The 71,611-nt window shown below is 32.3% G+C and overlaps 8 protein-coding genes across 11 annotated transcripts in view; 3 read left to right on the top strand and 5 right to left on the bottom strand.

The window, feature by feature from the left end:
- The window catches only part of LOC139808850 (uncharacterized), a 5,023-nt gene extending 3,007 nt beyond the window's left edge, over positions 1-2,016 (top strand). Inside the window, exon 8 of the mRNA XM_071771315.1 lies at positions 23-2,016. Within this exon, the coding sequence (XP_071627416.1) occupies positions 23-161 (139 nt within the window). The 3' untranslated portion in view covers positions 162-2,016. The remainder of the gene's footprint in view (positions 1-22) is intronic.
- LOC139808851 (uncharacterized) overlaps positions 1-8,597 on the bottom strand; it is a 10,542-nt gene extending 1,945 nt beyond the window's left edge. The window contains exons 1-4 of one of the 3 annotated variants that reach the window (XR_011730962.1): positions 8,115-8,595; positions 7,173-7,352; positions 5,266-6,766; positions 3,299-3,363 (exon numbers count right to left, since the gene is read on the bottom strand). Coding sequence is in view for 2 of the 3 variants with exons in the window: in XM_071771317.1 (XP_071627418.1) it covers positions 5,912-6,766; positions 7,173-7,295 (978 nt within the window). In the remaining variant the exon portion in view is untranslated. Of the gene's footprint in view, positions 1-3,298; positions 3,364-5,009; positions 6,767-7,172; positions 7,353-8,004 lie in introns of those variants that run through there. The other 2 variants (XM_071771317.1, XM_071771316.1) reach the window with 2 other exon arrangements.
- Positions 2,423-4,738, top strand: LOC139808854 (afadin- and alpha-actinin-binding protein A-like). Of its 2 annotated transcripts, none has more exons than XM_071771319.1 (6): positions 2,423-2,563; positions 3,266-3,409; positions 3,498-3,695; positions 3,841-3,972; positions 4,055-4,166; positions 4,530-4,738. In XM_071771319.1, exons 2-6 carry the CDS (start codon positions 3,272-3,274, stop codon positions 4,736-4,738), a joined length of 789 nt encoding a protein of 262 aa, XP_071627420.1. In that variant the 5' UTR covers positions 2,423-2,563; positions 3,266-3,271. The 2 variants fall into 2 exon arrangements, with proteins under 2 accessions (XP_071627420.1, XP_071627422.1); XM_071771321.1 differs by lacking the exon at positions 2,423-2,563 and adding an exon at positions 2,589-2,701.
- Positions 8,598-8,619: 22 nt separating the features above from the next.
- On the bottom strand, positions 8,620-23,983 carry LOC139808840 (uncharacterized). The gene is made up of 9 exons (XM_071771279.1): positions 22,739-23,983; positions 18,063-19,070; positions 17,176-17,463; positions 15,420-16,249; positions 14,550-14,717; positions 14,047-14,287; positions 13,546-13,672; positions 13,273-13,454; positions 8,620-11,961 (listed from the first exon to the last, which is right to left on the bottom strand). The coding sequence occupies exons 2-9, from the start codon at positions 18,918-18,920 to the stop codon at positions 11,716-11,718; spliced, it is 2,940 nt and encodes a 979-aa protein (XP_071627380.1). The 5' UTR covers positions 18,921-19,070; positions 22,739-23,983; the 3' UTR covers positions 8,620-11,715.
- Positions 23,984-34,181: 10,198 nt separating this feature from the next.
- On the bottom strand, positions 34,182-60,781 carry LOC139809119 (uncharacterized). Its single transcript, XM_071771791.1, has 18 exons — positions 60,581-60,781; positions 59,585-59,802; positions 59,012-59,260; positions 58,526-58,671; positions 58,274-58,383; positions 44,910-45,102; positions 43,387-43,623; positions 42,813-42,989; positions 42,635-42,715; positions 42,055-42,141; positions 41,922-41,931; positions 41,153-41,413; positions 40,082-40,330; positions 39,051-39,499; positions 38,687-38,929; positions 38,098-38,268; positions 37,937-38,017; positions 34,182-34,939 (listed from the first exon to the last, which is right to left on the bottom strand). Exons 2-18 carry the CDS (start codon positions 59,789-59,791, stop codon positions 34,822-34,824), a joined length of 3,069 nt encoding a protein of 1,022 aa, XP_071627892.1. The 5' UTR covers positions 59,792-59,802; positions 60,581-60,781; the 3' UTR covers positions 34,182-34,821.
- LOC139808855 (fatty acyl-CoA reductase 1-like) lies at positions 45,443-47,022 on the bottom strand. The gene is made up of 4 exons (XM_071771322.1): positions 46,689-47,022; positions 46,167-46,415; positions 45,685-45,830; positions 45,443-45,575 (listed from the first exon to the last, which is right to left on the bottom strand). Exons 1-4 carry the CDS (start codon positions 46,896-46,898, stop codon positions 45,458-45,460), a joined length of 723 nt encoding a protein of 240 aa, XP_071627423.1. The 5' UTR covers positions 46,899-47,022; the 3' UTR covers positions 45,443-45,457.
- Positions 47,423-54,212, top strand: LOC139808843 (dynein axonemal intermediate chain 7 homolog). The gene is made up of 15 exons (XM_071771287.1): positions 47,423-47,578; positions 48,130-48,305; positions 48,708-48,894; positions 49,156-49,296; positions 49,500-49,574; positions 49,656-49,855; positions 50,069-50,247; positions 50,667-50,936; positions 51,324-51,485; positions 51,577-51,730; positions 52,043-52,328; positions 52,756-52,851; positions 53,011-53,232; positions 53,527-53,634; positions 54,030-54,212. The coding sequence occupies exons 2-15, from the start codon at positions 48,232-48,234 to the stop codon at positions 54,168-54,170; spliced, it is 2,295 nt and encodes a 764-aa protein (XP_071627388.1). The 5' UTR covers positions 47,423-47,578; positions 48,130-48,231; the 3' UTR covers positions 54,171-54,212.
- A 1,982-nt stretch (positions 60,782-62,763) lies between the features above and the next one.
- Positions 62,764-67,876, bottom strand: LOC139808399 (fatty acyl-CoA reductase 1-like). The gene is made up of 9 exons (XM_071770318.1): positions 67,450-67,876; positions 66,867-67,115; positions 66,381-66,526; positions 66,019-66,128; positions 65,303-65,495; positions 64,282-64,524; positions 63,729-63,905; positions 63,564-63,644; positions 62,764-63,078 (listed from the first exon to the last, which is right to left on the bottom strand). The coding sequence occupies exons 1-9, from the start codon at positions 67,651-67,653 to the stop codon at positions 62,985-62,987; spliced, it is 1,497 nt and encodes a 498-aa protein (XP_071626419.1). The 5' UTR covers positions 67,654-67,876; the 3' UTR covers positions 62,764-62,984.
- Positions 67,877-71,611: the final 3,735 nt, after the last annotated feature.

Raw genomic sequence — 71,611 nt, 5'->3', positions numbered from 1 at the left:
CAATGCGTTTACTGATTTTTAGCCAAGCGCGTAGAGTGTCCGGCACTAAACATTCCTATGTGCTGTGGAATGACATAGGACGGATGCAAGCTATGGACCTCATCTGCGAAGAGAAAAGTACGGATCGCTCCAGAAGTCCCAGCTCATTGTCGATGCAATGAGCTAACTGGGATCTTCCGTTATATACATTTGATGAACGCCGTATAAGAAAAGAAGCAGAACGGTACACGATGGAGGGCCTTATTCGCCGTTGACGGCGAAGAACGCTTTTTCGAGGATCCTCCAAGGTGTACTCTCCCGCTTCCTTCGTAGATGTGTGCCTAAATACCGCAAACACGTCCAGATCACATTTATGTCTGATTGTGAGCCTATTCTGTCTATGAAAAAAAAAAAAGTTATATAACATCGTCCGGATAAATCGTTTCAACGTGTCTAATCAAACGGTCGTTTTGCGCGAGAGATATATTGGTTCAACGAACAATAACCGGATATACGGTCCCTGCTTTGTCACAAAGATAACTAGAAGCAGGGCGAGGTAATACATATGTCTTTTGTATACACACGTAGTATACAAATGTAGTTTAAATTAAATCTTTGCTTTCAAGTAGATACAAAGCTAACCGTCAAATTTAATTTCGTTTGTTCGCGTCTCAAGGAAATGGCCGTTGACGCAGGCTTTAAATTCACGCAAAGTATTAAGATGTATTCTGTTCATTGCATTTCTTTGTCACGTGTTTAAGATTAACTTTTCTCCCAATATTATAGTTTTCAACGTAGATGTCATTAATTACTAATCTTAAAACTTCACGATTTAAACTTTATCCGTTTCGTGGCATTGTGGAAAAGATTAAACGAAAGTTCGATAACAAGCGTTTAAGTACATTGAAAAAGTATAGTACATTTTTATAATTAAAAGCGGGTGATTTAAAAATGACACAAATACTTTTTTGGAGAAATCTTAACGTTTCCTAATGAACAGCAGGAATGCAGCAGCGAACTTTAATCGCATCCCTTGTCACGTGTTTAAGATTAACTTTTCTCCGAATATATAGTTTCCAACGTAGATTTGATTAATTACTGATTTTAAAACTTAAGTTCAAGAGTTTAAATAGCAGTACAACATTAATATAAAAGATTCATAAATTTTCCCTATTGGTTTCTCTCTGAACGTTAAAATTATTATAAATTTAACAAAAAGTCAGTCACTGTTAAGAAATTATCGGCCATATTTCGTGAAACATGATCAAACGAAATTTAATGAATCATTATAAATTATGTAATATATATAGATAAATTCTTGCAAAGAAATTAATCATGAGAAGGAATTATTATAGAGGTACAGGTCATTATAGTGTTTCTTTGTGTGTGTGTATGTAAATTATTTAATTGTTCGAAATATTAGCTTTTATATACTGTTCTGTATCTTAATATATACATTAGCGTTTTATATACTGTATTCAATATACGCAAGCAAGTTTAAGAAATACAATGTTAAATTAAAGAAATTGAATAGTTAATTAATTTCATAGTCAAATGAAATTAAATTATTTAAATGTGATTATTATTATAATGAAAATTGCGAAAGAAAATTTATGGAATGGGCAAAATAATTGATTTTTAAAATCAATTTTTTGATTTAAGAGAAATTAAGATTTAAGAAGAATAGTCTTCATAGTTTAAAAAGTGGTCAACTTTTAATTCAAAGTTTATAAATTAGGAAACGGAAATGTGTATTTTCCAGTCAATCTTGAATAACTTTAGGAATGAATGCGAGAAGTTTTTTAGCGAGAAGAAAATACGTATATTAATACATCGAGACGTGCAATTGAACAAATTGTGATAATAATTGCTAGAAGAATGTAACTAATATCATAATAATAATAATATGCTAGCGATATATATGTATAAATTCAATTTGTAATTTTGATATTGTATATGATAAATAAGTAGACACACGCGTCAAATTTATGTAATAGGGTGCACGTATTGTGATCAATAAATCACGAATACCTATAATTCATTTACTTTTCTTCTTCTATAAAGCCCGATTTAAAAAATATATATAATTTGTGTTAGAGATTTTACAGGATAGAATTCTATTTATATAACTATTAAATTATTTAAGGAAATAATTAAAAGTAGGAAATTATAGATTCTTTCTCATAATCAGAAATCAAAGATGACATCTCTTCTTAAATTTAAAACTTTTAAGTGTCAATAATTACTTTATTAAAATCAATAACCTGCTATAAAATCTAGCTTTATTTAAAAATTGTACACATTCTTTTTTTTGTAAATAACTTGTATGTCTTGTTTGATTGTAAAATTGCTGTGGATATTCGGCGTATTTGAAAATCTATTTGAAAATGAAAACGAGAGAAAGGAATCTACATGCGCGGGAGAGGGTAAAGTTTAGGTTTAGATTTCGGTTAGTGATCGTAGGTCGTAGGATTTGTAGGGGGTTGTTGTTGTTGTGTGTGAGTGCAGGAGAAACAGAGAAAATAACCAAACTATATATTCTTGCAATGAAATAAGGACATTATAATAAAATAAGAGTGCTATTGTAAGTATAAAAATATGAAAAAGGGACTTATTAGAAAATTAATCTAGCTGAAGATGAAATATCTAGGGAAGAGATATATGTTTGAAAAAGGGAATCATTGAGGTTAGGAATTACAGAGAGCAAAACAATCTCCTTAGGGTAATTGTGCAAATATAAACACTCTATTTGACTAATATAAAACGGTTGGAAAAATAAATATTAATATATTAATATCTCTGCAACAAATACACATTATTTGTCTCGTCATAGTATCAGTGTAATATCAGGAAAATTTATATAATTCTTTAGTATGTTTTTATCTTTCGATAAAATTATATTCATATTAAAGATAATGTAAAAGTGATTATATTATATGTGATTGCTCAATTATGCTTGAAAAAGCCGGTTACTTCAGTAAAAAATAAGATGTAGCATATTTCTGCGGGTTTGTTATTACATTCGTATATACTTTGCATAAGACATGATCGAGTCGCTTAATAAACAATCGACGTTTAATTGGAGATAAAGAGGAACTAGCATTAGAATTTGTTCTACGAATAAGTATTAAATTGCGGATGTAATTAATTTTTGTTTGTGTGAGTTTGCTTTATTTGCTTTGTAGTTTGCTTGAAACAATTGAATATTACTTGTCAATTTTAAAAAAGATTGAAAAATTTATTTTTATTCTCGATATACATCCTAACGATTAAAAAATGTGTGCAGATAAATATGAGTGCAATTTCCAACGGTACTTACCCAAAGAGGGATTTGAGAAGTATGCTTGCTGAACGGAACGACTTTATTAGCGAAGAAACTGTATTCTGTAAACAGGACAATTTAGAACAGTCTTTGCATATACTGAATGAAGTAATGAGATAGATATAGCCAATAATTTTATTAAAATGTGCATAATAAATGTATATATACAGATATTGATTGATGTCTAAATCTATAGGAATTTGAGTCATTGATCGGTATCCCACCGGTAGCCATAAGCAATGATCGGCAAAGCGCAGAATCGTTGAAAAAGCTATGTGTACAAGTGATAAATGCCACTTGGAAGTTGACACATAAGCATAGATACTTAATGCGATTACACGATCAATTGATTGATTTGAATCAGCGAACTGTTAATGATAATGTTACTCTTAAGGTGAGTTTGCTTTTACTTAAAACATGTATAAGTACTGAGATATTTTGTATTTTTCCACGCTGCACAGTAAAATGATTGGTGAGTATGTGTGGAAATTATGTACTGTTTATAAAATTATAATATTTAATAACAAATGTATGTACAGAATCATATAAAGCGCTTGAAGGAAGACTTACAGAAGAAGGAACATACGATATGTAAAGTAGAGGAGAGAGAAAGGAGACTTAATGTTAAATTTGAGGATGCATCACGCGACCTGAAGCAGGAAAAGGAAGAGGTAATTCAATTTATGTAGAATATGCTTGTACAGATTGATTTGAATAATATACAAAAACTGAAGTTAAATGTCTGATTCACAGATACGAAAGCTAAAGAAACAAGCTCAGTTTAAAGAGACTCAACATGAGCACGAAATAAGAAGAATCACGCAGAATAGTCAGAAGCTCCAAGAGCAGTTACACAAATCTGCTGGTTAGTACTTAACATGATTTTAAGCTAATTCTTATTAAACGTACGACTATTTGTGTTTTTTTATATTTATATATGTATCATAATATACAGGATACTTTCTGAGTTAGTTAACGATCTTAGTTAGTTAATGAAATACAGTTTTATTATTCTCAAGTAAAATTCTTTGTGCGCAAAAATAAATACAGCCAGTTTAACTTGGCTGCATTATGAATTGATTATATTGGCCAGGAGTTAGTATACTCCAAATATTTTGTATATCCATTACATAGAATTTGATGCTTAGTACATAACGCAATTATGGCTACAAATATATCTATGTGATAAAAATCGAGAGATTTTATAATGATTTTTTGGCCCGTACAGGTTCTTTTACACCAAGAGACAAATTATTACAAAAAATGCATGAGAAGGAGTTAACTGGATACAAGAAAACCATTTGCCGTTTGGAAGAAAACAATAGACAGATGTTGCAAGAAATTAATAATCTGAAGGAAGCTCTGGAGTTACATAAGATCGGAATTGATTTACATATCGAAGCATCTGGAGGAACATGGGCCAATGTAGATACTTGAACATAAAATATAATTGATGTTTATAATTTATTCATATCTTAGACGTATAGGAAAAAAGTGCATACAATTGCTAGAAATATGTATAGTCTTAGAAACACAGCAATATACGGAATTTTGTAGTAATATTTATTTTGTTCTATAATCTGTAATTGTTCTATAATTTGTAACTAGAAAGCTTTTTGTATTTTGAATAAGTTTCGTTATTTTATGTATTGATGCGTATTAGAGAAATTTTGTTTAATTGTAAGATTTGTGAATTGAATAAAGGTGCTTTGTGGTTCCCTAACGTATATATACATTTCATATTTTGACATAGATCTATTTTCTAGCAAAGAATAGCCTGAGAGTGGACGCGTTTTAAGTGGACTCGTCCACTGGCGCTTCAATATGCACAAAACGTGTATATCAATAAGATTTTTTTGGTGTGTTTTGCACAAAACTATTAAAATAAAAAGTATACTTGACGCTTAAAAAAACATTACTCCCATTTTAGGTATTATTTTTATAATGGATTGTTACGTACTTACATTTTGGGTATGGCACGGAATAGAATCAAACAATCGTGTACGTAACGTGCAACATAACTGTAGACATAGCGTGTTACCCACCGGAAATATCCGTAGCTACGTGTAATTTAATGCGCATATTTTATATACATAGAGACGAATGTGTGAATGCGGGTTCTTAAAGTTTGAATACGTTACTCTCAGGCTTTTCTTTAGCTATTTTTTTCTACCCTTTCTATATATGCAATTGTAATTGAATACGTAATTACATTTTTTAAATAAAGATGATAAAAATAATAAATAGTTAAGAAATAGTTAAAAAAAGAACAGATTTTTAAATTGGAAAACCTATAATAGGAAAATAATTTGGTAATTATGTTTTTCTTTATAATCCACAAAGGAAAACCAAGTGCATGATTATGTTATGACAATGCAATCTTGATTTGATTTTTTATTCTTTGAGGGACACAAGTACCATAATTTATTTATCCAATGTTATTTTTGGATTTATCTTGGATTCTTGTTTCTTCATTTTATACGTTATTCAGATCATCATTTCATCTTTTGATATATCGAGTCAAGATTCGATTGATTTTTCACAGATCGATTTCATCTAACCAGACTCAAATTATAAGACCGTTTTCATTAGTGTCGCAGCATGAACGCATCAAATATAACATATAATTATGGTTAATAAGAAAATGTATATTGGGATAGCCACTTGATACGGAGCCTGTCCGCTGCTCTTTGAACATTTGCAGTTGCCCGCTTTGCAGACCGTGTTGTTTCGAATCGTTAGTACTCTTTCCGGTCCCCCAGGTTGATCACCTCCTGGATACGCTATCTCATTCGGCAATCTGTTGTCGGTGCTATTGACGTACTTCGAACTGAGCCTCAAAGTGCTCTTGCCATCCGCGCAAATGCCGTTTATCACGATGGCGTTCGTGGTGACCAGGTTCATGCTCACGTTCGAGAAGATGCTGTTCTCCACGATAGCGACGGTGCCTTGGATAGACATCACTCCCGGTTTTTGCATCTCAAACTTGGAGCCGTTGATCTCGATCTTGTCGAAATTACCAAAGTTCAAGATTTCCTTGGCATTACGTAGCTCACTGTTCACTATGCGCAATGTCGCGCCTTTCTCGGAGACATTCAGCCGGTCCACTCGCTCGATCGTAACGTTCATCATGATAAAGTGCAACACGTTGATGTGAAAGAACTCTTCTTCGAGGTTCTCGATGAGCGCGCCTTCGATCGCGAGTGTGTCGATAGCTCTCAGATTCGTGAACGTATGGCCCGTAATCTTTGGTATCCGGCCGATGTTCGAAAGCTTCAGCAGTTTCACGCGGTTCGACGTAAAGAAGACCTCGAAGTTGAGGATGCCGCTGATATTCTGAACTATCATCTCCTCGAGATTGCTCGCCTCCGGAAAACTGGCGTAATGGAGGTTCGCTGAAACGCATCCTGTGACAGACACGCTGGTAATGTTCTTGTAATTGTATTCCTCTGGTAGGAGAAATTCCTGAAAAATCAGAACCATCAATCAAGTGCCACACACTATGTATCCCTAGCTATTTTACGTCAACTTATTTTGCGTCCTTCTATGTTTAACGGACGCTTTATTATCAGCACTTTTTATATACGAAGAGATAGCGATATCATTAGTCATACAGTACTATTTAGTAATATTATTTTAAAGCTAATAAAAAAATAGAATAAAAGGAAAGAGGATTTAAAATTGAGCACAATCAAAAGTTTAATTGCAAATTCATAAAACCTACTGAGCAAAGAAACAATCGACATTCAATACATCTGCGAAAATTGGCGATTTACTTCAGGATCATTCCATGTAGAAACATTTGTTCGAGCACGAAACCAAAAGACAGAGATTATTACGATATGACACGGAAGTATATTAGTCAGCATACCTCGTTTCCGATGCAACTACACGTAATCCTTGTTTCATTGTAAACTTGACATTGTTCGTTGATATCATTCGCAGTCGCGAACAATGCCGCAGTGAGTATTACAACGAGTAGGGTCGCTCCCATATTCAGCACATACACGCTATATCTGTGTATAAAATCTCACCGTCGATTGTGTTTGCACTGAAATTAGAAAGGGAAATTAGAAAGGGAATGTTTCGTTTCAGATTGATAAAGATACGATCCTATGACTAAAAATGGATTTTTCTTTAAACAGTTTCTAATCAAAGGCAGATATACATTCAAAATAAATAATAATTACTGTAAATGCACACACACAGATTAAAGACAAATATATTAATAAATCACAATCAATCATTGTATTTTAATAATGTGAATCAAGCTCTATCTCTGAATGTTGCGAGAATCTATGAAAATCTCAGCGATTATTTATCAGATTCGAATGTCAAGTCTTCAACCATATACTTCGTCTTTTTACATAAAATTTACTACGAGTATAAGAATATTCTTTATATATGCAAATTTATTGTGAGTATAAGAAAATTCTTTGTGTAAGAGCGAGCGGAGTACAGCATGAAAGAGAAGAAAGCAGACGATATTTTTGTGGGACAGCACAAAGATGAAGTCGAAGAAACTAATTCCAAGAAAATCTCAATAATGTTATTATTAATGTTAAGCCAAAAATTGTTTTTAGATAAACGCACTTCTTCTAGATTGACTTCCCTACAAACACAAGTAAAATACACTAGTTCGCGCGGAGTAAAAACTCCAAGACGAATTTTTTGACGTTAATGAATATATACGTATAAGTTACCAGTCTCAATAAATCCGACTTTGAAACCAAAAAATAAGAAAGAAACGCTCTCATATTTTCGAACTTGGTGGTTTTCCGCACGGTAAAACTTCTTAGATTTTTTTTCTTGCCTTTTCCTTTAAAAATTTCTCCATTCGCGCTTTCTACGAATTCTTATCTCTTGGCACTTGGTACTAGTCAGATTTCAAGTTTCCGGTGATGTTTCGGCGACGTTTCCTGTCGGTGGATCCTTTGTCGTTTCAAGAAGAAATCACCGGAACAGCAAGCACTTCCTCGATGTTGAACGTATCGTAACGATAGCGGGCAATGACTAGTTTCGGGTATCGCATTCAGCCGTCGCGTCGGATGAATCCACAGTCGAGTGCGCGATTAAGATAGACAGTTCTTTCGCGCCGCTTTTTTATGGTGATTGACACACGTGTAACGTAACGTGCTATTTAGTAAATATATTCCGGTAGCCATGGAGTCCAGGGTTTGGCACGCTCGCTGATATTACAATATAATCGGCAGCCTGACAATACTAGCGCGTTTGTGCTGCACGGTGAGAGAATGCACCGGATAAACGCGGTCAGTGCGGCATAGAATATCTAAGAACTACTACGATAAGTTGCGATATTAACTGCTCTGATAACGTTTATTGTGATACACCATCCTAATGCATGGCTACAAAGTTGCATATCATAATTGTGGGCTTTGATGTTATAATGATACACTTTCAGAATATTTTAGATTTAGAATTGTTTTACTTTAGTGATGGATAATAAAATATTATTCTTTAGCTAATTTCCAGTAGATCTTACTTTTTAATAGAAATTTAGTTCAGGACTTAATTTAAGAAAGATGAGTGTATGTAATATGAAGCATGTAACGTTATATGGAATTATAAAAAATAATAGTCCATTTTCTTAAATTTATCTTTTATAATGAAGTATAAATCCGGATAAACAAGTTAAATCAATTTTGTTCCGCTTTGAAATTCTGATAACACGGAAAGCAAGTAATAAAAATCAATTTCGGATTGGTCAACAGAAATTGAAGAACAACCTATGAAATAGATGAGATATAACTTACATTTATATTATACGATAAACAAAGATTTATTGATTGATTTTTGTCTGCAATGTATTATTTTATATAGCTATCTTTTTTTCATAATGAGAGTTGTTTGTGAGAAGGCTTCGGTATAATAACATTCAAAGTAATTATCACTTCTGCATTTCTTACGTGCTTATTGTGAATGTAAAAATAAAAGGACGTTATATTTAATAATATAATTTTAAACGTATTTATAGCTTAAGTAACACATAATCTTTATTTAGATTAATATTGCAATGTCACACGTAGAAAGAACAATAAATACATCTTCAAATTGAACATTTTATAAAGAGATTATGATTCTTATAGAAAATTATATAACTGTATATATACAATATACAATTACATATATGTGATTGTTATAGAATTGTAAAAATTGTTAACATGCTCGCTATAATCATTATGATAACGCAACAGCAAATTAAATTACAGATTAATTAGTTTGTATTAATTTGTAATACCTACGATTCCCTGAATTAAGTCATTATACATGTGCGACGCAAATATATAAGGAAAAGAAATCGTGTGATGGATCAAGATGAGAGGTTGTGCAACCATTAACTTTGTAAATTTAATAATTCATCACTTTGAAATGCTGAGAATAATAATTGTGTTAATCCACATTAGGTCAGCTGCTAAACAGTGGCGGATTGATCATTAGACACAACAGGCGTTGAAATCGTAGAACTAAATCATTATTCCCGTTTTTTAGGGATAATAAAAATACGCTATAATTGAATAAAAAATTATCCGCTAAAATGTGATCTTTTTCAAGACAAAATGTAGCGCGTTTTTGACTATTTATTTTTAACAGTAGAATACTTTTTATGGGAATAGACAAGTATCCATCAGTCCGACTCGCTCCTATTTTATTTTCACATCAGGGCCTCCAAATTCTGCTGTCTAAACCGTATCGAAACGTTTGATTTATTCGATCACTGCCATTATATATCAATGAATGAGAATTCAATGTGCATTATGATACATCGCACGAAGCGATTCGGATAGAATTAAACAGGGGATTACAACATCGCTCGCGGTGCGGAAAAGACGGGAATACCACAGACGGCGCACACCAGTTGTCGTGTGTATAAAAATGTATTTACGATTTACATATATGCTAATGTAGCACACTTTTATCGACGCACGTCCAACAAAACTCGCGCATTCACGCATACACGCTTTCGCAACATGCCGCAATACTTCCGCACCGCTCGCTATAGCGGAATCATCGCGCGCACCATGGTATCTTTACGGCGCGGGCGCCAGCTTTTCGATTTGTGGAACAACCAGGAAGTATATATTAATAAAAAAAACTGACGCCACGATTTATTCCCTCTTATATGCCGTAACAATATTTACGAGTGTTCCACGTAACGATTTTTGTAGCTGTCTGATTTAGCACTTCATTCTTTTCAGCCCGCGTTTCCGAGTAAAAATGATGAATAATGTGATACAAAGGAGAAAATTAAAGGAAACTTCTCAATGAGACGTTTCTTTCCCGTTGTTGTCAGTGTAACAAATGAGTTGCTAGGGAAACTGCGGGGAAACTCGCTTCGTGGAACAAGCTGGCTTGTTAGAGTAAAATTTACACTATATACATATATAGGCGTTCGATGGCTGAAACTAATACATATTTAAACGTTAGCTTACAAGATAGTAAATGATATGTACACGTTAATTAAAGAAAGACACGGTAAATATTAGAATAAAACAATTTCGCTTTGCTAATATCGTGATTTAGTGAATCTTTGAGCAACTGAATAAAGTACCTTCTGTACATCCAAACTGTAAGTATATACTGTAAACCAAGAGAATGCAAGCTGGTATTACTCATATAATTGAGAAGAAATAAAGAGAAGGAAATATTATGAATTAGGTAAGCGAAATCAAATAATTTTATTTTCTAGAAAACACTTGGTCTGAAGTATTAGAAATATCCGCTTCCGTTAGCCATTTAAATATTGGAGTGCAATAATTACGCAATTATATTATTTAAGGGAATAGTAATATTTGTTTTAACTGCATAAATTGTTAAGTCAAAGGCATAGCGACATATAACACCAAGATATCTTGAGACACACTAACTTTTATGTTTCGTATGTTTAGTTGAATGTGCCCGTTTGATTTTAGTCTCTTTTTACATTAAATTTATATTATATACGTATCACTAGATTGCAACTAGAATAGTAAATTCTAAAAGTAAAAACCAGAAAATATTGTATAATTTTAAATACATGTATGTAACATGTATATATATGTAAGTAAGGTTAAACAGACAAGGCAAATACAAAGATGTTCCAGCGTAGTAAATTACGTTTTTTCATATTGACTGGCAACTCGGGGGGGGGGGGGACTACAACAATTTCCCCGCAATTTCACGCTATTAATAAAGTTGTACGTATCGTTGGTACTCCTTTCCGGCTTGAGTCACAGTCTTGAGGGTTTGCTCGTGATGAACGTCGCGAATCCTGCCGCAGCAGTTCACGAAATGGAGCGGAAAGCGCTAAGGAGTCCAAGTTCGCGCTCCTAAATACTTCCGCAGAGATCAGTCTTATGTAGAGCTCATCATCGAGCGTCACTATCATTACCATCTCATTTCCGCGTCTATTATTTTCACACTTTCTTGTGGAATATCCTCTTGATGGCCTCTTTTCTTTCTGGCGACACGAGCGCCAGCGGCGTCTTCCCTTGCCGGTTTACTATGTTCGTTTGACCTCCGGCTTGTATCAGGAGTCGGCAGACCTCCTTCTGCTTCTCTAAGTTTACGGTATTCGAGACTGACGCGGCCATGTGCAGCGGCGTGTTATACATGTAGTTGATGTCGTTCACGACATTCGAAGTGGCCTTGCACAGCAACACCTGCGAAAACACGAGAAAAGTCTGAACATAATTTGCATGGAAATCGACGATATCGCGCAGTATACATCGTTCTTAAAATTTAATTCTAAAATAAAGTCTGCATGATGTGTCAAATAAATCCCTAGTGTATTAAAGAATATCCGCAATTTATCCTTAAAAAAATTATAGTGTTTTTTCAAAATATTTAATTTAATAATATTCTTTACCTTTTGTAATAATTTGTTTGTTTAATAATATAGCTTTTTCCAAATACTGAAGTTACTATAATAGATTTCATTTATTTGGGGATACGGAATGCTGAATGTGACATTTTATATCTTAGAAGTACTATGTTAATTGTGAAAGAAAAAGGGGTAATTCTCTGTGAAATATTATTATAATTAAACGCTCTTTTGGGATAAAATGTAAAATAACAGTTCGGCAGATATTACATTAGTCTTTTTCAAAGAAGAGACAATTATCGTGCGTGTTACGCAATGTAAATACGGTAGGGAACTAACGCGTCAAATGCACGAAATTGATTTTTTATTAACGCTTAACATAACACTTGTTTTGTCATCTGCAAACAAATTTGATAACACACTATCTATTGCATGTCAGGGGTTATCGCGCGAAATTCTGGGTGAATAAAAGTGAATGGATCAATTACTTCTTGCTTCAACTATTTGTTCTCTATAGCCATCTCTGATTGGTGGACCCTTCTACCGGTCTTATCCACCAGTCAGACATGGGAAAAAAGAGATAAAAAATAAAGTGATCATTTTATTCGAGCACAACATTATAACTGAGTTATCACGTAACGTGTTTCAGAAGACGCGCATTTCTTTCTAGCTACAAGGTCTTTGGAAAATTTAGAGTAAAATCTTTTTTTTAATGAAACTTGAGTAACACAAGATCTTTGCAAATTTCGAGTTATCATTATTTAACAATTTGACATTTTAATAGTATTTAAGTTATAAATGAATATAATTAAATTTTCCTTAAAATTAATTGAAAGACAAATCTATTAATGCGCGTCAGCATTAATTTAGAAAAATCTCCTAGGAACAATTGAAAAATTATTTAATGATTATATCACTGTATCAGAACAGTTTGCTGTTATTCTCGGTTTATCTTCTCTTATTTACAAGAAAATCGCAAGGTTTCTCGAATATATCGACAACGTTTCTTCTTAATTCCAAGAGGCGATACGATGCAAAACGTATAAATATCACTTTGTCAGCAATACAATAAGCCGATTATCATACGGGTATATTCGCGATTTCACGGATAACTAACGCGCGAAGCCGGGAAATCCCTCAGGTGGATTACCTTCACGAGTGCTGGATCGCAACTCAATGAGGCTGCCATATGTAAAGCGGTGTCGCCACACTTGTTCTCTTTCACCAGGATATTTGCGCCGTTCTGCAAGAGAAGACGCGTCGTGGCCAAGGACTTGACGCCCCTTCCGGTGGGATCGTGCGATTCGACTGCGACGTGAAGAGCGGTCCTCCCTGAAACGCACACGCGTTCTTATTTCCCTATCTCCAGAATCGGACCTCTGTGTAATTTCGTTCTCTTTAATCTTGTTCCCGTTTAACTAACCATCGTTATTGCGCCTCAGTAGGTCGAACACAGGCTTCCCTTGCACCGTCTTCAACGCTAGCAGCTCCGCCAAGATCTCCCCGTGGGAATCGCCGCGTGCCGCGACCGAGTGTATCAGCGTGTCACCCTGAAATAACGGAAACGATAGTATCAGAAAATTTGCCATCGCCTGTAAAATTATCTTTAACGTGTGTTAAACCGCGTTAATTACGCTTGTTCTTTTTTCAATGTGATCATGTGTAGCGCGATTATTCAGTAATTATGCGCAATTAATCGTAAATGTATTTGGAAATGTATTTATTAATGAATAATCGCGCGCGATTACTTCGGCGAGATAAGAGAGAACCTTTTCTACGTAATTGGAATTATTTCGTCCAAACTCATCTGTGATTGTAATAAGTGTCCGATTAAAGCGCAAACGCGCGACCGATTCGCGTTAGGGCGAGTTAATAAAGCATAGAAAAACGACTTTCGTAGTAAAGGAATTATGAGAAAACTCACGCGCATATGATATAATTTTTGGTTGATATCGATCCCTTTCTGCAGCATCGCGGCGGCCAGATATCCGGTGACGTACGGCATTTTCGGGCAATTCATGGCGGCCAAGTACAAAGCGTCCTCGTTGCGATTATTCACCATTGATAGAGCACCCGGCAGGTTGCCCAATCTCTCAACCAATGGCACCAAATAAGCTTTCTTCTTCTTTAACTCCTCTGGATTACCCACCAGGCACATCAGTGCTCTATTACACGCGAAAGTCATAATTTAGCATGCGGTCAGAAAGAAAATTCGGAAAAAGGTGGCTTTTATTGTCACTTTTTTGTTTGCTTTTCAAACGTCAAACTGTAATTAGCTTTTATTATCCAACTGCATATGCAACACTGCTGCATCGGAAGAAGATTTGACAGTATCAGTTAATGTATTTAAATAAACGTGGTATAACGCTTTTTTTTTTAATGCGCTCTACACGTACATTCACATATAAAGTGGAGCACGTTACTTACGTGTCACCATCCTCGTCCGTGGCCGCTAGTTCCTCTATGGACTTCTTCAGCAGATTACTCATTGCTCTTTCCACTTCCTTAGGACGCAATCCTTCCTTCAGCCTCTCGCTCGCTCTTACAGATGGCAAATTCAGCGAAGGCCACGGTATTATGTCTCGATTCGAGTTCCTGCCGAAGCAAATCGGGTCGTTAACCACATTTCTTATCACTCTTATTCGCGCGAAAGTTGTGCTGATTATTTTAACACGAATAGCGTAAAAACGACGACATTCAAAACTTCGTATTACGACTCGATTTAAACAGACGGTTTGCTCAAGTGCAAATTAAAATCATATTGAGCAATCAAACTTAACAAAAAAATGTTTACAATTAGTTGTAATATACATAATATGTGTGTGCATTTAGATTGCTACTGATTTATAATTAAACTCGTATTTTCCGATTGCCCGAAGGTACCGGCAGCATAAGTATGCCATTGAAAACTTAAACAGTTGATTTATTGCAATACTTCTCGTTATCGTTCGTTTCATTGCGATATCTGCCATTAATTTTGATTACATAACTTCGTGGAAATAAAGAACACGTATTTTTTTTTCACTCTCGCGAGCAACATTAGCGCAATGATAATATGCGATTAAAACATATTTAGGAGTATGGAGCGTAGCTGAAACTCTGATTGTATCTCCAAGAAAAGAGAGGTATTATTTTAAAAAAATCACTTTCTTTGTCAATTTTATGAAGTATTTCAAACATTGATTCACGTTTAAGAATCAACCATTTTTTCGAATTTTTTCGAATCACCGTCATCTATTTCACTCATTTACTTCATTTTTACATCCTGCGTCTTCGCAATAACTTTTTCAAGTTTACCTCTGTGGATGGCTAGATACAAATGAAGAGACCATCGTTGGTATCTCATAGTCGCTAGGTACAAACATCGACGGCGACTGGTCGTATCTCTTCTCTCCACCAGCGGCATGGAACATCGTGTACTTCTCCTGCGACGCGCGCAAATTCTGTTCAGAAGTCTTTGCGGATGTCTCATTGGCCAGTCCGATCTCGTGCAGGGTGTTCGCGTCGTGCTGCGGCACAATGTTGACCTGGCCACCGTTCTTCACGTTCGGCTCGTAATACCTTGGCTCGATATCTGCCAAGTGCCCGTTCACCGCACGATTCACGATCGCGCATCCGCCGGTGCTTCCCTTGCTCGCGTAGACCGACACGAGACTGCCGTCGATGGGCAGACCACCGACCTGGATGGAGTTCGCGTTGAGTACGCCCAAGCAAGCCTCCAGCTTATCGCTTCGCATGCCGCTCGCAGGGCATTCGCGTGATGCGGGATTCAGATCACTCCTCAACGTTCGCACGGATACGCGCTGGTCGTTGTAGGCCGACGAGAAGGAAGGGGCGTTTGAGGCAACCTGCGGTTCCTTCAACGTCTTGCTCTGCTTGTCCTCCTCTATGACCTGCTCTACAAGCTGGAGCAAATCGATAGTGTCGCTACTGTTGACGATCGTTACTGTTGACGATCCCGAGGAATCGTAGACGCCTTTCCAACCGGATAAGGATTCGCCAAGCTGTTCCTCGTTCTGATAATTCAGGGGCGTCTGGTAATTCGACGGGCTGGACACGTCGCTGTAAGACTGGTTGGACGAGGACGAGGAGGACAACGCTCGCGGCACCCGATACGACGATGCGACCTGCAAAAGGAGGCGTCTGGTTAATCGTACTACCTGTCGTGAATTCGTTTCGTATTTATATTAGGTCGCAGCGGAACAAGTAGCTACTAAAACTTATACAAGCTGTCAGATAGCTGTTTGAATATTTTATAAGGCTTGTCAAACCGCGATAAAAGGTGTTTTATGGATGCGACGCCGACAGTTTTAAAGTATTTGAACCTCTTATTATGGATTTAGTGTGTATGTACACATATTCATTAATTTTTATAGCATTTTCTGTGTCATGATAAGTGAACAGATAAGTTGCAGATATGTGTGTCCAAGAAATAAATTCTAACATATTTCACATAATTATAGCCAATCTCTTCACCGTCAGATAACTCTATCCTTCGGTTAACCTCTCTTCATTTCTTTCTAACCTGCCCCCTTAGAAAGAGATGAAGAGTGAGGTTAACCGAAGGATACAGTTATCCAACGGTGAATAAATTGGCCCTTAATATTGTAATCAAATAACTTAAATAAATTGATATAATAGACGAAAGAAATATCATGCAAGTAACATCACAAAAGGATAATCTATTCAAGACGTGAAAGTATTGTCTATAAAAAATGTATAGTCAACGGCTTACTTGTTAGCCTCGAGATAAATCAGGACGAGCTGATACCGTGACCTAATGGTGGCAAAATAAACAAGCTGCGCTGCATTTTAATTTGCGACTGTATTTAATCAAATTCAGCTTAATCTTCCACGCGGGCATGATATTACATATTTTCGGAGCTAACCCTGGCAGTCTCGCTCGCGCAAGACTTCAGCGCCTCGTTTCACTTTATTCAGGCATGCGGGACTGCGGGACCAGCGGGACTCGTCGAAGTGCTACGTGCTACTTATGCACGCTTGCACGCTCCTCATACATTTATGCAAATTATCGCGCCATCGCGAGACTTACCTGCGGCGAACCGAGCGGGCTGCCAATAACGTTGACATGCATCTGCGGCGACTCCAAGTTCGTGGCAGAGCCCGGCGACTGGGCGCGACTCGACGCCCGACTGTTCGACCTCGAGATGACGTAGTTGTAGCTGCTTGCCGGGGAATCGGACCAGGTTTTCGCGCCTGGTGATGGAATTGAGTGACTGCCGGAGTCTGAGAGCACCCGCGCGGCTTGTAAATCGCTACGCGACAAGATGTCCATCAAGTCCTCTCCCTCGTCGACGACTATGGAAGGAAGTGCCGCGGTCTGAAATAAGATAAGATTAAATCCTTTTTTTTTCACAGAGCGGGACTCGTATTGTTACCTCGACGCCGATAGTCGAATCTCGGTCGTCGACACGCGTGCGACCTTTCCCTTATCAGCCGAGTAATTATGTAATTGCTAACGACATACATATATAAGGGAAGAATATTTATTAAATTTTTAATTTACTTTCTTTATTCTTAATACGCACGTATAATCAGAAGATTTTTTTTCTCACAAAGATAAATTGAGGAAATTAACATAACAATCAATATACGTAGCTGTTCGAAATATCCAGACCAATACATTCAAATAGCGTGCTATATATATAGCAATGATTTTTTTGCAGGCATACGTTCGTTATCAATAGTGTGTTTATAAAAAAAATAGATTGGTAAAGCAAAAATCAATTTTTATTTGAAAATGGCATTTCTTTTCTTTCTTATGTTCTCTTTGAAATTTTTGTGTAAATTTATCTGGAAGAATGTTTCAATTTATTTCAACACGCGATATATAACGACACCTTTACGAGAATCGTGTATAATCTCGTAAAAAACGTCATCGTTAGCACAATATCCGAAAGATAATTTAACAAAACTTACATCGTTTCCAAGATCTCCGTTATGGAAGATATCATTGTTATTTTCTCCGGTCCAGCTAATATTCATCGCCAGACCCATCGCTCCGATCGATGCCTGATTTCGGCTCGAATCCGACAGCTGATCCAAGCAGGGATTCAGTTTCTCGCTATAATCCTTGATCCTCAGGATCTGTTCGGCCGTCTTGTCGTAGTCCAGCGCGTCATTGTTTTCACGCGACAGCCAGCTTATCATAGAGTATGGGTGTTCCCGAGGGGATTGAACATTATTGGGCTTAATCGGTCCTCGTTCGATCAAATCAGAATCGTCAGAATCCTCATGCTCCTCCTGTCGTTCCGCCTGTTCGGTTTCCGAATCGTCGTTCAAGGAATTATTATCGTACAAAGAGCGACGCTTCTTATCACCGGTGTCATCGCGTATGTTAAGCGGCAGCCAACTTTTATTGTTTTTAGCCGTGACGTTGTTTTTGTTGTTGTTTATGTCCTCGTTATTAGCACGATGGCCCGTTTGCGACTTGCAACTGCCCCGATACTCTGTATTGTCCACTTTTTCGCTACTGATGCGGCGCGTCTTGTCGATACCAACGTTCTTGTTGGTATCTTTGTTAATCGCAAGCTGCAGATTCTCGAACTTTTCGATTATATCTTTGGTCAGTTTCTCGCGGAAGTCCTTGTCGAGGTTAAAATTTTTGTCCGCGTCCGCGCTTGAGCGGCAAGACGTGTCCGGGCTAATAGACATATCCTCGGACTCGGTTGATCCGTAATCCTCCTCCAAAGAGCTCACGGATGAACAGTCCGGAATCGTGACGCGTTGCAGCCTCAACGCGATTCGGATCGACGTAATTTGGGCGGAATTGGCCATGGTTTGCTGCCTGGATTTCTCTTATTCTTACAAGTAATATAAATAACTGCTCAAAGAGAATTAATAAAGGCCGTTTTACGCGTTTCTTTTGCACGTTTAATTCTTCAGTTAATGTCTTCTTGATCTCAGAAACTTCGTTCTAATGTGAATCTGTGAAATAAATAATAGCAAAAGTAAATTAGGTAATTCCAAATAGTAAATTTTATTAGGATAGTTGAAATATTGACAGATTTTTATAAATCTATTATTAAATGTAAAAATTATGTAAGACTCTTATAAAAATATTACTTCAATTCAAAATGTACATTTTTGTCTACTTATTACAATTTATTCTTTCATTAATCTTTAAAAAAGTATATATATATATATATATATATATATATATATATATATATATATATATATAAGTATTATTATATATTTATAAATATTAATTTAACCAAGTATTCAATATCATTTAAAGCTACTTTATTGTTAAATTAATTTTCATTGTCCAATTACATAAATACCATAAAATTAATCCAACATAAGTATAATTAATTCAAGTTCCATCTTGAAAACATTCATGATCTGATTGTAAGATTAATATAGATAATTTGTATGCGTAAATGCATGTTAACTCAGAATTAACAATAAAAATATGCTACACACAACAAAAGTTATTTAACATTTTTCAGAATAATAAGTATTTTTTAATAATAAATCAATTTTTCATAATTGCATTATTATTTGATGAAGCAGTTTATACTCTTACGCTGTACAATAGCACAGAAAAGCTTTTTTCCATATAATAATTCGCGGTATGTTAATTGTTTTAATCATTGCCGGAAAGTGTTTGGCGGTTGAATGCGCTATCATCAGTTATAAAATATATGGCTTTCTTCATTGTTATATATATTCCATTGTTATACGCGTTGATATCTAGGAGTATGATGTATTTTGTTGCTGACAGTTTTATCGCTCGTTAGTTGTTTTAAACGTAAGCGTATGTGTGTTAACGTATAACATCACATATTGTTCGACAGAAAATACACGCAAACGCTTGCATAAACTTTTCCCAGAATCCAAGAACCAGATCAAGAAGTCTTCTTACTTCAATTAATAATAATGTTTGCTGATAAAAGTATGGAAAATTTTGCAAAACATCATGAAGAAGTCATGAGTACATTCGAAGTGTAGAGGTCGTTAAAAACTTCGTGATAACCTACGTTCCCGAGACAACAAAAATTATATTATCATCATTTAATAATCGATTTCTACGACATGGATCATAACGTTTGTTACATGCAAAATAAAGTTCTGATTATTTTACTATTTATTTAATTTTACTATTTATTACTAGATATTATTAATAATTTTCTTGTTCGTATATTTTTAAATATATAATATATTTATATAAAATATTGTTAACCCAATATTTTTCGAGAGAGATACATATATATATACATAAAAAGCCTATTGCGCAATATGCTTTTATAGAAAATTTTATTTCAGTAAGGCAACATGGAACTTTACCTATATGTATACACAAGAAAAAAACGTTAATATAAAAATACATTAGTTTTTAATATTAAATTATTTTCTTTAATGTTCTTAACAACAAGCCAGTAAATCTTCATATTTGATCCATATTTGTATAGAAACGTGGAAATTGGAAATAAATTTTTACATTTTAAAAGCTGAGTGGAGTTCATTTAAATTTAGTCATTAAAATAATAGACTTATTAAGTGTATTAAAAAATTTCAACACGCTAATTTAATTAATTATATAAGATTATCATGATGTATGCCTCAAGGTAATGTCTCAATAAGGTAATAATATAATACGCCATACACAGCAACGCGTGACTGCCTCAGGTGTGACAATGTTACATACAGATAAATAGACTGATAGCCGTTTATTATCGTCCTAGGATCTCAATTAGTCTCTTCAAACGCATAATAGAGATGCATAATATCAAGGAATTTTTATAGAAACTTTTATAAAAACATGTTACGTTGAAAATAGAGTGCAGTGAGATGTATAGCAAAAAAGCTGAAAGTTACGTGCACTTCAAGCAGCAACAATAAAAGTACTACGTCCAAAGAATCCAACTTGTGATTCAGAAATGACGATTTAATTGATTGATCTATTCGGTCATTGAACTAATTTTACTTTGAATAGCGGAAATCAAATGGAGGTTCGTTATTCATCAATTGTGCTCTAGCTGAAGTAAACAATTCGGAGAACTTATACATCAAATTGATGTATTAAAAGTTCTTTTAATAATACTCACTATCTTCATCCAAGCATTATAGGATTAATTCACAAATGCAGTGGACCCCCGTACAATATGGGGAGTGCGTTCCGTGTTATATGAATCCTTATATATAATTATTATGAGAAATGTAAAATAAATATTAAAAATGCGTGTTATATAAACCCGTTTATGGGGGTCTACTGTAATTGCCATCAACAAAAGAGTGCATCGTTAAATACAATTACTTTCAAATCTCGCTAAGCTGGTTACATTTTTCGACTTATAATCCAATTCATTTGATATTCACGTTCGATTTTAAATTCGCTGTGAAATCTCCGATCGAAGGTTGCGACCAGGTAGACCGTTTAAGAATTTGATTAACAAATTTTTCTCAATAAAGCTTAACTCCGCGTCGAATGAAAAAACCTGATTATAAAATTGGCTCGAAAGCAAACGAAATGAGCTAATTAAAATCGTGATTTCGCAACTTTACTCTTTCCAAAAAGTTTTAAGACTTCTAGATTTTAGATGGAAGTGAAGGTTCAATTTCTGGATGAAATGTTCCGTTCTCGATTTTGCCTTCTCAGATTCGTAACTCTAAAATGAATGCACGATCACTGGAGGGCCGGGCGTCGCGAGAAACGGACACGCATTTTAAAAGCAATTAAACAATTAAGAATATTGATACGGCTCTGAGTAATCGTGTTAATTCAATATACCCGGGGATAAGCTCCGCCCGCGGACACGCGACCGTCAACCACGCGCCCGCAGCTCGCACGCATTCGTACATGACAGACGCACACATGCATGATCGTGCGTAATAATGACGTTTTCGCTGTAAAAATTCAACAAAATCGCAAGAGAAACAACGCCAAGCTCAAAGCATACATATATGTTTTCTCCTCCATTAACAACTTTGGAATAACACGATAAATGATGAAGTGTTTTCTAAGAACTGTACTTCAAAGACGTAAATAGATAAGAAAATATTATTCCCCGCTATCTTTAGTTTTTAAAAAGCTATATCGCAGACGAATACTTCAAACTGTAAATAATATGTTCGTGCGACTGATTTGTACAATCTATACAATAAAAAGATCTAAAATCTAAAAAAGAATTAATTTAGTTCCATGAGAGTTTTCAAATCCGAGTTGGTAGATAATTAATTAAGCTGCTTTAGCAATTTACATATAGCAGGCTTTTTCAAAAGATATTACAAATGGTAGAATAAACAAATACTTATCGATATAGCAAAACTGTTTTACAGATTAACTTTTTTATTAATCTCATATGTGCATAAATAAAAAATATAATAACAATTATCTCTAAAAATACTTTATAGAACTTCAAAATGTTATTCGCATAAATGCTAAAAAGTTTTTGCCTAATAATTATTCATGATTGTCTATAAAGGCGATACACGAAATTCCTTTCAGTCTTTATTTTTTTCATTTTTTTTTAATTATAATAAACTGATACATTTGTAAATACAATGACAGACTTGGGAGTCAAGTCGATTAAACTGCTCTGACAAAATTGCGTCGCGTAGCGTAATAGGGTAATAGGGTAATTAATTACCTCATGCGTTTTCTCCGAATAACGCTGAATCGCTGGCTTCGCAATCGCGAAGACAGATCGCTTTCACGAGAGTCGTCTCGACGCTCCCCGCTCTCGAAATCGCCACGTGAGTCGCGCGTCGACGTAACACCGCGTCAGAAAAACCGCATTTCATCAAGCCTCCACTCGCAAAGGTGCTCGGAGAGCGCGATTGTCCGCTTCTGCGCCGATCTCGAGGCGACCGACTCCACGATCTTATCGACACGCGATATTCGACGCTTCACGTCGTTTCCATATCTCGGCCTCTTCGCCGCACGTCCCACCCAAGTGCTCCGTTCTCCGCCTCAGATTTTTGATTTCCACCGCTCTCCTCGCGATCAGCACACCGTCACTTCCGCGTCACGTTGCATCCAATTAGGGTTTATCCCAGGAAAAGTAGGGCGAGCGCCTTGCCCTCAGGCACATGTACCCGCGTTAACAATCTTGACAACCTTTTAGAGTTATATCAAAACGATCTCGACTGAAGATACAAGCGCGCACACGTTGCTTCAATTCAGTTTTTCTCTCGGCACCAGCGACTGGAGAACGAATCGTCGCGTAGCGCGATAATAATAAACGACTAGTCTTCACCAAGATCTCGACGAGAGAAAGAGAAAGATAGAGACTCGTTTGCGATTCTGCGAACGATCCAGTCTCTCGCACGCACACATACACACGCGCGCGTACGCACGCACGCACGCACGCACCAACGCAACGTGGCCGAAACACACCCGCGTGCTCTGATCCGGAGTCAGTCAGATCATGCGTGTCGCTGTACGTCGTCGACGACCTTCGGCGCTACGTCGCGCGGCTCCAATATCGAGCGAACACTCGCGGGATCCTTATCTGCGGCCGCGACTTTTGTCGGCCCGGCAGCGCGCGGCATCGCGCGGCATCGCGCCGCGTCGCAGTAGCGGGCAGCGGCTATCTTCGCGGTTTCTTCCTTTCTTCTTTTTCTCTTTCTCTCTCCTCTCGCCTCTCGCGTCAACACCGAGACCGAGGAAACCGCTGATTCTTTTTCTGGGATTTCCGCTCCCGGCCGCTCTATAATCTTCGTATCTATTCTAATCGCCCGCGTATTTCCCGACGCGCGTGCCCGTCAAGGCCGTCGCGCAACCTCTCGCGGAGTTTCGCGGCTGATTCGCGGAAAAAAAAAATAAGAAACGGCCCCCGCGCGCCACCCCTTCCCTCGTGCCGTGCCGTGCCGTGCCTCTCGCGTGCGAGCGGTCGCGCGACACGATTCGATGCTGAATCCTCAAAGACGCGCCCGGTCCCGAGCAATACGCGCGCACGACTGCGCGCGGCAGGCGGTTCGAGCGAACGCGTGCCGACGACCCGACGCGGACGCGACGCAACGCGACGGACGCAACCCCGACGCGTCGCGACGCGACGCTCGTCGCTCCGCGTCATCGCTCTCTCGCGCGGCCGGCGGCCCCCCCAGTAACGTAGCTACGTGCGATCGTAGTAACCAGGTGTACGACTCGAGGTATTTGTGTTTTCGGCGTATATTTCGTTAACATCGAGCGCGACGAGCACGTAAACCTTGTTTTGGAATGTCGCAATAAAATGAAACTCCTACGTATGTACATTTAGACGGCTGCACCGTATCGGAGCACCGCATCGTATCGGTGATAACCGTTATCGTGCCGAGACTATTTTTCTTTATCAAGTTTTTTGCCGTTACGTAATTTTGAGTTTATAAGCTCGTCGAGTGTATGTACGTGTTTTTTTCCAAACACGTTAAGATTGCTCTGAACTTTTTAAATGTCGACCGATTTTCATTGCGGATGTTTGGATATCTTTGGATATTCCGATGCTATTAAATTAGTTGTAGTATAATATTCAAATTTCTTTATTATTAATATCGTTACGCTTTCTCTTATGCAAGCATTTTCTTTCTTTCTTCTACACTGATGAATTATTGATACGTATACGTTTTTTTAAGTACAATTTTAAATATAATGTTTACAAAGTATTTTATATAATGTAGTTTACATATAAATTGATGAAGCATAATATTATATTGTTAATTATGCGGTAATATCATCATACCTGTTAAAATAAACTACTACCTACTATCTACTAACATATGAATTAGTGCTTAATTCGATATAGAACAAATTTCGAAAAGTCCTATTCTTGTTAATAAAAATCCTTCTCTCTCGAAGTAATATCTCTCTCGTGAGGTCATCGTTAAGCTAAATATACTTGAGAGGAGATAATATCTCGCGTTATTTAATATAATAAAGATTGAGAAATCTAGATATACAACTAACAGATAATATCACAAAAACACGGGGTGAATATAAGGTCGGGCGACATTCGAGAAACTAAACAAATCAAAGAGGCATTGAAAGAGTACAATACGGTTATCAGTGCGTGAGTTATTTGTATAGAAGTATAAATTATTTGTATAAAATATTCTTTAATTAAAAATAAAATATATAGTTAAACATCGAATTTTTCGGATCTATTTCAAATTATCTTCGGCGATGCGATATTCAATAAAAGCAGAAGAAAAATCTGACATTCTCCGACGAGCTAATTACTTCAAGATTGATCTAAAAATAACATATACTTCACACGAAGTTTGAAGTCCGAATGAGAATTGGCTAATGGTTCATAGTCCAAAGAGTTCAAAGAACGTCAGAGTGAAACTTTGGTGAAATATCGAGATAGTAAGTCATGTTGTCAAAGAGGTTGTCGATAGATAAGGTAATAATAAAATCAAAAGAAACGCAGTCGTGTTACATCAGTTAATTATTTCAATTGAAACTCTTAAAATTTCAAAAAACATGTATATACTATGCTTAGAAATTCGAGGTTACGAAAAAAAGGGATAAAATTGGAAACAAAAGGACTCTGTTAGTTAAAGTGTTAAATTACGTTCTTATCGCGAGAATTAACGAATTCCCGTTCGTCGTGTGTACGCGAGGCTACGGTCATGGATCGGATCTACCATTCAAGCGCATGCGTTGTCGATGATGTCATCGTCATTCGTGTCGTTCTTCAGATACGCTCGCTTGCGTCGTGCGCATATTCCATTGTATTTCTCACTAGCATATTTCTCACACCCACTAAATATACAATACATGTATTCCCTCGGGGCGTACTATGCATCGTAGTAAAACATGCATTAATTTCAATGCATATTACAACTGTGTCTTATCTCCGGTTTCCGCTAGTTTTTGTTTTTATTTTTAGCTTTACGCGTCGGGATTTCTGCGTAGCTAACGAGTATGCATTCGCTCTTTATTTTAACGATTCCACGTTGCTTGCGCATAATATTTACGAATTGTTTATGGCAGCTAGCAATAAAGAAAATCTAATACGTTTTTTATACCTAACGATATTGCATGCATTTTGTGCGAACAAACCGTTTGACAACTTTGCATTCTTGTAATATTAATTAAATATGAATATTAATTAATCGAATAGATAACGAATGAATGATTCAGCATTAAAAAAGAGATGACAATGTTTTGACTGCATAGAAATGATGGCGGTGTCTTTTGTAGCGTAAAATTTGCTTTTATGTTCAAATTCGGCACAAAATAACTACAAATCGATATTAAATTAAAATGATTTTAAACGAAGATTTAATTTATAAACGTAAAAAATATTCTAACGTTGCGCAAGGCATGAATTCCAGTGTGCACGTCGAAGCCGCCGAAAGATATTGATGATACCAATGTATATTTTCACAGATATACGCACATACACATACACACACACGAGTGTTTACAGATAATATATATATTTACACAGATATCGTAGGAAAATCAAGAGACACGGTCGTGCCTCGTGTCACGCGCAATAACGTTTACACAGATACGGTAGGAAAAATGCTGCTATATATAACTACAATATATATACAATGATAATCAAAAAGCGTTTACTTATCAGTCTTACAATAAAAGTACAACAGAAGTATCGGATAATTGAGAAAACAAATTACGGGAATAATATCGCGAGAGATTTATTTTTTGAATTTTTAAAGTGAGACGTAGTAGACGCGCCGCGAGTCAAAGAAACAACGCAACTGATTATAAATCAACAACGCAAATATCTATATATTATATATAAAAACAAATGTCCTGACTGACTGACTTATTAACCCCTAGAAACATGAAATTTGGAGAGTATATTCCTTCCATGGCGTAAGCACCTACTAAGAAGGGATTTTTAGAAATTCGACTCTTAAGGGGGTGAAAAAGGGTAAAATCTGTTTTCATGGATTCCTCAATATCTCTTAGACCCGATGAGATATCGACTTGGTTTTTGCTTACAAAGGTTACCCATACAAATGCTTAAAAACATAACTCATCAGGATTTTACCCTAATCAATTCTTAAAGGGGCAAATCAAAGATTCGGGGGTGAATTATAAAATTCTTCGCATACCGTAGCGAAGTACGGGTATCAAGCTAGTCGACAAAATAAGCGAGTGAGGTACGAGAGTAATGACCACTGTATCCTCAATGAAAACTTCGCAGACAATTCGTGTCCATTGCCATGCCTTTAACTTTTCATTCATTCGTTTTACATTACCGTAGGTTTAGGAATTTGATTTTGTTTCTCGCGAGCAGACAGTCGGCCTTATCATTTCCAGATTGACGGCCGATAACGCGTATCTCTCGAGCGCTCGAACGCTTATTAGGTGCGTTGACCAACATTTCGTTCGAGCGTCGGCATCGGATGCCGTGCATCTGCTTTACAATAAATATAAAGAAGAGCCCGGTGAACGATGAGACGAAGGAGGATTTTCTGACTCATCGAGACGGTTTATTTCTGCCGACGCTGTTCACCGACTATCGCGCACTATAACTGCGTTGTCTAGTCTAGCTAAATTTATTCTTATTATTAATTTTATTTTGCGTCCTTTTTCTTTGTTAACTTGTCGAAAACGCCTGTCGCTCGTTCGCGAAATCTGTCCCGATCGTGTCACAAAGTGAACGAGCATCATTCTTTCTTTCTTTCCCCTTTCATCTCGTGCTTCCTCTTTTTTTCTTCTCGCACTGGTAGATCGCATCATCGCGGAACCACTTCCGAGGAAGGCCGACCGGTCCGATTTGCGCTCGGAGATTGAGCCGGTTACGATATCCGCGAGCTAAATTAGTCACGGTTTTCTCGCTTGGCTGGCCAGCGATTGTTATCAACCGTAAATAGACATAAACAGATAGCGCACTTAATTGTTGTTAGAGGAATCATCAATGTCATGGACTGCGGTAGTAATTTATTCGGAATAACATTTACAAAACAATACGTATCGATATATATATGTTAACTATTGAATAAACTATATGTGCGGAATAATTATATAGAATCATCGACGCGCTAATATGAATTAACGTTAAAAATGTTGATAAATATGTGATAAATAATAAATAATACGGTTTTTTGAACAGAGAAATATTTCAGATATGATTATTAAAGTCTTCTAATATTAATTTTAAGCATTATATGTGAGCATTATTGAGATTTATTTACTGGCTATTTTTAAAATAATTTTTATTTTACGTATTGTAGTAACTAATAATTTTCTTGCAGAGTTTAACGATTGAGACTAAATTTTTCGTAAGCTAAACTTCAAGAAGATGAAAAACAAATAAATCTTGAAGTTACAACCTCTAATTAGCTTTAATTAGTTTTAACTGGAAACTTTAACAAAATTCTAGTGTCAAGATTAACTACGAAAATATAAGAACGTTGGATGTAAATAATGATTTTTTTTCTCATCCTAAGGTGAAATAAATTTTAAATTAAAATCAAATATCAACGAAACATAATTAAAAAGATTCTTAGTGGTTTTAGAATCATTCTATACATTTTTATATAAATTAATGCAACTAATCAATGTAATAATTGCAAATATTTCAGCTTATTTAGACGAGTAGTAAATACCGAATTAAGTAGATTGAAAGAAACATCAAATTAAATTGAAAGCTTGTTTGTTCGCATCTATCTATTATACCTTTGGGATGACATCGATCTCATGTTCGCTTTTCAAGGCGAACTTAACACGTATGTTAAGCTTAATCATATTCTATATGAAGAAACCACAGAAGGAAGTTAAAATCAGCTATTAATACGATCGTTTATCGGGAATTGTCGGGCATCGCGCGTCGGGCGTAGAACGATTTACAAAGCAAAGCACGAGCAACAAAGAAGATTGAAAGATATCTAGCGGGGAAAGGGAACGGGCCGGACTTAAAGCCATTCGTTCACGCACGTTGTGCGAGACGCACGGGCGATAAGAATATCTTTTCGTTGCGAGTAAATGAGGTCACCGGGCGGAGCGCTCGTGCGCGCAAGACACTAGAATCGCTGGAGTCAGATAACATTTCCGTTTCACGAGATCCGGATCATTCTGCGGTTCCCAGTCGAATGCCGTTTTCGCGATGTCATCATGTTTCACGCCAAATGTACTTCAATATGACTTGACTTCCGAATTAAAAGGGGGAGGGCGGAGGGAGAGAAAGAGAGAGAGATTGGGAAATAGCTTTCTATAATTAAACGCGAGGTCATAAAAATCAGTGTCTGCTGTAAGTGTAGAGGGTGCATCTTATAAATTGTAAATTTACTCCATCTTTGTTTTGAAAGTTTTATCCGCCCCTATCAAATTTCCTTTGTTGCTCCTTTTCTGCGAGGCTGATCGCTGTTATCACTGAATGCTATGTGTTTACTCCGTGAACAGCTGTCACAACAGGGATTATGAACCTTTACAGTTTAAATATTAAAAATATTATAATAAAAAGTGTAAATAATTTTATTTGTTATTAAAAGTTTTATATAAATCTTCGAAGGATAAAATCGTAACACGCTTGTCTCGAGTTTGTGTATCTATGTATATATGATAAAAACAAACGATTAATTATATATGTAATAATAGCAACACAAATGACAATATCTCATAAACAATTAGCAAAAATTATCTATATTTTATTGCACATTATTGAATTTGTCATAAAATACCTTATAAAATAGATTCGATTAAAAAAAATAAAACTATTATTAAAAACATTATAAAAAATAATTTAAAAACTTTTTTCTAATAAAGTCATTATATATAGGTTTTTTTCAATAAAATAACTTTTATTGGAGAAATTTTTTATAACTCTATTATTTAAAAAAATAACTGAGGGTATATACTTAAACCAAACACAATGTATATTACTCCTCTATCACTCAATATTTTGTAGGTCTTCTCTTATAATCTCTTCTTTACTACTTTTTAAGAATGGCTTATTAAAATGTAATATTTATATATATCTATTAATATCGAAACGTGTCGATTATTTACAAAGAGTGATGCATGTTAATAAAAATGTAACGTCTAACATAAATATATTATGTAAATTATTTAGAAATTTTGATCGATCGACTGATTAGAAACATATTATGTCATAAATTTTCGTTATTAATATAATTATTTTTAAGTAAATTATTTATCATGAGTGAGGAACAAATAATGCGCGCATAACTATACTTCGTTATTCATTAAATAATCGACATTACAATTACAAAGGCATCACAATTAATTAACATATGCTTTGGGGGGGGGGGGTTATACAGTTTCCATTTTTTAAGAGATTAGAGTGTATTTTCGATGTAAATAATACAAAATTAAATAATGAAACGTTAATTTTGCCGTTAAATTGAATTAGTGTAAAATATTGCTTTTGTTTAATGCAAATCGCTTATGTTAAAATATCACTTTGCGCAATGGTTTTATTCTTACAAGGGAAAGTTGGCATCGTGTGACGTCAATATGTACCACATACTTGGAATCAGAAGTTCGCGCGGGTAACCTAGGCGCGTTTGCGGGATAATCAACGGAACGTGCGCAAACGTTTCTTGTACGTACGTCGCAAATCTGTAATTACTGTATGATTTCCTTGCGAAAGATTTATTTTCCACCTGTTCTCGTGTGACGTAGGTAATTTCAGCCCCAATCCGATCCATTGACAGGTTTACGTGCGTCATGATTTAACTTTATTATTGGATAATTGGATAATTAAACGAATCTTACGTGGGTAGCGCACAAAAGGTGCTATTTAAAGAATCTTACGAAGTTTATCTTAATCTCATTCAGACATGATTAAAGTGCCTATGAGACTCTTGTATCGCTCGGCAATAAAGCTTCTTCAGTCTGTCATATTAGAATATCATATAAGACTTCACGCACATGTGTTTAACTTGTTGTCTCACGTTCTTGGTAAACTTTTTTTTTTTAATGTATTGGAAAGCAAAATGAGATAAAAGAGGATAAAATAAAAGAGGTGAAAATAAAAGATAGAAATAATAAGTGTGTGTGTGAGAGAGAGAGAGAGAGAGAGAGAGAGAGAGAGAGAGAGAGAGAGAGAGAGAGAGAGAGAGAGAGAGAGATCGAGAGAGAGAGCGGTGAGAGAAGAGAGAGAGAGAAGAGAGGGAGAGAGGAGAGAGAGGAGAGCAGGAGATGAGAGGCAGAGAGAGAGAGAGATGAGGAGAGAGACGAGAGAGGAGAGAGAAGAGAGATAGAGAGAGAGAGAGAGAGGAGAGAGAGAGGAGATGAGAGAGAGAGATGAGAGAGAGAGATGAGAGAGAGAGATGAGAGAGAGAGAGAGAGAATATTTTATCTTCCTGTGCAAAATATAATAAAGTAGTAAGTGTTACAGTCGTAATCAATAACAACAGATATTTCCACTATAGTGAAACAGAATCGTGATTTCACGAAAGTAAAACATTTTCGTGAATAATTGTTCTATCGATAAACACTTTTTCAAGTGAATCTTTTTAAGTTACTTAACAACGATTTCGTAACTTGCCAGTTCTATTTTTGTTTCAAAAGTTTACAAGTGCGTGGAGAATGCATAACATTGTCTTTTGTCTACGCGTTCTTACGTTGTAGAACAAAATAATGCACATTTCAATCGAACGTTGCGGTGTACAAAAACGTCGCGCGCATCTTCAATAAGGCATCTCATGTATTTGATTTAATGAAATAGATAAAATGTTCAAGGCAACGAAAATAAAAAGAATATTATACCACAGTGTGAGGTATGAAGTAAAATAATATTAATGTGTTATATTATATTAAAGTGTAAGCAATGTAAAATACAATAAAATATTAATCTTACATTATAATTTAAGACATCCAGCAAAATAAGTATAAATGCGGAATGTTCTCATATTCGGAACTGAATGTCGGATGTCGCTTTTGCAGAAGCGTTGTCGCAAAAGAGAAGCATGCTTGAAAAGAAGCAAATCTCTCAGATTGGATTGATCTCTGTTATTTTTAATGTAAATGTACTATAAGTTTTGTTAATTGGAACTATGTCTGAGTTGTCTCGATGGAGATTTTACAAAAATAATACGTTGTATACTGTTGTTGAACGTTATATATTATATTCGACTTATCTGCGTGCTGTTTAATCAATTTTCTCCGTTATATTTGACAGCGGAAAAGCGAACATTCCGTAGATCAGTTTTGCACGTTATATGTCGGCTTATTTTCTTTTAAATTATGTCGGTGTACTGTGTATTAAAATATTATCACAATGCTAATAAATATACAGTATCTACTTATTTGTATGTTTCTTATAATTTTTACTTACAAACGTAAATATATATTATAAATAATAAATATGCACTTTTAAAAATTTAGTTATCCGAGCATCGTGTCTTATCAATTTCGAATCAAAATTTTATTGCGTAACAATATATGTAGATTGACGCTCACTTTTTAAAAGATCAAAGCTTAGTGTCGATGCCAGTAATAGTTTTTAGTAAGCGAAGCATTCTTCATAAAATGATACCTGTGAATATTAAGGCGGATAAAAAAGGAAACAGTTTGCTGAAATTGTGTTTCCGCGTTATTTTGCACGGTAAAATTCTCTTTTCTTAGCTTCCTCCTTCACATTTCGTAATTCTCGTTGTTGCCGTAAAGGCATGGCAGCAATCGCAAGCTGTCGATTCCATCATGTAACAATTTTAATCGGAAATTTCGCGAATGCCGTCTTGCTTTCCCGCAATCTGTCAACTATAATTTCCATATTTATTCTCAGTCTCATCGTACGTATATATCTTTTGCGTATGCAATACTCATAATATTTTGCTTTCGAAACGTGAAATCGCTGTCGGCTAAGAAGGAAGTTCGGTTCCTGCAATCGGTGCCATTCACTGCACGCGAAGAAACTATGTGTCATATATATCCGAGATACGGATCGGTAAAAAATATTAAAGACAAGATAATATTAAGGATGACTTCGACTCTGATTAACTTGAGCTATTAAGTAATCGAGCAATACCTGCACTACTATAACAAATAAAGAGAATTATTTATTTTCCTGTTGTTTGACAAATAAAAAAAAATTAGAGACGATGAATTATACATAGTTAGAAATTTTGCACGCAATTCTGCCGGTTAAAATAATCATCGATTAAGTTAATCGGAATTTGGACGAAGCCGATTTAAGTTTTTCTTTTGGCAGCTTAGTAGAAGCTTTGTATATCAAATGGATCTAATGTCATGATGTACCCCGCCTTGTTACTAAGAAATGGATATCGGCGTTTTCCACCTGTTTCACAATGATCGGAGCAAGACTTAGGAGTGACGTTTTTCCCTGAATCGTAAAACAGGTTTTCACGATTCTCGAAGCGACGACGATTTTTCAAAGCACGTAGATAAGTATGGTTACAATGTGACATGACTGCAAGTCAGGATTTTATCGAGTGTGTGAACACTAAAGTATTGTTTTTTATATATACTAAATGATATTGTAGCTAAAAAAAAACTCTTAGAATAGCGTGTAGTATATATTGAGGACGATGATATGAATTGCCGAAGGCAAACATAGACTTTTCAAATTAAAAAATTAAATAAATGTAGATATACGCATCGCGTATGCAGAAATTAAACCTTAAGGATGTTCTCTGGTCCTTATACTAGAAAATCGATTTTCTTAGGATTTTCTTGAAACTGTGAATATACGTTAATTTAGATGTGCTTTATGCGTGGTATAAATTTCAGTACCTCTTCCGGGATAAAAAATAAAGATACTGAGCCTCAAAGTTTCAAAAAAATTTTAAATTTAATTTTTTTTTAGTTTTGGCATTTTTTCCTTATAGAACTCGACGAGAGGAGCAACTTTGGTCCTTTTGGCCAACCTCGTATCTCTTACCGTTTGGCCTAGAAAACCTTTTAATTAGTAAAAGTTGAAACTTTGAGGCTCGGTATCTTTATTTTTTTCCCGGAAGAGGTACTGAAGTTTATATCACGCATAAAGCACACCTAAATTAACGTATATTCACAGTTTCAAGAAAATCCTAAGAAAATCGATTTTCTCTAGTATAAGGACCGGAGAACGTCCTTAATTTCTTCCGGAAGAATTTAAATCTAATTTATCAGTACATAGAAAATACAATCAGGAACAATCTGTTAAGTAATAGCTATCAATAGATTGTGATATATTTCATAAATAAAATAGTTACATTGTATTACAGCATACATTTTTTGATAAAAATGCATAAAAGGTTACACCTTTACTATTTAATTAATCCTACTTATTTAATCATCACTTAAATATGTTATAGAGGAGGTTCTTCTATAAGTAATTCTCCGTAAGAAAAAAGTAGGGGACGGCATTGGTTTAGAAGATATAACAAATTAAAGTTTTACAACTTTAATGCTTTTTCTTTGATATTATAAAGTAACATTTAGGAAGAGTGAAGTTTGTATACGTTTCATTTCTTAATTGTAGAGTAGATGTGGAAAAAGTTTTTGTTTACATTTACGAGATAGGTATATACATACTTGGTCATGAGTCATGAATATTTTGTCAATAATCGGTTTTATCTATATTTCTCGCATGACAATTCGTTAACAGCTTCGTGACGGGGGCCATAAGAAAGAATTATTGTAGGAAAATTTTCTAGCTTATTGAATAAGCTCTTATATAGAATTTCTTAATTGCAATATACATATGTAGTTTATTTTAGTTTTGATTTTAATTTATTTTAATTTTAATAAATTTTTGATTAGTTTTTTATTTTTTTTTATTTTAACATATTCTTTATTAAATATTAATCAATGAATATGAGGCAAAAATATATCCGTAATATAAGAGAATGTATTCATACGATTAAGTATCCATAGGATGATCACGAGAAATAGCGCCTTGACTATTGTATCAAGCCATTCCATTCTGAAACATTAAGGATATTGATGTGTTAAGTATTGTTTTAGTCTTGTAGTACTTAATATACTTAATATACCTAATAGGACTTAGGCTGCGTTCGGGGAGCGTGCTATATTACTTAGCGCTATTGCATCATTCTATCTTTATCGCTCATCGGTTGTAAAACAAGGATAGAATGAGAAAATAGCGCTAATAGCTCGCTCCCCGAACGCAGCCTTAAAATATTCATAAAATATTAATAAAATACTGAGAAGTAATCGAGTAGACTAGATATTGTAAAGTAAAACGGAAAATCTCAGAAATGATCGTTACGTAACTGTATCTGATTCACTTATAACAGATCAATTTAATTGCGAGGCATTTCCACGAGGAATATTGACATGAATTCGACGAACTTCGGAAATCCAAATGTGAGGAAAGGTCAAGATAAGCACTTCTCGAGACTGAGAATATCGATCACGCTGATTACGTTAATTATGATCGGTTGACGTAGATTCACGTCGTATTTTACAAGGAAAATTAACAGAATATTTAATAATGTCTGAGTCAGCGTCGAAGTATTATAACAGATAGATGATGCTAAGCTAGTGATAACAAGTGTCTAGCTCGTCGTGCATTATCACCGTTTTGTTTGAACTTTTTGGAAGCTATTTTTATGATGTAACATTGTAACAGTTTCTTTGCACCGGTATTCGCGAGCAGCTTGAAATAGAAGCTTTGTGTCTCCTTTACAGCTAATAAAACTTGATATTTTCGTTAGTTACAACCTCTCAAGTTATAAATATGGAAAACAAGCGTGAAATGCAAATCTTGCGATTGGTGACTTACGTCTATGTCTATATATGCAAATACCGCAGGTTGCGTAAATGCAATACAATTAAAATGCAAACGCATAATCATCAGTGAATGCTTCAAGAGTCTTAGCAATGTAAATGTATGTACAATTACATAAAAAAAGACCTAAGTTAAAAACACGCAATAATATACGTGTGGTGGCGAGAACGTCAAAACAGAGCAACTGTGCGCAGAGCAACTGTGTGCAGAATTATCTCAGCTATATTACAGTAATTGATAGATGATGTAGTTTCATTGTTTTGTATTTAATGCAGTTGAAATATATCAAACTTGGTGATTGTCGGAGCTTTGTAGTACAGCGAATAATGACAGCTAAAAGATAGAACAATAGTTAACGGATTAAAAAAAAAAGGATAAACGATACAGCTTTCTTATAAGAACAAGCTAATTACACACAAATTGAAACAGGATTTACATAAAATTACTTTCTTGAAGAAAGTGATATTGAGTACTTGCAATTTTTACAAATAAATCAATATAGAATAAAATTGTTTTTGCGAAAAAAGCGATTTGATACGTATATATCTTTATTTATTTTAGTTTTGTTCGTGTGGCAAACAACTCACTGCAATGGGTGCTTTCTATTTAGTGACACAAGTGTCATTTTGTCTTTGTTACTCATTGAATGCCAAGAAAGATAGAACGATGTTTATGTCGACTTGTTGTGTCCCTAAATGAAAAGCACCTACTATTTCCTACATTTATTTAATAATTTGCTCGTTTTTAATAATTTGCGTTGCTCTTTAAATGCATTCTTATATTTGTGTGCATTATTTTATCTATTATTTAAATTAATTATTGTTTTTGCACAATACTTATCACTTATTTCTATAGGTAAAATGTGAAAATAGATATTGGCTGATCGTACAGTTCAGTGATATATCTTTTTGAAATAATAACTATTTGAATTTGCGCAATAATCAAAGCGCTTTTGAAAACAATTAAATACACTTTCTTAAATAACTGTAATATTGTAACTTTAAAAATTTTTATTTTATTTTATTTATTTAGTAAATAACAGCCGTTTAATTTTAATAACTTCCCGATTGTCATTTTGTGTGAAAGTATTGATGTTTTTCGAAGTTGCTGTATGCAGAATTCTTAATTCGCGCCAGCCGTCATAATTCACGGGGTACGAGTGGGACCGAGTCTAATCTGATGCGTTTTCGTGGGTGAATTGCATAACAAACACAGTTATTCGTAATGGGACAACGTTTCAGAATATAGAAAATTGTACGATTTTACACATTCTGTTTAAATTTACGTCGGCATCGTTTTAAATATATCATATAGATACAGGGTAGTCGGCAGTCTGAAGACTAACAGCTGAAGATTTTTGCGCATGCCAAATGAAATTCTCGCATTCTTTTAGTGTCACACACAACTGGCAATAGCACATTCGCGTGACGTTTAGAATACATACATCGATCTTTCGCAAATTCAACCGAACCGAAAATACGTAACGTACCGATCAGTTTTGTATTCTTTCTCTGCAAATCGGCTCGATTGCCTACACGTGTAAGAATTTGTATTGTTCCTCAGGATAAAAAAAATGATTTGTTAATAATTATTCAAACAAACGCAGCAATTGATAGACGAAAAGTCAGTAAACATTTTGTTTTTCTGAGTAAAACTAAAATTAACGAGCTTCTAAATGTAGTTTGGCTGACGCTACAAGTTGCGAAAGCTTCCATCGGTTGTCGAGTTATGAATGTTTCTACATTACGACATTACGACCTAATTTCCAGCTAGCAACCGTGATCGACCAAACAGCGCTACGTGTACGCAACTTCGCGACATCACGTAGTGATGTCTTTTAACTTTTCATTTGCTTATTAATTTTCCTATTGCTCCGAATTACCTTTATTAACACGCAGTCTTGCTGCTATTTTAATTTCATATAAGGTAATTTTCTCGCCCCGCGTGCAGTGCATTTAACATTATTATGTCTGATTCTTAAACTTGTTGTGTTTGTTTGGTGTGATTTAAACTTTATAATATATGTGACCAATCTTCTACTTTTAATCGTTTGCAAAGACTTAGTGCTTCGAATAACATTTTGCGACGCAAAAACAGATTCGAAAATAACCAAGGAATCTGCAATTATGCAGTAAGACTCTATTTTCTATTCCTTACGATGCATCTTACCTTTTATAGTGACGTTTCGCAGTTTCTAAGTCATCCATGCTTTCATTGAGTAAGTAAAGTTTAGAACCTATAATGCCATTTCTGCAAATAAAAATTGCAATGTTGATGATAAAATAGAATTTTATCACATCATAATGTATAATTAAGTAAGTAGCACTCACTTAAAGAATGTTACTATATCGACGTCTTTATAAGGGTATTCAAAGTCTTTCTGATTACTGATATCATCAATTAGAGCGAGAAGTTTTGCATTTTTGAACTTCCATTGGTTTAGCAAAAAGTATGACAGTGCTTTGTTGGCAACATATATTTTTCTTTGCAATTTCAGCAAGCTAATAGCAAGGTAATATTAAACTTTATTAATTATTTAATTCGTATCTAGAAGAAAACTTACACACTTTTTACTTTACATATATCATAACTTAATTTTAGGGAATAAAATGTAATTCATAAACAATAAACATCTAAAAGATATCTTAAATCCTCAAATATTTATTAATTGCTTTTCTTGGAAAATATTTGATTCAATTAGTGCCTATTGTTGCCAAAATTAAAGTGTTAGTATAGGTAAGTAACCGCTTCCGCTAAAAATCTCGTTACGAAATAGTTGAATTTTATCGTCAAAATATCCGCATTCAAAAAATGTAATAATTATAGAACGTCTTACATAGTTTAATCAAATTTTGTATAATAAGTTCATATATATAAAAATAAAATAAATATTTGTATATTTCAATATATAAATCTTACATTGGACGTCTCCCGGACAGTTTTATCATTGTATCCAAGAAAACTGCTGGGATGATGTGCAAAAGCAAAAACAAAATAAAATAAACAGAATTGCTTTTTGTTACTGTTGTATGCGGTTTCCAAAGGACGTTGTCTAAAGGGACGTCCTTCGTGATACTAAGGCCTATCCGAACCATGTTTTGTACGTCTATATTTTTCATTTGATTTGATGAGCAGTTATACACGTCAGTCGTTTTATCTTTACTGAAGCATAAAACACGCTATAAATTTTAGTATAAATCGAATGCACGTAATACTTCTACTAACATTTCAGAAAATCATACACTATAAAGTAATATTTTATTACGAAAAGTCACAAACTTACGTTTTAATTCCACGTTTCCAAGCTATAGCTATCATTGCTTTAACGGCTGCGTCGACAGGCATGTAGTCACTCATGATGGAAGGGTCAGACAAGAGCACACGTAATATACCCTTGCCTCCACCAACCAACATCCCGACCGGGCCGTTCATATTGTCGATCCATCCTTTGATAGGGTCATGCGATGTCGATACAACTATAGAGGGCCTAATTATAGCAACTGGCAATGACTCGGAAAAATCGCTTATCACTTGTTCGGCCAGTCTTTTAGTAAAAGTATATGTGTTTGGCATGGTTCCCAAATATTTCGTTGTTAATATTCTAAGAAGATGTTCGTCGATGGATTCGGCGACTTTAATCATTTTCTTATAATCATATTCCGAGGGGTACAAAATCTCTTCCACAACAGGCTTATCAGTTTGTGTATACGTTGAACTAACGTGCAATAGAACCTTAAATCATTTATGCAGATAAAATATTAGGATATTATTTATTTTGAGAATTTATTTTAAAACAATAGGTCTTAATTTGTACGCTTCGCATTTGGCTGCTTTCACATAGCTAATTTTTACATTCCACAGTATTAAATGTTAAATTAAAATAAATTTTCTTTTTATTATAAACAGAGATTTTCTTATTTTACTGTCCTACGTTAACTAATTAATTGATGATAAAAAATTTTATTTATCCTAATTATTTCTGTTTATCTTATTATCTTATAGATTATGCGTATAGATTATATGAAATTTTCTCTTGGGCATAGTAAAGAGTTTAAAGCCTTTAACAATAAAATTGAATTTGTGTCTGCAACGATATAGATTTCTTTTATAATTTGTACACACATACAAAACATTTTTTTCAGTTAGTTGTTCAATTTTGTAAGTGTAAAGTTTCTTTACAACTTTCATTGAAATATATAGACAAACATATGGGATTATTAGTAAAGATTTTATTGTTTAAAAATATATTTTTATAATCACTTGCATAAAAATGTTACGAGAAATTTTATTTTAAACAAAATAGTAAAATCTTACCTTTAATTGTTTCATAGACTCAGCTAAGATGCAAACATCCCGTGTCGATCGCGTGTTGTTAAAGATCGCTTGTTTGAGCGGTTCATCAAATCTGACTGAAGCTGCAACGTGGAAAATTATGGACACTCTCTCGACCAAAATTGTCCGGTCAGAGGACAGCAATCCTAAGTTTTCAACAGCTACATTTCCAAGTATCGGAATAATCTTATCAAAAGCAGACGGTTGCTTGCTTCGTAGCAGGTCGAAAAGCTAAATTAATATCAATTATTAGAACGCATAATATATGTTGTATTTATATTGCAACTTCACTCAATTTTAATTTTAAAAAAATCGAATTAGGTATTAGAAAGGAAAATTTAAAAAATGAAGGGATTAACGTAGAAACATTGACCCAGTATAAAAAGAAAAAAATATTTTTTTGTTAGATTTTTTATCTTGATATAATTTATATCTTGATATTGAAAAAAGTTAATAACAACGTCTTTCTAAAAAACTATTTTAAATTACTTCACTGCATTTTCCATAAATTATTAACATGGTGAATGGTGAATCTAATTCGTCTGTATTTCCGATAACGCCGAAGTAAAAATTTCACTACTAGATACACATCTCGATAAAATATTACATAATACAATATAATAGAATTGTAAAATGTGCATAATAATACATTAATTACTTTCGACTACTATTGCAATATTAAACATATTTACAGAATTATAAACGTTATTTTTTGTATTTTACTGACGTCGGCCAGTGCTGGTCACCAGTGATCAGCATATATGGCATTAAATGTGATATTTAAGAAAAAACTGTTTTGAGCGAAACTATTGAAAGACTTTTTTAAGTTAACTCTTGTTTCTATAGGAAAAGGTATCTACTAATTTTGAAGAAGGACATTATCTCTTAAAATATTTCTACTAATCATAACTAAACGAATTATATATATGATTTAAGTTTCTGATTTGATTAAAGTTTTAAACATTTTTACAATTATAAGTCAACAAATTTTCTTTATCAATAATAATTTAATTATTGCGTAAACATGTATGTGTACTCTTATGTTGATCTTACCTTGTTGTTTAACATTTTTTTTAATCTATCGTTGACACTCAATCCTTTCTTGGGGCGTATCAGCACAAATATTTCTGCCACGTCAGGACATGATCGCAAAAGTTTTTCAATGAGAGCTTTGCCTAAAAACCCTGTTGCTCCGGTGACCAAGATTGAGCGGCCCGCGTAAAAAGTCGGAATATGCACATCTGCCGCGTTCTTTTCCATGTTCAAACGTAACAGAAGTAAAATCAACAAAGCATGTAAAAATAATGTGTACAACTACAGCCGAGATAGCAAATACGAGGTAGTGAAAAAAAACGTAAATGTTATCTGAAAATTGGCTTAAATAAATTTAAATCAAATAAATTTAATTTTTATTTGCAAGGCAACGAAAAGTAAAAGTCACAGCACTACGTCTTCGATGGACGGCGGAAACGTGAATGAGTTTGACAGAAATTGAAGTCAGGAAATGACGTAGAACTTATATTAATGATAATGACATTGAAGGTTGTAAAGGCAAGTTCCTCCATCCATATTAATACGTTGATCTGCATATATTGTGAACTACGTCGTTTTATAAACGATTGGAACAATGTTATAGATAACGATACGCGTGACACATATACGCATATAATTTCAAGTTTCTTCTTGTATTAAATATTATAAATACATAAACAATATACTCTCCTTCTGCATGCAAATTATATTTTATTTAATACATTCTAACATATAAATATGCATAATATTTAACATTAAAACTTATACCCTTTATTTCGAAAATACATACAATAAGGTGTCTACAAAGAAAAATATCTTTGGCATAAAAAAATTATTTTCCTACTGTAGACTATAAATTATATGATTAAAAATCATATTATAAATTGTTACATATGCAATATAGAAAAAATTAGCGATTTTACTGTGTATAACAACAGATCCATTTATATATTATCCACAGTATACCAATAGAGACCATACTCTTCATTATTTTAACAAATAGATAGACTCTAAAACAATAAAATTAATATATTATACATATTCTAATTGTTTCGATTATGCCTCATATACAATAAATTATGTTAATTCCATATCTTATACACAATATGTATAATATTAATACTATTATGTCAATAACTTTTGCTTCTTCTATTTTCTAAATTATTTACGTCATACATATCAACAGCAGTATATAATTTATGATTAATATATCTATAATTACTAAAAGCGTCTATTTTGCTGAGATAAAAAAGAAGATAAATCCTTAACTAAAGCTTCGAAGTTGTCAACATTTTCTAAAGTGTGATTATCAAAATTATAAATACAAGTTATACAGCTATTTTTTACATAATGAAATTGCTTTATCTGTTAGTGTTCGAGAAAAAAAAAACAAATATTTTACCTCTAGTATTATTGCACAACTCTTGATAGCCAATTTCAAATGTAACATAAATGTAAATATGCATAAACGATACCAAATACAGTAATATATAATATTTATACCTTTCCCTGTGTGCTCTGGCTGTATCCAATCGATTCATGTCTTCGTGAAGAAGAAATTTTTTGGCACCAATTGTACAATTTCTTTATATACAATCGTAAAATAAACATTTATTGGTTGTAAATTACCTCAATTTTAAATATATTTAGATATTTAGAATAAAAAATATAATATACTTACTTGTAATACTCCTCAGAATTGAAATCGGAATAATCGAAAGAAAACATATCCCAGTCTTCAGATGATATTGAGGACATCAAAGACAAACTATTTGTATTGCTGAATTTCCAATCATTACATGTGAAATATCCCAAGAAACGATTGACCACATACAGATTTCTCTGCAGTCGTACTAGACTAATTTACACATTATTTATTAATTCAAAACAATTCAGTTATAACGATACAATGTCAACTATACTACTAAATCTGTAGATTCCAAATTCGCAACAAGAAAAACGTAATAAAACAATTCCGTATATAATTTTTACAAATATATAGTTATACATAAAAATTTTATTTTAAAAAGTAATTTTATGTATCTATATGTAGAAAAAAGAACTGGATAAACAAATAAAGAGAGAGACAGAGAAAGAATATAGACAAAGTATTAACGTTAATTTATGACAAAAAAAATATATTTTTTCTAAAAGGAAGTATACTGTTTTAATTTGCATCTAAATGTTATCGATTTTATCAAATGTATGAATAATTTGCATTTGCTAAACTAGTTAAGTATTTGATTTTGACTTACAAAGGTCGACGTCCAGAAAAGTTCAAAATCATATCTATTAACATAGCTGGCAGGATATGCAATAATATAAATAATATATAGTACAGAGTAAAATTATCAGTTGTTGTTTGGCTAATAGTCCAGACAATTCCTTCCAAAGGCACCTCAGTTGCTATAGTATAGAACAATTCTATTATATTTTGATGTGTCATGGGTTTCGGGTTTATACAATTTAAAACGAAAGTAGAACCTGTAAAGCTAAAAACAAAAATATAAATTAATTAATAACTTAAATATAATTAAAAATTAAATATAATTAATAACATGTTTATAATTTACATAAAGTTTTGTAAGATCTGAATCAAGTTTCAATATTAAGACAAAAATTTGCGAAATTTTGAATTGTACGGTATACAAAATATTTATTAACAAATTTTAATTATTTAACATGTTTTGGCAAATTATTGAATTATGTTTTTAAAATGTAAATATGCAATAAAATTCTTTTTAAATTATTTAAAGAGTTCTTTAATCTTAATAATAAATTAAATAGAATCGATATAATATACATTCAACTTAGAGAAAAGGCCATTTACGGTCAAGACTGGATTTTGGTTGCCTAATAACATTATTCGCATAAATTTATGTACAATTTTTTTTTATGTAAAATAATGAACGAGATTGATTGTTGTAAAAAAAAAACAGAAAAAGTTATTTTTATATTCAATTGCATTTTATAGACGCATTCAATTTTGCAAAATTGCAAATGTAAAAATTAATATTATTATTCGATTTTTTAAAATATTCTATGTATAAAAGTATTAAGGTAAAGTCATCGAAAAATGAATACATTACGAGATATTTCAAAATTAAAACATTTTAGAAAATTCTTAACGAAAGAAAGTTTTATTATAATGTTTTGAGATATACAACTATTATCTCAAGAAAAAATCAAGTTTTATTTAAGAAATTAGTCGCCTTTGAAATTTCTTGAAAACGATGACATCTACGACATAACTCACATCGGAATTATGTATCCCCTTTCAAACCAAACAACTTTTGTTTGAAGAATCTTTTTCTATAATTAAAAATAAAAATAATTTTGGATTGGGTAAATTAAAATAACTCACCTTGTACAGGACATATTCTTAATCTTATTTTACAAGTAAAACATATCAGATAAATTTATTTCATATTATAAAAATAGGCATTTAAAATCTTTTGGATGTAATTATTTTAATGCACAGTAGAAAAAATGTATAGTTATAAAGAATTGAAGTAGGTAGAAATTTTCACTAATATTGAGTAAATGTTATATCTTTGAATAATTTTCTAGTATGAATATTGCATAAGTTACATCCATCTTATAGGCTATAGTTACTTATAGGCTCGTTAGCGCGCGACTAAGAATTCCTCTTTGAATTTAACAAAATAGATTGAGTAAGATTCATAGGATCATATTATAAACATGAATTGTGATGCAGTTTCAAATTAAAAAAAAAACTCATAAATGCATGCACATATGTGTACGTTGATGATCATACGTAGTCAATCCAATCTTCCAAGATACGACTAATATAGCTTTGATGACAATGTCTACTGGAACTACATCTTCATTCAGATATTTATTACAATAGCCTACTCGTAGTATTCCTTTTCCGGCACCAATATACATTCCTATTGGCCCATAAACGTTATCTATCCATCCTGGCATTGGTTCTTTTAGCGATGGCATCACTAAAATAAAATATATAAGATATATTTGTTTATTAGTGTTAAATTACTACTTAATTCTTCTAATATTGTTAAACTATTTCTTGCCAATATATTATTAACTAAAATAATGAAAGTCGTCTCAAAGCCCTCTAAACATATTTTTAAATCTTGTTCAGTGTAATTTCTCATAATAAATATCAGCAAATTTATTTACCTCTATTATAAGCAAAAATATGGTTTAACAATATATTTGACTAACTATATTACATAAATGCAAAAATTAAAGTAAATACGATTCTAAAATATATAGTAAAATTTAAAATATGTATATATTTATTGTTTGCTACGTCTACTGTTCTGATACTTAGAAGAAAGGTTACGTACCTATGGACGGTCTTACAATCGCGCACGGTAAGGAAAAAGAATATTCCTGTATTATACTCTCTGCTAGGTTTTTCGAAAAATTATACGTATTGGGAGCGTAATCCAAATATCTATATATAATTACAACGTGAATAAAAAAATAGTTCAAAGGAGATTAATTATTCTAGTATATATTCAACTATTTGCAGTTTGTAATCACGATTTCTATTTTCAACTTACTTAGCTGTAAAAATGTTCAAAGTATGCTCATCTAATGACTCGGCCACATCTATCGTCTTCTGCCAATCAGCTATAGGTGGGTACACTTTTTCTTCGATAAATGGATTGTTTACGTTTGTGTATGCTGTACTGACATATACTAATGCCTTTAATAGATATTAAAAATTTATTTGAAAATTGTAAGTATTTATAAAAAATTTTTTTTAATGTGTAAAGGTTTGTATAAAAAGAATAATTAATTTATATATAAGTACCACTAATATTCTAATCAGATTTACGTATACCCACATTCTCCTAAATTTATTTTATTTAAATTATTATATTAAACTTAAAGAATACGCTATAATAAGTACTTAGAAGAAATGATTAAAATATGAATTGTTGCGCAAGACATTATCTAAAGTATACCATGTGATACAATGCATTACTCATAAATACAAATCCACACTCTTATTTTTTTTTTTTTAGTAAAAATTACTTACTTTTAAATTCTTCATACTTTGAGCCAAAATACAAATATCTCTCGTTGCTCTAGTATTGGCAAATATGGCGTTTTTTAAAGTGTCATTAAATCTCACACTTGCCGCTCCATGTATTATTATAGACACTCTTTCAATCAACATTTGTCTGTCTGCTGCCGACAAACCTAATCCCTTCTCTCTGATATCGCCAGAAATCGGAACTAATTTTTCAAAATTAAAAGGTCGTTCTTCGCGCAATTTGTCAAATAACTTAAATAGAAGAAACGTTATAATTTATAAAATCGATTTATTATAATAATTGCAATAATTTCTATGGTATTTATTTTTATTTTATTTTAAATGCATTTCTATATTCTATTACATACTATTTACAAAGTGTTAATATCAGAAACAACTTCCGTTAATGACTTAGAAAAATATTCGTTTTTATCATACGTTAAAATGTGATGTAGTATATTAAAGATCTTAACAATCTTAAAGAACCGCGTTATTACAAAATTTTTTTTTTTATATCAAACTTACCGGCATGTTTAACATTTTTTCGAGTCTCTCGTTAATATTTAGTCCTTTCTTTGGACGTATTAACAGAAATATTTTACGCACATCTGGACAAGACCGCAATACTTTTTCGGCAAACACTTTACCCAGAAATCCTGTCGCACCTGTCAAAAATATACTTTGTCCGGCGTAAAATGCAGGAATTGACTTGGCTGGATCCATGTCTGTCATCATCTTCTTAAAATCTTATTTTTAAAACAAAGCAAATATATGAGCAATCTTATAACAACTTAGCAACACAACGCAAAACAAAGGTATTGAAACATTTCAAATCGTTGTCGCTTTTATTACGTCTATAAAATTGCAGGTAACGTTGTTGATATAAATGTTTATAATTATTTATGCACTATGCTAGAACCAGGAAATGATGTGCAATATAAAGTTGAAAGAGCAAACATACATTATACGGAATAATATGCGTCTGCTTCATGATATAGCATAAAAGATATAATGCAATAACACATTGCATTATATTTTTATTATATAATACATTACAGAAATGAGATAGTTGTAAACATTCATGTATGTTGTAACATAATTTATACAATAATATTCTATTTTTGGGCACTATTGTAACAGCATGTTTGCTGTTCTTGCATTAATTTATTTAAATCAATCGAAATATGTTGTTTATAGAAATAAAAATTATATTCACATTTTTGTCTATTAATTTGTTTTAGTATGTCTTCTTCTCATATTATTGATTACAGTTTTGACTACTGATCATCGAGAATGGACTACCAAACACTACCAACAAAACGAATAATAATGGTTGTTACTAAATTTTTAATAGTGGAGGGGGGCAGCTACACACAGCTTGTTTTAACTACATGAATGGAGTGCGACACAGAGAGGTAATTCTGTTCTCATAACCTAGTTTATACATTTTTAAACGTCACCTAGAAACATTATTTTCTTTATTTTTGTATTATTGTACTGTATTTTGTATTGCCATATAATGCATCTAAGATTTATTACCATGTAATATATCTAAGATTTATTATTATATAATGTCTGACATTTAGAATAATATTATTGTATATATAATCTTGTAATTTATTATCCATGTTACCTATATAAATGTACTTTGTTGTTATTATATTGAAAGAAAAAACATAAAAAAGATACATAGAAAGATACTTAATTTTAATAGTACTTAATATTCTGTATCGTTTTACTATTATTATTTAGTTTTAATCTTTTAGAAATATCGTTTAGATTAACGGCAGAAGCATGTCTTGTTATATTCCTATTCATCTTTTATTTAGACCCAAAAAATATAAAATTACATTTATTGTTGCTCTCTTATTTAATATTTTTCAATTTATACAAATACGTAGAACATTATAAATGCAATATAAAATATCGCAACTAACAATAAAATACTGGACGTTTTACTTTACAGGTATCAGTTGTTGCACACGTTTTACATATAAATTTTATTAAAATAAAGGATAATTATATCGTTTGATCGATTTAGCCTAAATAACCTCCAGAGATTGAAACAATGGCTAAAAAAGCACGCAAAGCGTTGGAGAAAGAGCAAGCGGCATCTGCGGCCGCTGAAGCTGAAAGACTTAGGTAAGGCTTTTTACAATTAATTACAGAAAAAATTAAATTAAGTTTGATTATTTAAATTATATAGTCCAAAAATATAATGCAATAAAATAATTAACACAGAAGTTAATAATCAATAATTATTTTTTAAATTTACACTTAATGTAATAGAGTAATATAATTGGTATGGTGGTAGCTTTTCAAATAACTAGAGAACAAAAACAATTTTTGATTGTTTATTTTGTTAATTTTTCTTTATATTAATACATAATACATTTAATACAAAATATCGATCAACTTATTTTTATTCATTAAGAGATTTATTTAAATTAATGATATCAATAATGTGTGTTGATACATGAAAATATTTACGTACATTATACTGTAAGCTTTTACTAACATATTAATAAAATGTTCTTAATAAAGGTTGCAGATGATTAAAGATATGCAAGAAGAGATTCGATTGGAAAAGTACAATACGGAGAGACAAATACTGCTCGAAGAACAAGAAGCAGCGATGCGAAAAGTTCAATTGGAAGAGACATTGTGCGTGCTTCACGATTACAAAAATGCATTTAGAAAATATTTAGCTGCTGCCGAAGAAGAGGAAAATGTAAGTATTACCTTCTTCTCTCTCTTTCGCATATTTATAATAAATAAATATATGAAGTGTTTATGTGCTATACATTTTTTTTATGTCGTTAATATATGTATATAGTGAATTTATTAATAGTTTTGTAACCATTTATTAAATCATTTTTTGAACAACAAAAATTGAATTAAGCCTGAATTATAAGATTTATTAAACAGGTTATTGCACATAACTCACGTAAAGTCATAAGACTTTCAATTACAAAGAAACAATTATTTTCAGTGGACTAGATATATGACTTGCGATGGATTGCCAGACCCTGGCAGTTTATCCGAAATGAATACCTTTATGTTTTTGTGGTCAATGGAAGACGAGAAAGTTAATATGAACAAATTTATTACAAAATACAATATTATCATCTATGTACGTAAATTTTAAATAATTAAATCAATCAGTAGTTCTGATATAATTAAATACAGACAATTGTTAATTTGTAAAAGTGTAATAAACAGGTGGATATATTTACATTTGATACGTCATAATCAATTCAATAAATAGAGGTAGTAATTATAACGTCTTTATTTTTACCTATCATAAAAATAACAATTAAATATTTTCCTTCACAGTTGTTGACAAAACTCAACGAAATAATACGATTCTCTTTAACCAGCTCACCAGATTATATAATTGAATGTAAGATGGTAAGCAATAATATTCGATCAACTTACTATACATATACTATACTTACACACGTAAAAAGATTAAAGTTAAACATTTAACAGATCAGACAACGATTTCGTGATAAGCTTCAAGAATGGATAGACGCGGCGTGTTATTCACTTTTGCGTCAGATAGAAAGGGATATGGTCCGCGAGAGCATAAAAACGGCGAGATACACTAAAATTTCCGATCAAATCAGTTGTTGCATTTGGGCTTTAATAAAATTGCCTATTCCACTTAAACAAGTCACCGAAAAAGATCGGTACGTATTAACATTTAATGATTTTACATATATTATGTGTCATATATATATATATATATATATATATATATATATATATATATATATATATATAACATATATAATATGAATGGATCTGTTTCTTGTGACATATTATATATTATATGTGCCATATTAACTTAATTCGTTAGATGTTGACTTGTAACAATTATTATCGTTGCATTATTTTGACAGAAAACCTATTGAAGTTCACTTTGAAGAAATAGAGTTGACTGTTAAAATGCCCATAGACATAGATTGCTATTGTATGGCGATACGTGCATTATGGGTAAAGTATGACCATTACTCTGATTCCGCGACCTCATACGTCATGCCAAAACTACCAGAGGAATATGAGAGCATGTATTCCATAGGTACAACCTACAATCTTTTTTATAAATTTTATTCATTTATTAGTTTGGATAAAAACTAAAATTATTTTTTACGCTAAGTTAAGAAGTGATATTGTAAAATTAATAGATATAATAGTGAAATTATAAAATTTGAAAAACTTGTCAAAAGAAAATGGTCAACGAATTAAGATATAATTAACAAAAAATATAAGTTAACAAAAATAACAAATTATAATTTATAAAAATAACAATGAACAGGTTTCACCGGTTTTTTTGAATAATATCACATGTCCACATCATATATATGTAACGTGTAACATATGAAAACGTGTTGTATAAAAGTATTATACTATGTAGAAATGTAAATATATTATAGATATTTACGTTTCTAAGAAGAAATGCGAGTGTTTTAGAGTTCTTTATTCTTGTGCACGCTTCAGATTTTTTCATCTATTGTCAAAACGAGTATAATACAAAATTGAAAATACGAGAGGAGCAGGTCGATGGCCGTCGTCTTCGAATGGAGGAAAAGAAAGCTATACTTGAGAGAATGGAGAATCCGCCAGTCCCACTCCCTACGAAGCCCGAAAGAAAAGGGAAACAGCCAAAGAAGCCGGGTATTCAAGGAGCGAAACGTCCGGAACCAGAACAGGAACCAGAAAAATTACCGTATCTACCTACACCAGATGAGATAATTCTACAAAGAGAAGGTAAAAATTGCAATTGCAATAGGTGGTTGATATACTTATTGAAATTTTGAATTCTTAATTTCAATATACACATTGAGAAGACAGTAATTAAAAATATGTTAAAATGAATTACTTCCTATGTTATATTTAGTATCCCATAACATTGTCAATATAAATATAATAAGAACGGAAGGAATAAAAAGGAGAAACTAACACATTTTTAAGACAATTTTTTCTGTTGATATGGGTTGGAACATTTAAACGTTCAACTTTGTGACAATCAATTCTTTGCTGTACTAATTTATTTAATGTTATTGATTGCTTATTATATTTTATCTTAAAAAAATTGAAATTATTATAACAGTGAAGCTATATCGTCGAGAATAATATTGTTTTCTATTCTTTCAGATGAAACGCGAAAGGAAATTAAAAAATTATTATTCACGCGCTGCGAAAAGACGGAAATAAATTTGCGAAAATACAGAATACTCGGTGGTGCATTACACATTGATTTAGTTTATCAACCGCCGCAACCCAAGGACATGAGAAGAGATATTACGCTCACCACTTGTGAGCAATAATTATTTTAACTACAGTAACTTATAATGACTTATATCATGTAATGTTTTGTCTTTGAATGTTAACATTATCTTCTTTGCAGTGCAAATTCCTAAAGAACTGAAATCCGTACCGTTTTTCAAGCCGTATAAGGCGCCGCCTCCGGCACCCGATTCTGAAAGAACACCGGAAGTAATCGAAGCTGAAATGAAAGCTTTGGAGGCCGCAATGGAGGCATTGGCTTTAGTAACTTTAAAGTACATTTTTTTTAAATAAGTTAATTACAATAAAAAATCGGATGCAATAATAGCAAAATATAAGTCCAAAATTATCACTATATTAAAATAAGAAAATTAAAAAATAAACAGTTTTAGCGAAAATATAACAAATACGACATAACCAAGATATAATGCAGTATAACGAGTCATAATTATGTATAATTTGGAATAGAATACGTGTTAAGTAATAAAAACTGTATACTACATTCCGTTATTATAATCAAATATTTTTTATCTCAGTTGTATCTCATACTTATGCCAAATCACGTTTCAATGATTACTTCTTTACAGGCTTCCCAGTTCTATTATTTGGTTTGAACCGCCATTAGTGGCACATTGGATACCTGAGAGGAAAATATGGTCTACGCAGGATGTGCACGATATCAAGTACAACGAGGAGAAGCAAACTATGACGTTTAGAACCGGCAGATTAGGCGTCCACGGTCTCGCTACTTTTAAGTTTATTAACATTCCCTTTCAAAGTTGGGAACTTAAACCTGAAATTGGTAGAAATGCACGCGGTGGGATTGTGCTCAATGTGTCCGCTGCTATCGTTCAAGCAGAATTCGTAGTCAGGGTAGGTTATACTATTCTTTAGATTGCTGATAAAATTCACAAGTGGGGGTCGGCTAGATATGTAACATTCAAATTTCGTGCGAATGATGGACGTATAAGAGACAAACAGTTTAAATATTGACTGATATAAAAGACAATGCGAAATATTAATGTTCTTTCATAAATGTAAAGAATATTACAATCAAGGGTAAAAACGGCCACTGACGAGCAACAACGAATATTATAATTCAAACATAATATATTAACAAATGTTGGAATTATGTTTGAATTATAATATTTGTTGTTGCTCGTCAGTGGCCGTTTTTACCTTTGATTGTTATATACACACACGACCTTATTATTTGTAAAGAATATTGTTTCATGAAGGTGTACTTCTTTATTTAACTTATTTTATGAAATCTATATAGAACATTCTTTTGTTTTCGTAGGAGGACTTGGTTTGCTTAAATTCGCTGGCTGGTGGTATGTCAACGGCGCTTAAAGAGATTATTGGAGAATACATGAAGCTGCATATTTTGATTGAAGTAAAAATTTGTCATTTTTTCCAAATGGTCTTGAATTGTTTCTACAATAATGCAAAAAGTTTCAATAAATGAATTACTGGCATCACTTTTATAAAATTAAGAGATATTTAAATAGAAAATAGTGATTCTTTATTAAGATAATACCTTATTTTCTCGCAGAAAATGCGCGACGCTGGATGCGATCTATTTCCAGAGCGAGATGCCTTCAGCTATGTGAAAGCTCTTCCGGTGAAGCATCCGGTAACTGAGAGACATCTACGAGAATGTATGGCTCTACTTTGTACAGCATATACATTCTCCTGGTCCCGCTGGAATGCTAGTCGAAATTCCAGAGAAATTGTGATACAATCCAGAGAACTCCATGGATGCGTCGCAAAAGAGGTAGAGCATTTAATTAGTTTTATTGAGAAATAATACAATAATGCGCTAGAAACTAGTTGCAACGTCACTTAAAATTAATAACAGCTTTAGTTTTGTTTTTTATTTACTTCTTGTTTTTTAACTGACATTAAAAAGAGAAAATATTGTCACATACAAGAGAATATATGTACGTGCTTATTCAAAAAATTAAGTATTAGTGCCAAATAGTGAAGCCTAAATGTAAAAATATTTTAAATTTTTTACTAAAATATTACATTTCTATATGGACATATATAAATCTCAATATTCTTATAGCGAACGAATTTAACTCTTTTGATAACTCCCTTGCGAACGATGACAGTATCCTGCACCGAAGTGAGCTCGGAATTTTCCAATGTACCGTTAGATGGTGAGAATTTGAAGGTAACACAAGATTTTTAAAATATCAAAGAATAATCAATTATCAGTTACTAATAATTTACTTTAACAATTTAATAGATGTAAATATATGCATGTAAAACAGCAGAAACTACTTTTTAAGCATAAATATATATATTACCTTATAAATATTTCCAAAAATTTTACAAGGAGACGATATATAGAAAAATAGTTAATAAAAGTTAATGTAAATTTATTATTTAGCTGTATAGCATGTAAACTTTCTAAGAAATATTACGATATTACATATACAAGAATATAAAGTTTGTAATATTCCTTGTAATATTCCTTGAAATAATAAACGAGAGAAATAAATGTAGGGATAATTAAATAAATATATATAATATATATAAAATAACTTGAAAATGTTTTTTTAATAGTTTTATGCTGATCTATATCAATTGGCACTACATAATGCCGGAATTAAAAGCCGTATATTGATGAAAAACGTCTCCTTCAAACTTGTCAATACTGTCGCAGAACTTCTAGGTCGTACTAATGTAATCAATATGTCATCCTAAGAATTAATTTCAAGAGAAACGAATAAATGATATCTTCCAGTATATGTGTTTATAGACTTGTATCAAATTTCATTAAATGTAATTTTTACATTAAATCGACATTTATTCTTCGTTTGCTCGGAGATTGACCCTACGACTTGTAGATTTATAAGGTTTGCTGTTATTGAGCGTATGTGTTTGTCACTTTATTGTAAATATTACTATTTTCTATCATATATTTATAATAAATTATATAATGTAGTTATGCTATGTATTAGATATATCTCTATTTGCCACGTTCTTTATCATGTTTCAACTCAACATATGTATGAAGACTGCAGATTTATCTATAGGGACGTCCTTCATGATACTCTAAGGCTTATATGCGAACAATATTCTGTGCGTCTACAGTCTTCATTTGATTCGATAAGTAGTTATAGACGTCAATCGTTTTATCCTCACTGAAGCATAAAATACGCTATAAATTTTAGTATAAATCAAATGTACGTAATACTTCTACTAACATTTCAGAAAATCATACAATAAAAAGTAATATATTATTACGAAAGTCAAACTTACATTTTAATTCCACGTTTCCAAGTTATATAGCTATCATTGCTTTAAACGGCTGTGTCGACAGGCATGTAATCAGAAATAATGCAAGATATCTGAAAATCGGCTTAAATAAATTCAAATAAAATTAATTTAATTTTTATTTGCAAGGTACAAAACATAAAAGTCACAGCACTTTGTCTTCGATACACGGCGAAAACGTGAATGAGTTTGAGAAATTGAATACAGGAAATGACATAGAACTTATCTTAATGATAATGACATTGAAGGTTGAAAGAGCAAGTTCCTCCATCCATATTAATACGTTTATCTGCATATATTGTGAACTACGTCTTTTTATAAACGATTGGAACAATTGTTATAGTATACGCATATAATTTCGAGTTTCTTCTTGTATTAAACATTAGAAATACATTAACAATATACCTATACTCTACTTCTACATCCAAATAATATTTTATTTAATACATTTTAACATATAAATATGCATAATATTTATCATTAAAACTTATACCTTTTATTTTGAAAATACATACAACAAGGTGTCTACAAAGAAAAATATCTTTAGCATAAAGAAATTATTTTCCTACTGTAGCCTATAAATTATACGTTTAATTATTATATTATAAATTGTTACATATGCAATATAGACAAATCAGCGATTTTATTGTGTATAACAACAGATCCATTTATATATTATCCACAGTATACCGATAGAGACCATACTCTTCATTATTTTAACAAATAGATAGACTCTAAAACAATAAAATTAATATATTATACATTTTAATTATTTTGATTATGTCTTGTACACAATAAATTATGTTAATTCCATATCTTATACAATATGTAGTAATACTATTATGTTAATAACTTTTGTTTCTTCTATTTTCTAAATTATTTACGTTATACATATCAATAGCAGTATGTAATTTATATGATTAATATATCTATAATTATTAAAAGCGTCTATTTTGCTGAGATAAAAAAGAAGATAAATCCTTAACTAAAGCTTCGAAGTTGTCAGCATTTTCTAAAGTGTGATTATCAAAATTATAAATACAAGTTATACAGCTATTTTTTACATAATGGAATTGCTTTATCTGTTAGTGTTCAAAAAAAGAAAACCAAATATTTTACCTCTAGTATTATTACACAACACTTGATATGATAGCCAATTTCAAAAATGTCACATAAATGTAAATATGCATAAACGATACCAAGTAATACATAATATTTATACCTTTCCCTGTGTGCTCTGGCTGTATCCAATCGATTCATGTCTTCGTGAAGAAGAAATTTTTTGGCACCAATTATACAATTTCTTTATATACAATCGTAAAATAAACATTTATTGGTTGTAAATTACCTCAATTTTAAATATATTTAGATATTTAGAATAAAAAATATAATATACTTACTTGTAATACTCCTTAGAATTAAAATCGGAATAATCGAAAGAAAACATATTCCAGTCATCAGGTGATATTGAGGACATCAGAGCCAAACTATTTACATTGCTGAATTTCCATTCGTTACATCCATAATATCCCAAGGCTCGATTGACCACATACAGTTTTCTCTGCAGCCGTATGACACTAATTTGCACAATTATTTATTAACTCAAAATGATTTAGTTATAAGAATACATTGTCAATTATACTACTAAATTTGTAGATTCAAAATTTGCAATAAGAAAAACGTAATAATACAAAAATTTATTAGATACATTTTTTTACAAAAAATATATTTATATATACATTTTTTTTCTAAAAAAATAATTTTATTTATTTATATGTAGAAAAAAAACTGATAAACAAATAAAGAGAAAGTTAGATATAGAGAAAGAATATAATATCAAAATATTTAAGATTAATTTATGGTTAAAGAAATATTTTTTTTTTATACAGAAAGTATTATACTATTTCAATTTGCGGAGTATCTAAATTTTATCGATTGAATCAAATGTATGAATAATTTGCATTCTCTAAATTAGTTAAGTATTTGATTTTGACTTACATAGGTCGACGTCCAGAGAATTTTAAAATCATATCTATTAACATAGCTGGCAAGATATGCAATAAAATAGTTAATATATAATACAGAGTAAAATTATCAGTTATTGTTTGGCTAATAGTCCAGACCATTCCTTCCACAGGCACTTCAGTTAATATAGGTCTACACAACTTTATAACGTTTTGATGTGTCATGGGTGTTTGGCTTGTACAATTTAAAACAAATGTGAAACCTGCTGTAAAACTAAAAGCAAACAAAAATATAAATTAATTAATAAATTAAATATAATTAATAACATATTTATAATTTACATAAAGTTTTGTAAGTTCTGAATCAAGTTTCAGAATTAAGACAAAATTTATGACATTATAAATTGTGCAATATATAAAATATTATTAACAAATTTTAATCATTTAACATGTTTTGGCAAATTATTGAATCATTATGTTTTTATAATGTAAATATGTAATAAAACTCTTATTACATTTTTTAAAAAATTCTTTATTTTAATAATAAGTGAAATAGGATCGATATAATTAATTATTTTAATGCACAGTAGAGAAAAATGTAATGACGATATATAGTAAAAAATAATAATACTGAGTAAATGTTATATCTTTGAATAATTATTTAGTATGAATATCTGCATTCATCTTATTATAGGCACTTATAGGCTCGTTAGCACGCGACTAAACATTCCTCTTTAAATTTAACAAAATAGATTGAATAAGATTTATATAGGATATTCTAAACATGAATTGTGATGTAGTGCAAATAAAAAAAGCTTTTATATATTCGTAATTTAATAAAATCATAAATGCATGCATATATGTGTACGTTGACGGTCATACGTAGTCAATCCAAGCTTCCAAGAGACGACTAATATAGCTTTAGTGACAATGTCCACTGGTACTGTATCTTCAACAGTATATTTATTAAAATATCCTACTCGTATTATTCCTTTTCCGCCACCAATAGCAAGTCCTATTGGCCCATAAACGTTATCTATCCATCCTGGCATTGGTTCTTTTAGCGATGGATACACTAAAATATTTGTCTATTAGTGTTAGATTACTACTTATAATTCTCCTAATATTATTAAACTATTTTCTGCTAATACATTATTAACCGAAATAATAAGAGGAAAAATCTTAAAGCCCTATAAATATATTTTTAACTCTTGTTCAGCGTAATTTCTCTTAACAATTATCAACAAATTTATTAATCTATTATAAGCATTAATATGGTTTAACAATATATTTGACTAACTATAGGTATTACATAAATGCAAAAATTAAAATAAATACGTTTCTAAAATATATAGTAAAATTTAAAATATGTATATATTTATTCTTTGCTACGTCTACTGTTCTCATCATTTTCACAAGAAATTATACTGTATCGAATACTTTATTTTGAGATACTGATGTAACACGAAATAACGAACATACAAGTATTTAGCATACGCACAATAACACGTTAAAAAAAGCAAAAATTTTGTTTTATATATAATACTTAGAAGAAAGACTACGTACCCATAGACGGTCTTACAATCGCGCAAGGTAAGGAGGAAGAATATTCCTGTATTACACTCTCTGCTAGGTTTTTCGAAAAAGTATACGTGTTGGGAACGTAATCTAAACATCTGTACATAATTTTGTGTATACAGAATTAAGAATATAAATATCATTACAAGTACGACGTCAATAAAGAAATAGTTCAAAAGTGACTAATATATTCAACAATTAACTTGCAGTTTGTAATCATGATTCCCGTTTGCAACTTACTTAGCTGTAAAAATGTTCAAAGTATGCTCATCTAATGACTCGGCCACATCTATCATCTTCTGCCAATCAGCTATAGGTGGGTACACTTTTTCTTCGATGAATGGATTGTTTACGTGTGTGAATGCTGTACTGACATATACTAATGCCTTTAATAGATATTAAAAATTTATTTGAAAATTGTAAGTATTTATAAAAAATTTTCTTTAATGTGTAAAGGTTTGTATAAAAAGAATAATAATTAATTTATATAAGTACCTCTAATATTTTAATCAGACTTACGTATACCCACATTCTCCTAAATTTATTTCATTTAAATTATTATATTAAACTTAAAGAATACGCTATAATAAGTACTTAGAAGAAATGATTAAAATATGAATTGTTGCGCAAGACATTATCTAAAGTATACCATGTGATACAATGCATTATTCATAAATACAAATCTACACTCTCTGTTATTTTCTTTTTTGAATAAAAATTACTTACTCTTAAATTTTTCATACTTTGAGCTAAAATGCAAATATCTCTCGTTGCTCTAGTATTGGCAAGTATGGCGTTTTTTAAAGTGTCATTAAATCTCACACTTGCCGCTCCATGTATTATTATAGACACTCTTTTAATCAACATTTGTCTGTCTGCTGCCGACAAACCTAATCCCTTCTCTCTGATATCGCCAGAAATTGGAACTAATTTTTTAAAATTAAAAGGTCGTTCTTCGCGCAATTTGTCAAATAACTAAAATAGAAGAACGTTATTATTTATAAAATCGATTTATTATGATAATTGCAATAATTTCCAAGATATTTTCAACAAATTACAATAGAATGATAAAAAGTATAATAGCATTTAAGAACATTTTATTTTAAATACATTTCTATACTTTATTACATACTATTTACAAAGTGTTAATGTCAAAAACAACTAATAATGACGTTACTACAACGTTTAAAAAAATATTCATTTTATCATACGTTTAAATGTGACGTAATATATTAAAGATTTGAAAAATTTTAATTAATAAAGTGCGTTATAAAGTTTCTCTTTTTATATCAAACTTACCGGCATGTTTAAAATTTTTTCGAGTCTTTCGTTAATATTTAATCCTTTTTTTGAACGTATTAACAGAAATATTTCACGAACATCTGGACAAGACCGCAATACTTTTTCGACAAACACTTTACCCAAAAATCCTGTCGCACCTGTTAAAAGTATACTTTGTCCGGTGTAAAATGCAGGGATCGACTTGGCTGGATCCATTGTCATCATCTTCTTAAAATCTTATTTTTTAAACAAAACAAATATGAGCAATATTATAACAACTTAGCATCAACACAACGCAAAACAAAGGTATTGAAACATTTCAAATCGTTGTCGCTTTTATTACGTCTATAAAATTGCAGGTAACGTTGATATAAGTGTCTATTATGCACTATGCTAGAACCAGAAAATGATGTGCAATCAGTGCAATTATAAGGTGGAAAACGTCGAAACGGCGAAAGAGAGAGAGGGGAGCAGGAGGAGAGAGAGAGAGAAAGCTCTACAACTAAAATAAATAAATTTTAAATTGATAATCAACGGAAATGATAGAAAGAAGTGATAAACAATTTGCGCAATATTCGAAGTATTAATCGCATGGATTTTGCCATAATTTTGGTAAATTTAATTACTCAAGATGACTATATAACATCTTAAGCGTTCTTTCAATATATATCGTCAATAAATAAACAATTTCGCCTATGTGACAATTAGTAAAGTTTTCAGAAGATACAAAGAATTATTCCAAAAATGAAATATGCAACAAATATCTAAATGTAACTTATTTAATAAATATTAAAACTTATCTGTAAATAATATGTGGCCAAAAACCTAGTCAATCTAAACCTCGTAGAATGGTGATACGAAGAAAGTGCATTTGCAGAAAAATATCATATAGGCGATATTGTTTATTCACTGACAATATGTACATATACAGATGTAGGGTGTCATTTTAATCTTTCCACGCAATTATCTTCCGAACTATTTGTTGTTTGAAAAAATATTTTAAATAGAACTTACTCTGTTTTATAGAAGACAATCTACAGTTGGAACAGGGCAAATAATAAAGAGCAATGCAAGAGACAACGGTTGAGAATTTACATCAATAAATCCAAATTAAATTAATTTAATTTTTATTAACACAATACACACAAGAAATTTTATTAACACAAGAAACACAACATAAATGTCACAGTATCGTATAGCACAGTCTTTGATACACGTCAAATATATATACAAAGCGAGACCGCACCGTGGATCTTTTAGGCGTACAGGAAATGACGGAAATCTAATGACAATGACATATTTGAAAGTTCAAAGAGCACATCCTTCCATATACTTCGATCTACATATATTGCAAATTTAGTTCTTTTCGTAAACGATTACAATAGTGTTGCAGACAACTTATTATTGCGCAAGCGCATAACTGTAAGTCTTATTTTGTGTTATATAGGGTGTCTTTAAAGTCTGACCCAGCCCCCTGGTTCTCAGAATTGGCTTTAGATGTGAAAAAACGTTTCAGACAAAATCCCGAGTGGAAATTTAACCTCGCCGGCATTCAGTCATCAACTAGCCAATATTGCTAGTCTTATATTGCCCCTGTCCATCAGTAATGTTTAATGTAACGCTTAGAAGTTCTAGATACTCGACAAATATATTGTCTCATAGCGACCTTAGAAAAACTGTCTAGTAATAATCAGCTAGCCTGGGCTAGATTAAAAAAATATATAGAAAAATTAATTTTTAATTTTTTTATTGTTACATTTTTGCTAGATAAAGTTTTGTTACAACATTATATTAAATTTTGTAATTTAAAATTTCCATTTACCGAAGGGATTCGCGAACTTGGTAGTGTTGTCGGGCGCCGCTGCTGATGGGTGACAGTCGTTCACTCTGTCCACTACGCTATTGAGAGTAATAATTCAGTTTAAATTCTCCTTATATATTATAACGTAATATAAAATATGAACCTGAATTTTTTTTAAATTGCTAAAGAATATTTAATACCTTAAATGCTCAATACTGTCTATATAAATACAAATATGTTAAACAATTAAAATTTAAACTCTATGTAAAAATATTGTTCAGAAAAGATTGCCGAAGATTTAATAATTCTCAAAATCACATTTCTAATATATAATAGAATGATAGTTATGAAAAAACTATTCACAAGAATGACATAACTGTTCAAATGCTAACAAATTTTTAATTGGTATAATAGTGGCTAGACAATGGCTGGCTAATTTTTTGAAAGTTTCCATCTATTCTAATATTTACCGTGCAGGGGCTAGAAAAGTACTAGACAGCAAAGAATTATTCATAAATTATAGCTAGTAGTAAACTAGTCAATGGCTATGTAACATATCTAGCCTGCATAATCCAGCCTTTAGCTATAAAATCAGATTGGCTAGATCAATTTCTACTCGGGAAGTTGTAGGATACGTAGAATAATAAAAGAAATCGATTTTTGTAAAAAAAATTTATATTGTATTTTGTAGACATATTTAATTTTGCAAATTTGTAAATGTAAAAATAAATATTATTATTTGGTTTTTTAAAATTATTCTACGTATAAAAGTATTAAGATAAAAATCATCAAAATATTTCATATATATATATATATATATATATATATATATATATATATATGTAGGTCTAGAGGTATGTTCCGGGACTGTTTACGTTTTTTGAAATGTACAGTCCTGGAATATAACGCATATATATGTAATCAGATTCAAAAAATTGTCCCGAAACGTGCCGTAGGACATGAATTTTTTCCAGGACAGTCCTGGAAACTGCCAAATGTCCTGGAATATACCGATGTAAAAAATAAAAGTCCCGGAACATACTTCTGGACCTACATATATATATTTTATATTAAAAGTATCATGATAAAATTTAAAATATCTTAGGAAATGTTTAATGAAAGAGAACTTTATTATAGTGTTTTGAAAACGTCTCGACAAAGGCTGCAAGAATATGCAATAAAAATGGGGGAATTCCATTTAAAAAAACATCACATTGACCTGGCCTTGAAAAGGTCACTTAAGGTCAAATCCATATTTCCATTATTTGTCCCCCTTAATATCCTACAACTTTTGTCTGAAACGTTTTTCCATATCTAAAGCTGTTTCCGAGATCCAGGGATGAGCTGTGTCAGACTTTAGATTCATCCTGTATACAAGAAACATACACGATTCCACTTCAATGCATATTGCACTTTATTTGATACCGTCTATACCTATATACATAAATATGCATAATATTTAACATTAAATAGTAAAATATCCCTGTTAATTTGAGTATACAATAAGTCTACCAAGAGAAATATTGTCCGATAAATAATTCCTTTGTACGCGATATATGTGATTAATTATCATAAATTATAGTTTATTCTACACGCAGTATGGATAAGTCAGCATTATTATACTGTATTAGTAGAATACATCCAATTATATAATGTCCACAGCACACCAATAGAGATGAAAATTTCCACTAATGTAACGAACAGATATACTCTAAAAATAGAATAAATGTGATTAATATATTGTACATATTAAAATTATTTGAATTATTCTGTTTATAAACAGAAATTTGTATAAATTATATTTAATATGTACTAAAGATTTTATATTAATGCTTTTTCTCGCTTCTTTCTAAAATATTTAGATCACACAATATTCATTCATAGTATACATATATAATTTATAATTAATATTAATATAAGTAATTATTACAAATATCTTACTCTATCGCTGAATTAATAAATAAACTTGCAATAAAGGTCTTGAGGTTTCGACATATTTATCTAAAGTGTGATGCCATAATTATAACTATAAATCATATGTATGTACCTACTTTTTATACACTAGATTTGTTTCCGAGAAGATTTTTATTTTTTATTGCGATTACATGTTATCTAATAGGAGCCAAGCTTTTAAATGCCATGCATGATTATAAAAATGTGTAAATAATAATAAATGCTGTTTATAATATATTTTACCTGTTCCTGTGTGCTTTGGCTGCATCCAATCGATTCATGTCTTCGTGAAGAAGAAACTTTTTGCCACCCACGTTACAAATCCTTCATATCGTAAAACAAATATTTATTAGCTTTAATTATTTTCAGTGTAAACGTTATTCAGAATGGAAAATATAATAAACTTACTTCAAGTAATGTCTAATATCGTAATCGGAATAATTCATTAAAAACATATCCCGGTCATCAGGTGATATTGAGCACATCAGAGGTGACATATTCGTATTGCTGTATTTCCATTCGTGAAACGAAAAGTAACTTACAGCACGATTGGCCACGTACAGATTTCTCATCAGTCGCATTAATCTAATTTTAATATTACTCATTAATAATTTAGTTATAACTACACAGCTTCAATCATATTACATATAAGTTTTAAAGTCCGATTAAAATAAAATAAATGTATAAGAAACATGTTTAAAAAACATTTATATAGATATGTTGTTAAGTATACAAATTTCATTTAAATATATGTAGAAAAGATAGATAGCTAGATAAAGAAAAACAATACGTAAAATAAATTTCTAGACTAATATTAAATAAAAATACTATTTTATTGGGAAAAAAACTATTATTTTGCTATTATTGCGGAGCAAATCCGTCAATTAAATTAAATACATGCAGAAATTTAGTTATTATGAATTTACTAAGCTTATAGTTAAATATTTAATTCGAAACTTACAAAGGTCGACGTCCAAAGAATTTTGAAACGAAATCTATTAACATAGCTGGCAAAATATGCAATAATATCGTTAATATGTAAAACAGAATGAAATTATCGGTCAATATTGTATTAGGAATCCAGATAATTCCTTCCAAAGGTATCTCACGTGTGACACTGAATAGCGTTCTTATAACATTTTGATGAGTCATGTGTTTCTGAGTCGTACAGTTTAAAACAAAAGGTGTGGAACTCTCTGTAAATCTATATAATAATAAACAAAATTATACATTATTAAATAAAATAAATAATAATAAATTTACAACTTACAGAATTTCGTATAATCTGCAGTTTTGTATAATCTTGAGTTTCAGAAAGAAGACTAATACTTACGAAATGTCAAATTGTTCTAACACATATAAATATTATTCAAGAGTAGTAATATTATAAAATGTTTCGGCGAAATAATGGCAAAAAGATAAAAACATACAAAAATAGTTATTAAATTATTTAAAAATTGTCAGTTTTTTTTAAAGATGTAAATAATTTTATCAAAGAATATGTTTTCAAAATCTAAAGTGCAAGCCTTTCAATAAAAAGTAAAAAATATAATAAACGTAAGACTGAAAAAACACTAAATAGTCGAAATTCGCATTACAAAAATGTGTAGTAAAAATCATATTTTTGAATAATTTCATACATTAAATGCATAATATTGCACGATTCTAACTTCTGCAACCATAGGCTTAGTATTCCGCTAATAGCATTTCTCTTTAGACTTAATAAGATAGTGCTGTGTGAATCCGACAAACCAAGTTGGCTCACAGTTTTTCAATGTTTATATCGGAAAGACGTTATATATTGCCAGTCACGGTCGATTTAAAATTACTTTACTTGAATTAATAAGATAGATTAAATATATTTTAAACAAAATGTATATAACCATATTGTAAACATGTATTGATATAATTTCAAATAGAGAAAATAAGCTATCGTATTTACAATTTAATATAGTTAAAAATGCATGCGTTGATAATTATACCTGGTTAATCCTAGCTTCCAAGATACAGCAATTATAGCTTTAATGACAAAGTCTACTGGTACTGAATTTTCAGTAACATGCTTATTACAACAGGCTACTCGTATTACTCCCTTTCCGCCACCAACGTAAAGTCCTAATGGACCATAAACGTTATCTATCCATCCCGGGACTGGCTCTTCTAGCGTTGGCATCACTAAAATATGAGATACATTTGTCTATTAATGTTAGATTATTACTTAAAATATTACTTTGTAATATTATTAAACTATTTCTTGCCTATATATTATCAAATGAAATGAGAAGAGAGAAGTTGTAGAATCTTATACATATATACTTATATTTATTCAATTTCTGTTTATTTTAATTTCTGTAAGAAAGCTCAAACATATTTATTTATTAGCAAAAGTATTTGTAAAAAAAACATATTTGTCCTATTTGATTATATTATATAAAACACATAAAAATAGATCTTCTAAAATCTGTATTAAAACTTAAATTATTTTAACATGCGTTTTTTTTCTATTTATTTTCTATTTAATATTTAATATTGTTATCATCTTCTTCCCTCTTTACAAGAAATTATACTCTATCAGTACAACTATTTTATTTCAAGACAATATAAAACAAAATACTGGAGGTACAAATATTCGGCATACTTTATAATGATGTATTTAAACAAAAATTTATTTTTAAAAATTAAAAGAAAGGCTACGTACCCACGGAAGGTCTTACAATCGCGCAAGGTAAGGAAGAAGAGTATTCCTGTATTACACTCTCTGCTAGGTTTTTCGAAAAAATATACGTGTTGGGAAAGTAATCCAAACATCTATACATAATATCAAGTATATAAAAAATTAAAAATTTGAATATTATTAACAGTACGATGTAAAAAAAATAGTTTTAAAAAACAAAAGAATAACTATATCTAATAATAAATAATATAATATAATAACAAATATATATACAATAATATAGTAATAAAATAATAATTCTGAGAAAACATGTAACTATAAAAAAAATTGTAATTACAATTTCCATTTACTTAGCTGTCATTCAATTTAACAACTTATAAACCTACTTAGCTGTAAAGATGTTTAAAGTATGTTCATCCAACGATTCAGCTATTTCAATCATCTTCTGCCAATCAGCTATAGGTGGATATGCTTTTTCTTCAATAAATTGCTTATTCACATGTGCGAATGCTGTACTGACATATACCAATGCCTTTAACAGATAAATAGAATCCACTTGAAAATTATACTTTTAAAAAACTTTTTTCAACATACAAAAATTTGTAATATAACAATAGGTAATTAATCTATATTAATTAGATACTGATATATTATGATATCTTAATCAGGACTCTACATTTTTCCAAATTTATTTTGTTTAAACTATTATTAACTTAAAAATGCGACATAATAAGTATTTGGGAGAAAATTTGTGATTAAAATATGAGTTATCGCGCAAAAATATTACCTAAAATATGTCATATGATGAAATGGATTATTCATGAATACAAATGCACAATCTTTGTTAATCTGATTGAGTAAGAATTACTTACTTTTACATTCTTCATACTTTGAGCTAAAATACAGATATCTCTCGTTGCTCTAGTATTGACAAATATGGAGTATTTTAAACTGTCATTAAATCTCACACTTGCCGCTCCATGTATTATTATAGTCACTCTTTCAATCAACATTTGTCTGTCCGCATCCGACAAACCTAATCCTTTCTCACTAACATTGCCAGAAATCGGAATTAATTTCTCGAAATTTGAAGGTCGTTCTTCGCGCAGTTTTTCATATAACTGAAATAGAAGTATGTTATAAATTATAAAGATGTTTTTATTAAAATAATTACAGTAACTTTTAAGATAATTTGAATAAAACATTAGAAGGATAGAACGTGTAATGACGTTTACAACATTTTACTCTAAATGCATTCCAGTATTTTATTACATATCTATTTAGAAAGTATTAATGTTAAAAGTAACTGTCTTTAATAATGACGTTATTATAGCGTTTAGAAAAGAAATTTATTTTACCATACGTTTAAATATGTGATACAATGATATTAAAGATCTCAATAATTTTAAAGAAATGCGTTGTTACAAAAAGTTTCTCTTTTCATATCAAACTTACCGGTAAATTCAACATTTGTTGGAGCCTTTCGTTAACATTTAGTCCTTTTTTTGAACGCATTAACAGAAATATTTCACGAACATCTGGGCACGATCGCAATATCTTTTCAATAAACACTTTACCCAGAAATCCTGTTGCACCTGTCACAAATACACTTTGTCCAGCGTAGAATGCAGGAATCGATTTGGCCGGATCAATTGTCATCTTATTTATTACTTTTAAAACAAAGCTAATATTAACAATGACAACTCAGCAACATGTAGGTACTGAAACACTTAGAATCATTGTCTCTTTTATTATATCGAAAAAGAAATGTAGATAGAAATCGAATAAATCACTTGTGATTCGCCATTGTAATCAAACGCGACGCGAACGCATGAAGTATTGCGCAAGTAGTAGCCAAAATCAGCTACCACTTGCGCACGAACTGAATTATTTCTGTTTTATAGCCAATCAAATCAATGGAACTACTTGTGATTTAACCAACAGGAAATGAAATGCAGTTTAAATTTGAAAGATCAAGCATACAATACATGTTACAATATTCCAAATTCCAAGTAGCAGAATAATTAACGTTTAAAAGCGTCTTAACTGAAGGCGTCTTATTGACGTCAGAGACATCATGAGACCTTATTAATGCGTTATTTTATATGTCATCCCAGGTAGCAACCTGGGATACATATATGTTTTATAATATGGCAGTAAAGATTAAGTATAAAATAAAATATATTTTATATTGTATTTTAAATTTTTATGTCATTGCATTTTTATTTATAATTATTTGCAACGCATATTTTTCATATAGATTTAAATATAATATTATAGTGTTAGATAGAGAGAGAAATATATATAAGTATATATATATAGCTCTTTATTTCATTTTCGTACACTGACGGGTTTTCATATTGAATTAGTTATAGCGATCTTACTGACTCGTTTTTGACATTATTTAAACGTTTTATTTCGCATCGAGGAAAGTCAGATTCCATGCATACATTCTGATAATGGTACTACCTACTTTTGTAGACTCTTCGCTTCGCGTAAATTATTAGAATTTTATGAATTTTATAATTTGAAGAACACACAGAGTGTCATAAAACAGTATTGCGGCGAATCAGGGATATCATGGCATTTTATTCCATCCAAATGCTCCACATTTCGGTGAACTTTGGGAAACCACGGTGAAACCGACTAAACATATTATTTTAAGAGTAGCAGGAAATGCTCATTTCACCTTTGAAGAGTTACACACTGTACTATGTGAAATAGAGGCTGTACTAAATTAACAGTATTGAGTTCCAATCCAAATGACTTGAGCTATCTTACATCGGGATATATCTTGATTGACGATGCACTGAATGATTCTCCCTGTCATAACCTTCAGGTCATTCATGACGTTGATCAGAATCGTCTCTTACATTGGCAAAAAGTGGAGCAGCTTTGTTAGCATTTCTGCAGCCGCTATAGAATTTTGAATATTTGAACCATCAGTTACAGCAGCGGCATAAATGGACTATGAATAAAGACAAACAATTGCAACCTGATGAGCAGCTAATACTGACCATGGTTAAACAATCTGGCCTTCCTCCACTTCATTGATGGATATTAGATCGACTAAGAACATTCATCCGGGATCAAACGAATTTGTAAGTTTTGCAACTTTGACTACACGTCTAAAGGATGTCAGGATTACATGTCAGGCCATTTTACTACTTGACAATTAATATTATTCATATTATGTACAATTTAAATTATATAATTTATATTAGCTTTCGTTGTAACTTTACATAATCTCTTTGTAATTAATTGATATGACATCTTTGATGATTAATATTGTTTATTGTAAATATTGAGAGACATTGTATTCCAAGGTGTTTCGTATTCTCTTATAAATTTAAATCATTCGCTTTAACGCTCTTATTGCATTGACATCTTGGTGTATCGATCGTGACTTTTCGTCAATTCGGAATTGTGGGAACTCGCTTAAGAAGCCTGTCGGTCACGATTGGCTTTTTTTAGTTTAGATCGGTCTTGTCCTTGCTCCAAGCTAATCATTATTATAATACACAAACACTGCCTGCAGTTGAGATATACAAAAATAAATGAATGACTATAAGCACTTTCAAGAAAGTTAGTCTGCCTTTTCTGACCGATCCATTCACATCCTCAAATTTATTAGCCAGTAGAGGTCCAACTTCGTTTGTGTTCTTCTGGATCTATACCAGAGGCTTGCACAAAGTAATATTTAACACACCATATCATCCTAAGAATTACTTTAAAGAGAAACGAATAAATAGCATCTTCTAGTAAATGTGTGTATAAATTATCTAATTTTCTTTATTTTAATGTTATTAAAACGAATTACTACAATAGCTATCGAGGTTTAACAACTCGTATTTTCTAATAAATATTATTAGTAGTTAAATTTTACATTAGATTATTTTCAATATTGTATAAATATCTGTATACATGTAACATTTGTAATATGTGTGTGTGTGCATGTATAAATTAAATTTAGAAATAAATAAAATCAGTAATCATGTATCCATTTTTTATTTATCATTTGGCGTGTCTTATTTTAAATTAGATTTATAAATTAAATCAGTAAAATAAAAATTTATTATAAACTAAAGCATATAAAAGACTGTAAATTACTTATATTAAATAGCAAAATCTTTTATTACAAGGTATACAAAACTTTAACAGTCTTGAAACAATTTTTCAGAGCGACTTAATTATTTAAAGAAATTGAAGTGATATAAGGAATAAGAGATGATGGTGATGGGAATTATAAATTATTATTTTGAATTTTTGTACAGTTAATCGAGTCGTAATGAGGCGCCAATTTGACTCGCATCGTGTCGCGTGACGTCACTGTGAACTTGGCGCGCTCGGAAATCACTCTCGAAAGTCTCGAATCTCTCACTGTCGCGAGCGGAACGTCACGGATACAGGACGGATCTATTTATCACGGCATATTTTTAATTGGTAAGCGCAATTACGAGCGCGTTATGAGTTTCGTTTTCAGTCGTGTCTTAACATTTGACACTCGTACGTGCGACGTAGATTCGACGTTTGCCTACATACGTCGCATAAAATGAGTATCTCGCGAGATGCGTTCGGTCGGTTCGGTTGAGGTTGAGATCTATCGCGAGGCATTACGGTAAAGATGGCGCACGGCGGCGTCACTCGCCCCGCCGCCGTCGCCGCCGCCACCCGCGTCGCTCTCGAATTTCTCGCGCGCCGTCGCGAACAGAACGTCGCGGATACAGGACGGATCTATTCATCACGGGATGTGTTTAATTGGTAAGCGCAATTGCGAGCGCGTTATGAGTTTCGTATTCAGTCGTGTCTTAACATTTGACACTCGTATCGTGCGACGTAGATTCGACGCTTGGTACATACGTCGCATAAAATGAGTAATTCGCGAGATGCGTTCGGTTAAGGTTGAGATCTATCGCGAGACATTAAGTACGGTACGCACGGCGCGGCGGCGCGGCGGCGCGGCGTCACTCGTCCCGCCGCCGCCGCCGCTACCACCCGCGTCGCTCTCGAATTTCTCGCGCGCCGTCGCGAACAGAACGTCGCGGATGATACAGGACGGATCTATTCATCACGGGATCTGTTTAATTGGTAAGCGCAATTGCGAGCGCGTTATGAGTTTCGTATTTAGTAGTGTCTTAACATTTGACACTCGTATCGTGCGACGTAGATTCGACGCTTGGTACATACGTCGCATAAAATGAGTATTTCGCGAGATGCGTTCGGTAGAGGTTGAGATCTATCGCGAGGCATTAAGTACGGTACGCACGGCGCGGCGGCGCGGCGTCACTCGTCCCGCCGCCGCCGCCGCTGCCACCCGCGTCGCTCTCGAATTTCTCGCGCGCCGTCGCGAACGGAACACGGAACGTCGCGGATACAGGACGGATCTATTCATCACGGGATATGTTTAATTGGTGAGCGCAATTGCGAGCGCGTTATGAGTTTCGTATTCAGTCGTGTCTTAACATTTGACACTCGTATCGTGCGACGTAGATTCGACGCTTGGTACATACGTCGCATAAAATGAGCATCTCGCGAGATGCGTTCGGTTGAGGTTGAGATCTATCGCGAGGCATTACGGTAAAGATGGCGCACAGCGGCGTCACTCGCCCCGCGACAC

This window comes from Temnothorax longispinosus, chromosome 2, assembly GCF_030848805.1.
Source record: "Temnothorax longispinosus isolate EJ_2023e chromosome 2, Tlon_JGU_v1, whole genome shotgun sequence".
Lineage (NCBI taxonomy): Eukaryota > Metazoa > Arthropoda > Insecta > Hymenoptera > Formicidae > Temnothorax > Temnothorax longispinosus.
This window is presented reverse-complemented; position numbering and strand designations above follow the sequence as displayed.

Excerpts from the sequence above, each read along its gene's own strand:
- LOC139808854 (XM_071771319.1), top strand. The coding sequence starts at position 3,272 with ATGAGTGCAATTTCCAACGGTACTTACCCAAAGAGGGATTTGAGAAGT. Across the intron at positions 3,696-3,840 it reads ATGATAATGTTACTCTTAAG|AATCATATAAAGCGCTTGAA; the intron begins GTGAGTTTGCTT and ends ATGTATGTACAG. Across the intron at positions 3,973-4,054 it reads TGAAGCAGGAAAAGGAAGAG|ATACGAAAGCTAAAGAAACA; the intron begins GTAATTCAATTT and ends TCTGATTCACAG.
- LOC139808840 (XM_071771279.1), bottom strand. The coding sequence starts at position 18,920 with ATGGCCAATTCCGCCCAAATTACGTCGATCCGAATCGCGTTGAGGCTG. Across the intron at positions 17,464-18,062 it reads ACGGAGATCTTGGAAACGAT|ACCGCGGCACTTCCTTCCAT; the intron begins GTAAGTTTTGTT and ends ATCTTATTTCAG. Across the intron at positions 16,250-17,175 it reads GCCCGCTCGGTTCGCCGCAG|GTCGCATCGTCGTATCGGGT; the intron begins GTAAGTCTCGCG and ends CTCCTTTTGCAG.
- LOC139808855 (XM_071771322.1), bottom strand. The coding sequence starts at position 46,898 with ATGATGACAGACATGGATCCAGCCAAGTCAATTCCTGCATTTTACGCC. Across the intron at positions 46,416-46,688 it reads AAAAAATGTTAAACATGCCG|TTATTTGACAAATTGCGCGA; the intron begins GTAAGTTTGATA and ends CTTCTATTTAAG. Across the intron at positions 45,831-46,166 it reads AAAGTATGAAGAATTTAAAA|GCATTAGTATATGTCAGTAC; the intron begins GTAAGTAATTTT and ends TATCTATTAAAG.
- LOC139808843 (XM_071771287.1), top strand. The coding sequence starts at position 48,232 with ATGGCTAAAAAAGCACGCAAAGCGTTGGAGAAAGAGCAAGCGGCATCT. Across the intron at positions 49,297-49,499 it reads AATACAATATTATCATCTAT|TTGTTGACAAAACTCAACGA; the intron begins GTACGTAAATTT and ends TTTCCTTCACAG. Across the intron at positions 52,329-52,755 it reads AAGCAGAATTCGTAGTCAGG|GAGGACTTGGTTTGCTTAAA; the intron begins GTAGGTTATACT and ends TTGTTTTCGTAG.
- LOC139809119 (XM_071771791.1), bottom strand. The coding sequence starts at position 59,791 with ATGATGACAATGGATCCAGCCAAGTCGATCCCTGCATTTTACACCGGA. Across the intron at positions 58,384-58,525 it reads TTGAACATTTTTACAGCTAA|ATGTTTAGATTACGTTCCCA; the intron begins GTAAGTTGCAAA and ends AATTATGTACAG. Across the intron at positions 42,716-42,812 it reads AATTCTGAGGAGTATTACAA|AAATTGTACAATTGGTGCCA; the intron begins GTAAGTATATTA and ends TTGTATATAAAG.
- LOC139808399 (XM_071770318.1), bottom strand. The coding sequence starts at position 67,653 with ATGACAATTGATCCGGCCAAATCGATTCCTGCATTCTACGCTGGACAA. Across the intron at positions 67,116-67,449 it reads AACAAATGTTGAATTTACCG|TTATATGAAAAACTGCGCGA; the intron begins GTAAGTTTGATA and ends CTTCTATTTCAG. Across the intron at positions 65,496-66,018 it reads GATTGTAAGACCTTCCGTGG|TGATGCCAACGCTAGAAGAG; the intron begins GTACGTAGCCTT and ends CTCATATTTTAG.